Source organism: Rattus norvegicus, chromosome 1 (assembly GCF_036323735.1).
Source record: "Rattus norvegicus strain BN/NHsdMcwi chromosome 1, GRCr8, whole genome shotgun sequence".
NCBI lineage: Eukaryota > Metazoa > Chordata > Mammalia > Rodentia > Muridae > Rattus > Rattus norvegicus.
Window position 1 is genome coordinate 96,292,836 of NC_086019.1, and position 64,766 is coordinate 96,357,601.

A 64,766-nucleotide genomic window follows, 5' to 3' on the forward strand; every position below is an offset into this window, starting at 1 on the left:
TTTGATATGCACATGCATTGCATAAAGATCAGATCAGGGTCATTGGCATCACTTCAAATATTTGTCTTTTCTTTTCTTTTTTCTTTTTTTTGGCAATAGGAATGTTCGAGATCCTCTCTTAGAGTCATTAAAAACACACATGAGGAGCTGGCTGGCTGACTTAGTCAGGTAGAGCTTGGTGCTAATAAAATACACATGAACAGTGGAGGTGCAGTGATTAAGAACCTGCCTTCAGTGCCTGGCACTCACATGGCGGCTCCCGACCATCATCTGTAACTCTGTTTCCAGGAGAATCTGGTGCCCTCTTCTGGTCTCTCAGGGTACTGCACACACAGTGCACAGCCACTCATGCAGCAAATGCTTGCACACATAAAATAACGAATGCATCTTTAAAGAAAAACACACCAGTGTTATTGTTAGCCATAGCCTCCCTACTGTAATGCACAACACCAGGAGATCTTAACCAGGGTCCACACACCTGGCTCAGGTTAGGTAGGACAGGGCCCCTCCCCTTTACCAGAGTCACCATGAATAACCAAGAGATTCAAGATGAAAAAAAGAAATGACTTAGTGAGAATCATGCAGAAACAATTTAATGTAATTTCTTTTTTTTTTCTTTTTGTTCTTTTTTTCGGAGCTGGGGACCGAACCCAGGGCTTTGCGCTTCCTAGGCAAGCGCTCTACCACTGAGCTAAATCCCCAACCCTTAATGTAATTGTAAAGGCGAAGAAGATATGCTGGCCAGTTTTATGTCAACTTCACCAAAGTCATCTGAGAGGAAGGAGCTTCAATTGAGAAAACGCTTCCATAAGATCAGGCTGTAGGCAAACCCGTAAGGCATTTTCTTAATTAGTGATTGATGGGAGAGGGCCCAGACCGTTGTGGGTGGTACTATCTCTGGCCTGGTGGTCCTGGGTTCTATAAGAAAGCAGACTGAACAAGTCAGAAGGAGCTAGCCAGTAAGCAGCACCCCCACCCCCAGCTCCCACCCACACCCCCGCCATGGCCTCCAGGTCCCTGCCCTGTTTGAGTTCCTGTCCCAGCTTCCTTCAGTGATGGACTACAGATGTGGAAGTGTGAGCCAAATGAACCCTTTGGTCTCGGTCATTCCTGGACGTTTCATCACGGCAGTAGTAACCTCGGCTCAGACGAGGATACTTAACAGAGGTTAAGTATAAAAGCCAGTATGAGATGGAAGTCACCCGGAAGGTGGCTCTGTCACTGGGCTTTACAGAACAAAGGGGAAACTGGGCTGCAGTGAGGGGGGGGTGGTTTTCAGGCAAGTGGCATCTAGTAAGAGCTAGGGGCTGGGTGGGAAAGTGTGCCACATGGCTCAGGGCTTCAAGGACCCCTTAAGGATGACTCAGGGCAGGAGTCTGGGGTATTTACAGTAGGGCCCAGGACCCAGAGGACTGGGGGATTCAGGGCAGAGTATAAACAGGATCAGATCTGAATGTATAAAAGAGGCTCCTGCCTAGTGGTCCTGTGATTCCCCCCTCCCCCATTATGCATTAGGACAGCAGAGTCAGGTCTCTGTTATTGTTTAGGCAAGGCCTATGCTGTATTGAATCAGACCAGCAGAAGACTAGGATGCGAGGTCTGTCAATCGGGGCTGGAGCGACAGAGGCAGGGGGAGTACCTGGTAGGTGTCTCCGGATGTGGAAACAGAGCGACAGGAAGAATCTCCTCCCTTCTAACTGCAGGGTGGCATGAGCCTGCTTCCCTCCCTGCATCACAGCTTCCAGCTAGAAAGCTGTGGCGCTAAGGCTCTAGGTGCAGTCCCCACTCATCCTCCACGGGTGCTGGATTCCACAATAAGTCACCCTCAGCCACACACCCGCCTGCCTTTAAATAGGTTGGGAACTGCCCAGCACAAGCTGTCACATCTCCGTCAGCTGTATACAATGTGGCCTTTCTGCTTTAAAAACAAAACAAAAATGTATCTTTATTTTAGGTAAAGCTGTTCCCCACCCCCAGGGTATTCCGAGCAGGGTGCTCTCCAATGTAGGAATCCCAGGGACGACTGTAGAAAGTGAACCACCACCGTCCTAGGCACAAACAAGTCAAGTCCTGTATTTGGCATGCCCATTCCCCATGGCTGTGGGGTCCAGCAACTTTGTCATTTCTTCCTGGGAAGAAACAGAAGAGGGACAGATGCTAGCCGGCCTCCACAGAAGTAGATCGCAACAGTCACCCTGCGCTGCCACTCTTGGGATTAAAGAAGGCGCTTGCATTTGACTCTTGCTCCCTCTGGATTCTTTCAGCCATTGTGAATTATACTTACCAGGTGCTGTGCTGGGCACTGACACAGGCGTTCACATCCCTGGTACAGGAGAGAAGTTTCACAGAAAGGCCGTGGAGTTGGGACTTTTTACAAAGCATTGGTATCTGAGCTGAACCCTGTGTCTCCTTACATCTAGAGAAGGCCCCGGTGGCACACGTTTTTCCTTTGGTAGTGATTTTAAAAAATAATTTAAAAAAATGAAAAAAATGAAGACCTGGAAAAAAGCTGCTACAGCACGCAGGCAACATAAAACCAGTAAGGAAATAGCAAGGGAAGGCCAGGGGGATGGCTCAGTGGGTAAAGCACTTGCCCAGAAAGCTGGAGACCTAAGGTCCATCTCTGGAATCCAAGAACAGGTGGAAGAAAAGAGCTGACCACAGAGAGAGAGAGAGAGAGAGAGAGAGAGAGAGAGAGACAGAGACAGAGACAGAGACAGAGACAGAGACAGAGACAGAGACAGAGACAGAATAAATACAATTTAAAAGAGCAACCAAGGGCTGGAGAGGTGGCTCAGTGGTTAAGAGCACCGACTGCTCTTCCAGAGGTCCTGAGTTCAAATCCCAGCAACCACATGGTGGCTCACAGCCATCTGTAATGAGATCTGATGCCCTCTTCTGGTGTGTCTGAAGACAGCTACAGTGTACTGATATACATTAAATAAATATTTTTTTAAAAAAAAGAGCTACCAAAAGCTCCTAATATTTTCTCCCAAACATGGAGATACCAGATCTTCCAGTCTCCCTGAGTACTGAGACATTCAAACAGTTACCCAGAGCCGACTGACCTCTTCCTGCCATCTGCCTCCCGTGGACTGAGGGCCATGCTCAAGCACAGGAACATCTCCAGTCTGTGGAGAACCCTGTGAGGGTGCGAGGCAGGGAGGCTTCCTGCCTGTTACCCACCAAGTCCAACTGCTTTCCAACCTCCCGAGAGACATCCGCTGTTGAGTAACATTCTCCAAACGCTTGCGATGCTTGTTGGAGCTGGAGAGGTGGCTCAGTGCTTCTGCACGGCGGGGCCCAAGTTGAGCTCAATTCCCAGGATCCTCGTTGAGCTGCTCATAACTTCTTTTTTTTGTTGTTGTTAGATTAATTTATTTATTATAAATACACTGTCGCTGTCTTCAGACACACCAGAAGAGGGCATCGGATCTCTTTACAGATGGTTGTGAACCACCATGTGGTTGCTGGGAATTGAACCCTGGTCCTCTGGAAGAGCAGTCAGTGCTCTTAACCACTGAGCCATCTCTCCAGCTCCCAGGTCATAATTTCCTATAACTCCAGTTCAATCTGGATCTGATAGCTGTGGTCCCTGAACTGGCACATATAACATGTATACATGCACACATACACGCACACACACACACACACACCCAGCAGATCTGCCATTCCTTCCTGTGGTGTGAGGGACTCCGACCTCTCCCTCCCCCTCCCTCTTCCCCTCCCTCTCCACTTCCCCTCCCCCCCCCACACACACACATCAAGCAGATCTGCCATGCCTTCCCTCCTACAGTGTGAGGGATCTTACACACACACACACACACACACACACACACACACGCACAGGCACACGCACACAAGCACTCGTGCACACTCACACAGACACACATGCTAAGTGGATCTGCCCTGCTTTCACCTCCTGTGATGACTAAGATGCTCTGAAACTGTGAACGTGCAGAACCCTTTCCTCCTGTGTTGATTTACCAGGTAATTCTTAGCAGGGACAACAGTAACTAAGGCTCCTGTGACCTGAAGGGGTCAGGCCGCCAGGCGCCCTTCCAGAGCTCACTGCTCTGCGATGTTTGGGCCAAGGCCATGTCGCCAACCCACCTACTCAGCACTAGACCCAGAAGCGATTCTGTTTTAATTCCTTAATTTCTGGGGTTAGTGTTGATTCCTTTAGAATCATTTCTTTAGGACAAAGAGATTTATTTTATCTTAAAAGTATGTACCACGTAGAAGGCTGAGGCAGGAGGACCTGAGTTTGAAGTTATACCCTGAAGAGAAAATATTTGATATTTAAAAAGATTTTACTTTTACTTTAGTTTTGTGTGTGTGTGTGTGTGTGTGTGTGTGTGTGTGTGTGTATGCGCCTGAGACCATGTGAACCACATGCCTACGGATGACCAGAAGGGTAGAAGAGGGCATGGGATTCCCTGGAACTGGATTTACAGATGGTTGTAAGCTGATAGGTGGTTGCTGGGAACCAAACTCAGATCTTCTGGAAGAGCAGCCAGTGCTCTTAACTGCTGAGCCATCTCTCCAGACCCTGTCTGATATTATTCATAGGGGCGAGAACTATATTCATAATTCTATAAATGTAGTCGTATGTGCTCATCTACGGGAGACACACCCCAAACCCTGAGTGGGTTCCTGAAACAGTGGCTGGCACCAGGCCTCTCCATCCCACAGTAACAAACCTAAGGCAAACATACTAAGAGGTTGATAACCACACTGAACACTAAAACAGACCTGCTCTCAAGCACATTGTAATAAAAGTCACATGACCGTTCTCAGATAGCTTGGCTGCACCGGATGCGCTCACTCCTACAGTAAAGAACTGGTGTCTGAGAGGTCGCAAAGGTGACACCGCCGAGAAATGCAAGCAGGACCCCGTTAGATGCTCTTCCTCCCCAAGAGCCAGCACAGGGCCGTATGAGGCGTGTGTTACTGAGCTCTCTGAGTGACCACGTGGAGGTAGTAGCTCCAGACTGTTCCTGGAAAGGCAGGAAGCTGGGAGTGGCCAGCGGCATGGGTAAGTGCAGGGATGAGGGCCCTGGAGGAGGGGTGGGCTGGGCATCCGAGTCTGCCAGCAGTGAGCAGGGCTTGCATCCACTGAGGGGCAGCTTGACTGGCACAAGCGTTGGGAGGTTTTGGAAGCCACTGACACAGTGACAATCAGAGAGGACAACCCATCTTGGGGGAGCACGGAGCAGAGGCCGAAGTATAAGAGGAGCTCGCTCTCTCTCTCCCTCTCTCTCTCTCTCTCTCTCTCTCTCCTGCACCTGCTATATCTCTTCATATTTTATGTGTATGGGTGTTCTGCTTGACTGCATGCGTGTATATATGTTCCATGTGAGTGTGTGATATACAGGAAGGTCAGAAGAGGCCTGATCCCCTGGAAATGGTGGAAGAAGATATGGTTGTGAGCATTATGTGGGTGCTGGGAATCGAACCCAGGTCCTCTGGAAGAGCATTACATACTCTTAACTGCTGAGCCATTTCTTCAGGACCAACTGTGTGTGTGTGTGTGTGTGTGTGTGTGTGTGTGTGTGTGTGCGCGTGTGTATTTGTATATGATATGCAAATATATGTGTATCTGTACAATTTCTTTTTTTTTTTTTTTTGGTTCTTTTTTTCGGAGCTGGGGACCGAACCCAGGGCCTTGCGCTTCCTAGGCAAGCGCTCTACCACTGAGCTAAATCCCCAGCCCCAATTTCTTTATATGTATGTATGTGTGCATGTCTGTGTTATTATGGGTGTCTGTGTGTATATGTATGTCTGTCTGTGTGTTTGTGTGTGTGTCTGTATATATGTGTGTATATGATGTGTGTATGGTTTGTGTGAATGTATGTGTGTGTGCTTGTGTCTGTGTGTGTCTGTGATTCTCTTGGTATATCTGTGTGTTTGTGTTTGTGTGTGTTTGTGCATGTCTGTGTATTTTAAGGCAGCACTCACAGCTGAGTTTGAGTCTCACCTATGCTACATAGTGAGGCTTGAGTTAACTCAGCCAACAAACATTATAAAACCCTGATCAGCAACTGTCTTTAATGATACCGCCATTCTCAGGACATGGAAAGTGTCCATCTTTGGGAAATAAACATTGTGGGGCTGGGAATTTAGCTCAGTGGTAGAGCGCTTACCTAGGAAGCGCAAGGCCCTGGGTTCGGTCCCCAGCTCCGAAAAAAAGAACCAAAAATAAAATAAAATAAAATAAAATAAACATTGTAAAGTAAAAGCAGCTTTCGATGTTAAAGCATGTTAATAAAAGGAAACACTTTCCGGGAAGTGCGTGATGACGTCATAGAGAACAAAGGGTCTCGAGGTCACGACTGTAGTGATTTGTAGTGATGTCTGAAAAGAAATGGGGAACAGCGTGCCTGTGCAAAGGCTCTGAGGTAGGTGTTCAGAGCAGAGGGAGGATGCTGCATGCCTGAACAGAGAACAGAGTAGGTGACGATATCACAGGGCTGCTGGATCACCATAGGGGGCACGGCGTGAGGCATGGAGACGTCGTCAGATGATCCACTGCGGCGGATGGTCAGGATCCGCACTGATTACCACCGTGCACTCAAATGGCATGCTGAGGGATGACAGTCAAGTTCCCAGGGTTGCTGCACTATGACAGTGATGTAATGTGTTATATTAAATAGACTAGAAACTTGATAATTACCTAACATCCGTTCACAGGTGATGTGTTCTATCCGGCGTGTGGTTAGCAGATACTCCGTGCTTGTTGTAGGGCTCTACCAATTAATTAGCTGTTTTGATTGGGTCATGGAAACATACTTTTAATGCGGGTAGGCTTTTTCACAAATCATCTCATTACTTTAATAGGGCTTTCAGTGTGTGTGTGTGTGTACACCGGTGCACGAGCATGCTCTCCATGCATATGTAAGAGGCCAGGGTTGAAGGGTCTGTTTCTCTGGCCTTCACCAAGTCCCTCTGGAGGGCTGGTATGAAGGGAGAATGTACGGTGGCTCCTGGTATGTTTCTTTTGCTGGCACAATGGACAGGCACAATCCGTGTGACCTCAGGTAAAGGTGACTGTCACATGGCGCGGGCTAGTAGGCTGACCCTCAGTGTGCAAGGGATGCCAGCCATATCTTCCAGTGCACTCCCCAGGTGTCCCGGGAAAAAATGGAATTTGGAGAAGTAATGAGTCAAATGAATCTGCTCACCAATCCATGGGTGAGGACCCGGGCTGAAAAGCCAGCGTGTCCTGTTCCTGAAGAAAGGCTGCCCAGAAACAGCCAGAGTCTAAATTAGCTACTTTTCTGTTGCTGTGCTAAAACTGTACCCAGCAACAGCTTAAAGAAGAAAAGAGTTTATTGTGGCGGATTGTTCTTGAAGGCTACACTTCAAAATGGCAGGGAATGCAAGATCACAAGCCGCTGGAGCAGGAAGCTGGTTGATCCACAAACAGGAAGTAGAGAGCGCTCCGGCAGGAAGTGGGGAGAGGCTGTAGCTCCTCAAAACCACACCCACTGACGACTTCCTCCAGCAAGCTCCACCTCCTAAAGGCTCCTCAACCTGCCCAAACCGTGCGCTAACTGAAGACCAAATGTTCAAGTATGCGTGTCTCAGGGGTACATGTCTAATTCAAGCCACCACACCCCAAGCCCTGCTGGCTTCAGGGAGCTTTTTGGGGTGCACTTTTAGTCCCAGATTGGATTATAGGAGCATTCTTTAATGGCAGCAACGATAATCAGTGATACGAGGCCAGACAGCTTCTCCTTCATCCTCTGACCGTGGGCAACTCCCCGCTGTCTGTACAATTCACCTGCCCCTGCGCGTGCCGCGAGCAGTGACTCAGAATCAAACACAAGCGGGCTCTGTGAGCTTCAGACTGTTCATAGAAATAACCCCGCTGTCTTGAGTTCAAGGAGGATTTCGGAAACATTGGAGCCCAGGATAGTGGCACGTGCCCGGAATCCCAGCAGTGGGGAAACCAAAGCAAGGGAATCTCAAATTTAAAGTCAGCCTGTGTTGCGCGCGCGCACACACACACACACACACACACACACACACACACACACACACACACAGTATAAATGTAAAAGGTAAAGTTAATACTCCCTGTAACCTAAGTTAGTATTCCTGGGCTTCTTTGTGGACAGGGATGCAGGAGCCAAGGTCTTAAGCCATCACTGGAAGGCTACAAGAGGCCCGGGAAACTGTATCTAATGTTTGAAAGACCTCAGTGGTGGGAAGCAGAGCTCCCTTGGCATGCACACTTTCTTCATACGGCATCACATAAGAGTATCCTGACGTTTTGTTGTAGTCCTTTGGTATTATTTTGTGAACATTTTCCCATAGTTCTGGAAACTGGAAAACGTTACAGAACAGGGAGTGTTGGCGTACACTTAATGACTTGGGAAGAAGCTGAGGCAGGAGGATTTCAAATTCAAGTCCAGCCTGTGCTGCATAGTAAGACCATTTCTCAAAAGCCAGAACCAAACCAAAATGACAACAAATCAACAAAACATTGTGATTGCTGTTTGAGGTTCTAGAAGACTCCTATGCCATAATTTACATTGATGAGGTTTCCCCTAAATGTTCACAATATAAACAACAGCTCCGTTGACATCTTGGGGCATGATTTCTATTGACACGTGATCCTTTTTCTGGGAGCGGTCTCTAGAAGTAAACTTATTTGAGTACAGAGATGGTCAATTTGATTATCACCTTGGCAGGCTGGAATCACTTAGGAGGCAGGTATCCGGGGCATGCTTTCAAGGGGTTATCTAGGTAGAGATTCGAAGACTCGCCATCATGGGTGGAACAGCCCACCAGCTGGCGTCCTGGACTGCATGAAAGAGAGCCAGCTTGTAGAGAGAATAACTTATGTCTGTAAGGATGTGGCACCTGTCAATAATAAATCTAACGGCCTATGGCTTAGGCAGGAAATAGGAGGTGGGACATCCAGGAGGCAGAAAGAATTCTAGGATAGAGCCAGACATGGGAGGAGTCCCCCGGGCACAGATGCACGGTGCCTGAGCACAGGTGACCAGCCACAGAGCAGAATGTAGGTTAAAATAAATGGGTTATCATAAGTTATGGTTCTAGTCAAAGAACCTATCTACATGGCCAAGGCATTTATAAATATATTTTAATTTATATTTATAAATATAAATTAAATTTATATTTATATAAATTTATATTTATAAATATAAATATATTTATAAATATATTTGTGTCATATTTCTGGAAGCATGAGGCTGGGAGGCCTAAGGACCAAACTTCTACAACCAGCTGAGCATTAATGCCCCCCCCCCCCGCCTCTAATTTTTTTTTCTTTTTTTTTCGGAGCTGGGGACTGAACCCAGGGCCTTGTGCTTGCTAGGCAAGCGCTCTACCACTGAGCTAAATCCCCAACCCCTTTAAGATTTATTTATTTTATGTATATGAATACACTGTTCAGACACACCAGAAGAGGGCATCAGATCTCATTACAGATGGTTGTGAGCCACCATGTGGTTGCTGGAATTTGAACTCAGGACCTCTGGAAGGGCAATTAGTGCTCTTAACCACTGAGCCATCTCTCCAGCCCCCTCTCTCTGATTCTTGACTGCAGTATATGACCAGTAAGTATATGTTCATGTCTCCCCATCGCCCACCCCCCAGTCTCTCCCACCCCACCTTTCCTGCCACAATGCACTTCCCTCCAACTGTGAGCCAAACAAAGCCTCCTTCCTCAAGTTGCTTTGGTCTGGTATTTTATCTGACCACGTCCCTTTAACTCCCAGTTTAGCTTTTCTTCTTTGACATCCTCATCTTGCTGAGTTAGCCTTCTCTTAGTACCCAGCCCACCTCCTGTCCTGGCGCTGCTTCCATACAGAGAAGGAGACCTTGGTGCGACCACCACCCTCAGATGGGCGCTGCCAATACAGCTTGTAGGCTGCCGAAGCCTGTAAGCACCAGCTGGGCAAGTGAACCTGACCAAAGAGATGGAACCAAGGTAAAGCCTTCGGCTGGCCTGTCAGCCTGTCAGTCGGTCGGTTGGTACCTGGCTCCCGGAGTTGCCTCAGAGGTCCTGCATCCCTCCCATGGGGGAGCATGCACCTCCAGCAAAGATCGTTTTCCTACTCCCGTGACTGCCTGCGACGGGGCGGAGAGATTCCTCATGGTGTGGCAGAGGGTCGAGGGTTGCTGAGTGGGTATTTATTTATTGCCAGTCCCAAGTTGGCAGTGCCCACAGGGAGCTGATGCTCTCGGGAGTTCCAGGTTCGGGGACACTTCGCAAAACTCTCAGAGCCACCTCGAAAATCCTCTTGTGCAGTGACTACTGGAGCCCACCCACCCCTAAAACTCACCTTCTCAGAAATGCCACTGGGTTTGAGGTTTGGAGTCCTCAGACGCTATTTCCATCAAGTAGGACCCTCTTCTTAATGTATTCAACAGACATCTGACCATTGTGATAACCCTGATGGGCGGCAAGGGAGGCAAATTAGCTAAAAAGATGATTGATTTTTTTCTTTAGTGCAGTTTTATCTTCAACCTTTCCCAGCAATGTGCTATGCCAGGGCAATCATTTCTTCTCCCAGGTATTTGCCGGGGTAGAGATTGCACATCTATTTACGGCTGCCTGGAAGCTTCATAATTACAATATGGTCCAAGTGCCCATTTTCTTTCCCTGGCTACAAATAGGGATCAATCGAATTTTAAACGAGCGCTGCGGGGCTGGCTCCGGATCGTGACCTTTGTAAATGATTACGGCTCACCACTGTTGCTATCTGCCCAGAGAAAGCGAGCGGGTGGGCAGGCGGGCAGCGCTTTCTAACTGGCATTTGATCTGGATGCGAGCCAAAGACATTCCAGGTGCGAACGGACAACGGGCAGTGGGTGGAAAAAAGGCTTGTGGGCTTTTCTCCCAAGCCCGAGGACCCTGCCTCTGCCTCCCACCAGCCTGTTCTTCCGTGTCTCTTCCAGAGTTCTGTGCATGTTTTGTTTTTGTTTTGCTACATCACAGAACAACACATGACTGAACTGGGCTGGTCCTTTGGTGATGGGGAGGATGAATTCAGCAGATTCCTTGAAGCTATACTACTTCATAGGAGAAAAACAAACAAACCCTTGTTTGGCAGAAGGAAGTTTGGTGTCTCCAATGGTAGTGAAGGAAGCCACGCCCACCTGCAGGTAAGCACACCATACTGGAAAAACTTAGGCCAGGGCTCAGCCTCGGCTCCTATTTAACTGTTCAAGATATTCCTAGAGCTAATCCTTTTGATTTGGGGTACAACAGTGTGTTTGAAAGCTTCAAGGCCCACATTGCTTTTTGAACCACATCTCTGAACTCAGGCCCCTCCTTTCGGAGGTGAAGGGTGGCAAGTCCGTCCCTGCCTCCTCAAAAGTCACGTGGGCTGATCCTGCCGGTGCACGCCTTTAATCCCGGATTTAAGGAGGCAGAGGCAGAAGGATCTCATTTTAATTTGAGGCCAACCTGGTCTACATAACAAGTTCAGAGGCCTCCTGACAGAAAAAAACAGAAGGAGAAAGGTTTATGTTTTCCATGGTTTCAAAGAATTTCACTCCATCACCGTGAGGGAGCCATGGGATGTTTACAGCGGTGGGAGTGCTGTTCGTGTGGTGATGGATGGATCAGGAACAGACTGAGGCAAGCATCGGGGGTGGCATTTAACCTTGAAAGACCCACCCTTTGGTCTGGCAAGATGGGTCCACTAGTAAAGGCATTTGTCATCATGCCTGACAGCTTGCGTTAAATCTGTAGGAACCACAATGTGGATGAAGAGAACCAACTTCCTCAGGTTGTCTTCTGACCCCCACACGGGCACCATGGTATGCATATGCACCTCTTCAAAATACAAACAGATAAATGTAATTTAAAATTTAAATTAAAAGACCTACTTCGTGGTGGCCCACTTCCTCCAGCCGGGCTCCACCCCCTAACTGTCACTCCGGTCTCCCAAACAGAGCTGCTAACTGGGAACAAGTGAGTGTTCAGGCATAAGCTGGTGGGACACGTCTCCATTCGAACCGCGCGTGGCTTCGGTTTCCTTTGCCTTTTGGAATGTGTTTGCCATCCTTTTGCATGGACAGTGAGTCGAGCCGGCCATCTCCACTCGTGTTTGTCAGCCTCTTCTTCCGTATGTTCTAAAGAACGGTCTGCGATGGCCACACTTTTTGTTTTGAATGAGTGATGTTATTAAGCACATAGCAAACCAAAGTATAAGACTAAATAGCAGATAGATAGATACATAGATACATAGATAGATAGATACATAGATAGATAGATACATAGATAGATAGATACATAGATACATAGATATGATAGATGATGGATGGATAGGCAGATAGACAGACATGATGGATGGATAGACAGACAAACAGACAAACATCATCAAATCAAATACTCACAGCACTGAGCAGATAACTGGGGAAACTGGCTGAAGTCCCCAATCAAGATTTCTCTCTGTGGCTGAATGTCCACCACCTTCTTTCTCTCACTGAAGACACTTTTAAACCATAGATAAACAATAGTCACATCTATTGACAATAGTTTACCTTCTAGAAGCTAGGCCCTGCCTCAAAAAAAAAAAAAAGAAAAGAAAAGAAAAGAAAGAAAGAGAGAAAGAAAGAAAGAAAGAAAGAAAGAAAGAAAGAAAGAAAGAAAGAGAGGGGGGAAAGTGGAGCGTCGCTGATGGCTCAGTGCATCTTTAATCCCAACACCCAGGAGGCAAAGGCAGGTGGCTCCCCGAGATCCCTGAACACCTCTACAGAGTGAGTTTCAGGCCAGTCAGGCATACATAGTGAGACTTCATTTTAAGTAAATAAATATTTTTTTTGAATTTCACAGAGCTTTATTGGGTAGGACAGAGGGCCACATTTCTACCTGTTTACCCACCAAACATTTAAACTGCTATTGCTCTGAGATCCCTGGTGATCTTCATGATCTCCATTGGAGCTTGAAGAGAGTATGATCAGGAAAGCTCAAAGCTTCCTTCCTTAAGCACAGGCAATATTATTTACAGTTCACCTTCACACTGGAGATGAAAATCATACTGGAATCTATCACTAAACCAAATTTACTTTTCCTTCTTAAATGTCTTTGCTACACAGTTTCACTTTTCTGGTGACTTCTTGTTCTTAATTTCTTGGTGTATACAATGTCTTCATAAATAAATAAATACACAAACAAACGGGGTGGAGCGTGGGTGAGCGAGACACCTGTGCCAACCTCTGGACTCCCAGGCAACATCTCCAGCTAGCCTTGGTTTTCATGTGTTGATTGAAGCCCGGGGGAGGTGTGCTGTCATGGCTGTCTCTCTGCAGTCTCCCTGCGAGTGGACCTCTTAGCAAAGCATCAGGACGAGGTGAAGGGAGAGAACCAAACACTGTCAGCACTTGCCCTTGAGAACCGGAGAGTGGAACTTGCCTGGGTTCAGAGGGGATGCTGCTAAAAAAATTCCTTCACGGAGGCGGAGAAATAAACACTATCTACCCTTCCTCCCATGGTCCCAGTGATAAACTGAGCGTGATTCCTGGTTCATCCCAAACGACCGCTGAGTTTATTGGGATTCCTTGTGAGGCGTTATAGGCAGGAGTGTGGGAGGCCTTCAAGAAGCCACACTGGATGGTCTCCACCCACATAGATGACAACTCCCCAGCCCGCAAAGATGGAGACCCCCTCCCTATCTCCCATCAATATACTTTCAACCCCTTCCTGGGGCCATGTTCAATTTAGGAGAGAATTGCATAAAACTCGTTGGGCAGGGGTGTCTGGATATTCAGGTGAGGATCCTATAGCTTTTCCCACCACTCCATCCAAGAAGAGAGGTCATTCGTTAGCAACCCCAGCTGTGGTGATCTTTTTACAAGGGGGCACAGTCAACCCCACGAAGATGGCTGCGGTTTGGCTTGGAGGATTACCCCATAGAACGCGACTGGAGAGGTGACCACATGCCTGGATACCCAGTATCTTCTATGTCCCAAGCTTAAACGTCATTTCCAGGTTGGTCTTAGAAATGCAGCGGGACCACGCTCTGCACGTTTCCTTTGTGACCTTCCTTTATTTCTTGCATCTTGTTTGCTGGGGATAACAGTACTCGGTCCTTTCTAGTCGGTCCCATTGTGTGTATGTGTGTGTGTGTGTGTGTGTGTGTGTGTGTGTGTGTGTGTGCGCGCGCGCGCGCACAAGTCAGTGGTCGATGTCAGATGTCTTCTTCCTTGACTGCTATCCACCTTATTTTTTGATACAGTGTCTCTCACTGTCATTAACCAGCCAGCCTAGGCTGGTTTAGTGAGCTCCAGGGATCCTCCTGTCTCTGTCCCTCACCCCTGCCCCCACCCCCATGCACTGGGGCCATCAACGCATGCCACCATGCCTGGCTTTTTAATGTGGGTGCTGGGGTCCAAACTCAGGTCCTTAGGCTTGCAGGGCGGAGACTCACTCACCATGTGAGCCAGCTTACCCTCCCATCCCCGCCCTTTCAGTTTTAATGTAGAAATGCTGGCAGGCTCCGGTCTTTCAAGCACAGTCTATTTCAATTACACTATATCCAAGGATTACAGTGTGAGGCAGCCAGCTTAATCCCCAAATATCTTGTCAATCTGGAAGCATGAGATATATTTTGTGTGCTCTCAGGATGGGCTCCTTAATGCGTCCCTGGGTGCAGCGGCTGATCTGAGCCTAGAGCCAGCATTGAGAACTGCCATCCCGGAGCCCTGGGACTTCGCCAGACACTTCACATTCACCACATCTGGGGACTGGGAGCCATTCCGACCGGTGAGGATGCCCGGATGCCTTTGTTTGCGATTACCTTTGTGTTAGCACCCCGGAGAGCAGCTACTGTGCTGATTGCAGTGTTTACATGTGTACATGCAAGTGTTTTCTAAGACGCTTACATTAGTGTCATGTTTTGCAGCTGATGCAGAACAGCAGGACTTAGGTGAGAATCTGTAATGCAAAATCTACTGCTCCTGGGAAGAGAGGAAACAGAGCGCACGAGGCGAGTTCACCTCTGCCTCGGCGCCTAGAGTGTTAGCGGTTACTCTAAGTGGAAACATGGCCTGTGTCCTTAAAGGGTCTCATTTGCTCATAGTCACCAAGGAGCCTCCAAGGCAATGCCTCCTCTGCAGAATCCTGCTAATCCTATTGAGATATATACATATTCCTACATCTAGGCATTCTCACACACATATGTACGTATATATATGCATACATATCCATATTGATACACATATATATAAAAACATAATAAACACACATACATATACATGCGTGTATATGTGTACACACATATATGTACACATTTACATTAATATACACATACATAAATTCACATACACAAACACATACTCATATACACATATACATATACATATTCATATACACATACATAAAACACATGTATAAACACATACTCATATATAAATACATATATACATATAAATATATACACACATGTACAATCCATATTCATATACACATACACATGCATTAAAACACATGTATAAAATATACTCATATGTATATATAAATACACATGTACATATGTATATACATATATGTACATATACATATATGCACATGTGTACATATTCATAGTCATATACACATACACATGAATAACACATATTCATATGTATATACACACATATAAACATACACATATTTACATTTGTACATCTCCATATTCATATATACATACACATGCGTAAAAACACATATGGGTAAGCATACTCATATGCATATACATATATGCACATGTATATATATAAACATGTATATATTCATATAACATACACATATATAATACACATATGCATATACACATACATATACACATATACATATAAAATATATACACATAGATATCAGTAGTACCTGGTAGCCCAGAATCCTAGCTACTAAGGAGCTGAGGCAGAGGGATCACAATTTTCAGGTAAGGTTAGGCAACAGAGAGAGCTCAAAGATAGCTTGGACAACTTCTAAAGAGAGCAGAACTCAGGGTTGGGGATTTAGCTCAGTGGTAGAGCGCTTGCCTAGCAAGCGCAAGGCCCTGGGTTCGGTCCCCATCTCCGGAAAAAAAAAAAAAGAGAGAGAGAGAGAGAGAGAGAGAGCAGAACTCATCCATGGACACAGTCTTACCCCATCCTTAACCTCTTCCCAGGCACTTAATCAGGATTCCATAGCTGTAAATGAAGGCTGATCCGGGCGCCAGCTCCTTTTCCAAATCAGTAAGGAAAAGACAGTTTCGCCGGTATCCCAAGGTTCGAGAACAATTCCCTTCTGTAATAGAAGGCACACTAGCTTATCTCCAGCCCAACCCAAGTTCCGAGGAATGAGTGCCTTCTCGCCTCTGCAGGCGCCTGATACATGTGGCATTCACACAGACACAAAGAGAAGCAGATCTTTCCAAAGATGGCTTGGGTACTGTTTCTTTTCGTGTGTGTGTGTGTGTGTGTGTGTGTGTGTGTGTGTGTGTGTGTGTGTGTGTTCGTTCTGCCTGCATGTATGTCTGTATGTCTGTGCACCCTGGTACGGAGGACGCCAGAAAAGGGGCATCAGAGACCCTGGAAATGGAGTTTTCGGACACTTATGAGCCACAATGTGGGTGCTAAGCTTAACTGCCGAGTCATCTCTCTGTAAGGGGAGGTGCTGACACTAAGGTCCGGTTCCCTCATTGGTTCTCGATGTGTTAATAAAGAAGGCCAGGAGCCAGTTGCTGGGTGGAAGTTACAGGTAGGACTTCTGGGACCCAAAAGGGAAAAGAAGCTCCGGGAAAGAGTAAGGGGCTTTTTTGTCTGCCATGCAGAACGAGAATCACGCAGCAATCATGTAAGATCTCCGGGCAGCCAGGGCCTGTGGCTCCTCCGTGGGCGGGTTGCCAGAGAGGTTTGGCAGGGGCTGATTGGAACTGGCCAGTGAGTTTGGGGAGGAAGGAGAGATGGAGATGGCGTCTTGGTGAAGGCGCACATTTAGGCAAGCTGTAAAATGACGGAGTGTGTGTCCTTCACGCATAGATTCAAGAGTCTCAGGTGGAGCCGAGCAAGCGTCTCGGGAGTGGGCTGGTGGAGCAGTCGACTCCCAGAGCAAAGGAGTAGGAAAGAGAAGCCGTAACATCTCTCCAGCCCCGCCCCCGGGGTTCTGTTTCAAACCATTTCCCCTTGGGTTAGAACATTTAAACATTTAAAACGTTTCCCTTGGGCTTTCCGCTGTAGCCCTGGCTCCAGGCGGCCCCTTTATTTCCTCCTCTCTGTGGAACCTCTTCTGACCTACTCTCCTCTTTCCCAAAGCTTCCTGCAACTTTGCCCTCCACCTGGCTTAGAGACTGCTCCAATCCTGCCCGCTGTCGGAAAGGTTTTTTTTTTCTACTTGGAAAGGTTTTCCGTCCCACCTTTGTGGCATGAAGTGGAAACTTAAGGGTTCTTTGGAAATTAGTTGGGGTTGGGGATTTAGCTCAGTGGTAGAGCGCTTGCCTAGCAAGTGCAAGGCCCTGGGTTCGGTCCCCAGCTCCGAAAAAAAGAAAAAAAAATTAGTTGTGTTGGAATCGTGTTTTGCTGGGGCAAACACGTGAAGGGGAATTTTCCTGAAGTGGACACAGTGATAGGATGTTTTGTTAAAGCAGACAGACACATGAAGTAACGTCTTGATAAAGCAGACACCAGTGAAAGGTTGTTCTGCTAAAGCAAACACGTGAAAGGACATGTGATAAAGGATTCTTTGCTAACAATATATGTGTATTGGTCTGCCTTACGTTGAGTCGTTGTCAGGACTCCCTAGAGAGAAATGAATGAAAACAAACTTTGGGGGGTGTGCTGAGGTTTCTTGCTGCTTCCGTGGACTTGGGCCTATTGGCAGAGTGATACCAGGTGAAACAGCCTCACGTGCTGAGTCAAAACACATGGTGAGGTAAGACCTGTGGAGGACACGTGATGTTTGGAGGGAGCATAAATAGGACACAGGGGATTGTGAGAGAGGCTTGGCTTGCTGGTAGAGCTAGCTGTGCAATGCTTGTTGGGCCTGTTGGTCTCTCTCTAGTCTTAACTGAGAGAACTCCTGGCATCCTAGCTGGTCCGAATCCCTCCTGCTGACTTGTGCCTGTTGGGCGGAGGCCTAGCTGTTCCTTTGAGGTTAGGCCGCTGCTCCTGCTATCCCAACACTACTGGACTGCCGATATGTTCGAGACGTGTTTTTGAGTGGATCGAGCTGTCACGCTCACCTGTGAACTGAACTGCTGCTTTCCTGACAAGGCAGATGGGATTTGCTCCAAAGAACCATTCCTAAACAGGTCCACTTCCCCTGTATCCTAATAACCTTTCCCACTACCTCTTGTGGGTGGTGGGCTAGAAGGGAGGTTAAAGCGTTTAAGAACCATCATTAAAAGCAGGATTAGAAAAAATTAAAGTTACAGAGCTGGCGTCTCCTGGTGGGTCAGCTCACAGCTCAGAGCACCTGCTGCAAAACGGCTGTCCCTGTTCACGGCCCTTATGCCGCCTGTCCCCTCATGTCACTTCCCACACCATTGACACTTAGTGTGTTCTTCATGGTGTTCAGAATGACATCTGAAATGACCTGGTTTGTTCGTCCATTGATACCCCTGCCTGAATTTAAATCTCCTGGGGACACATCCGAGTCTGGGACTGACTTATTCACACTGACCCCTGATGTTGACCCCATGCCTGCCACTTGGAAGTCAGTCTATGAACGGTGGCTCAGTGACAATCACAAGGTAGGCATTTAGCCTGTGTAGCCACTGGCCTGGGAGATAGCCCTACCACTTGAGCATGCTCAGTGCATGGAAAATGAGTTAGGATCAGAGGCCTGAGGCCTCACGGGCATTGGGAAAGTCTGTTTCATGTCCCCAGACAGATATCCTGGGAGAGATCTGCATCTCAGGTGTCCTCGGGCACCTGGTCCTGCCTCAGGCACTCATCAGCCTGTTGTTTACTACAGACAGACCCTTGTTGGGCAATGGGCCTCCCAGGACTCCGTATCACTCACCAGGGCTCCTATCTCTGAGATCTTGCTCCCTTCCCTTTTCTGCCCTGACCTCTGTAGATGGGAGCTCTCACCTCACTTAAGTGATTGAAGAGTTCTAGAGACTTGAGTGGTGACTGAATAGAAGTAGCACAGGGACCCCGGCTTGTCATTCTGGTCTCGGCTGTTCTTCCTGACCACACACCACAAGCTTTTGGAGGCTGTGGCATCACCCAGCCTGGAAATGCCTTCAAGTTTAAGGTTTCCTCTTCAGTCAGCGTGTTGTGTGAGCACTGGCAGAGCCAGCGACAATATACTGCAGTGCGAGCCTGTGAAGCAGGCAGAAATAATGACTACCTTCTGTCCATCGCTGGGGCCCTGGCTTATCAGTTACCAGTGCTCTTTCTACAGTTGTCGTTGTACTTTTGATTGAGGTCAGATAAGGGGTCAGCTTCTCACTTCACCCAGAGGGCAGCAGCCTGCCTCCCAGGCCTCCTCTGCAAGCCTGCACACGTGCACGCCTGTCTACCTGAGAACTCACACCAGTACACCTGTGTACCGGCACTCATGCACTTGCACACACGATATCCCACCCGTCCGCCTTCCTGTCTGCCTGTGTATACTAACTGTGTATATATAACAGACAGGCACACCTGCATACGTGCACGCATGATTCCTTCTCACCCGAAGACTTAGACACCTGCAAATGTATACACTCACTGTTGCAGTTACTTTCCTAGTGCTGTGGTAAAGCATCATGACCAAGGCAGCTTATAGAGGACGGGTTTATTTCCTGTATACAGTTCCAGAGGAACAATCTATTACCATCACGGTGGGAAAGTGTGGTAGCAGGTGGGCATGGTGGCCAGAGCAGTAGCTTGCAGGCATGGTGGCTGGCACAGTAGCTGAGGGCACACTCACATCTGGAACCTCAAACAGGAAGCAGAGAGAGCAAATTTGAGATTTTAGAGTCTCAAAGACTCCCCCCCCCACACACACACAACCCCAGTGACATGCTTCCTCCACACAAGGCCACACTTCCTAATCGTCCCCAAACAGTGCCAACAACTGGAGCCAAGCGTTCAAGTGCCTGAGAATACGTGGGACATCTCATTCCAACTGTTACACTCACAAACACCTGCAAGCCTGCATATAACACACACTACACACCTACACGTGTATGCCTGCACACCTGCATACCAGTAAACATGCAGAAACACATGCATGGACACTTACAGACTTGCATGCTTGTACACCTGCCCACAGCCTTGAGCCACCCATTCCTCTCATCCTCAGGCCCAGTGCCTACCTCTATGGGACCCCTGAGGTCACCATTCCCTAGTGAGGGGTGGCTGCTCTTGTCCCTCTTCCTGACCTCTTGCCTCCCGTACCTTTCCCTCTGCACTGGATACTCCACACATTCCGCCTTGCTTAGCTGAGCCCTGCTTGTGACGACCTAAGAGAGTAGCGTGTGGTGGCTGATGTGTGGCGATCCCTGGAGTCTACAGAGTGAGGATGAGCCAGCCCAGTGGGGAGAATCCCATCTAGTCTCGTTACTTAGGAAGCAGTTTCTGAATTTTCTCACCCACTCCGCTGTGAAATGGGACGGTGGTCAGCACCCACAGATCTGTGAAGACTCCTTGTCTCCATGCTGACAGCTGTTTCTTTACCTCCTGAGGAATGCTAAGAGAGTAAAGTGATTACTGAGCCAAGGCTCTGGCAGGAGGAATCAGAAGATGTGGAAAGGGCAAGCCCTTACAGATAAGAGCTTCAGGACAGGTTCCAGTGTCCTGGGTGTCGGTGAGCAGTGACTTCAAAAATGCATACAGGGCTGGAAGCATGGGTCAATAGTGAAGAGTGCTTGTGGCTCCTCCAGGGGACCCAAGTTCCATCCCTAGCACCCATACTGAACATCTCACAACCTCGTGTTACCTAAGCTCCGGGAGATCTGACGCCCTCTTCTGGCCTCTTGAGGTACCTGCACCCACATGCGTACACACCTCTACATAGACCCACGGGTAAACATAATTTTTAAAAATTGAAAAAACAAATCAAAACATCCTAAATGATAGGGCAAATGTTGTGTCAATCAGAAGTAAAAAAAAAAAAGGGGGGGGGGAGACAGTTTACCTAGAGAAAACCAAGTGGATGTATATGACGCCGCCATCTTTCCTTCTGCTCCTCAGCTGCACGACCCTGAATATCATGGGCTACAACCTGTAAATAGAAGTTCCTTGTTACCATGGGTTTTTGCTCTCAAGGTCCACCCTCCTCCTAACCCTTTGCTTTTTCCCAGACTTAGGCAGAGCCATTCTAGCTGGGAAATAAGTGAGTTATTTTTAGTCCTTTAATGGTGTTCATGAACTCGTTCCTTCCTTTGGCCTCAGGCCCAGTGGGACCATCAAAGGGATTTTAATAGGAAGGTTGAAAAGGGAGAGGGTCCTTGCTGGCCACTTATTCCTTGATTGCCCCTCTCCAGCTAGAACCCAGGGCACTCCTAGGAAGCAGAAGCCAGGCCTCTCATTTGTTGCTACGCATTTCGTTTCAGATTAAGTTCATTTAAACAGAATGTCCCGGCCCCTCTCCCTTGTTGGAGAGGGCTGGCTCAAGCCAGAGGTTCTCTACAGACTCTGCCTCCCGTTCATCCTTCTGCTGATCTCACAACCCGTGCTCGACGCTCCCAAATGGATAGTGGGGTTTTCCCTGAATTGGTTGGGGCTGGTTTGGTGGAGAGCAAACACAGTTTCCCATACGTCAAGGCTCAAGAAAACCTTTTTAGCAGAGATCTAGACCTGGACAGCATTCCTTTCCCGGTCCCTACCTCTGAGCAATCAGATTTATGAGGAGTGATGCAGAAATGTAGCCTACTGGGCCAACAAGATGGCTGGATGTAAAAGCTGCTTGTTGCCAAGTCTGATGACTTGAGTTCGATCCCTGATACCCATGTGGTGGAAGAGAACAGGCTCCTGGAAGTTGCCTCTGCCCTCTACTCATGTGCCCTGAGAACCTACCTGTTGTTGCCCCTTCACACATAAAAATAACCTCCGTGGATCCCCACAACCTGAGGAGGAGAATAGCTATCCCTTTCCTTCATGTGCTTCCATCCTGGGGTTTGAGTGGGGATGACTCTCAGCTGGTGACAGAAGTAACCCTCACTTCTCTGGGAAGTATACTCCCACCCCTGCCATTTCACCCATAAGACTAATGCCACACATGGTGAAAAGAAATCGGGAAATGCAAACAGAACCAAGGTGTCTGCCAGGACGACATTCCTAGCACCTCTATCTCTGCTTTCAATCTGTGTGCATGCATTTGTGTTGGTATATGCTAACGTGTGTGTGTGTGTGTGTGTGTGTGTGTGTGTGTGTGTGTGCTCACAGAAACCAGAAGAGCACATTGGATCATTTCTGCACACAGTGATTTTAAAAGGTCAAATGTCCATCAACATGGGTGCTTGGGCCAGGGAAAAGCTTTGTCATTCCCCAGAGCCTGATCCGAGGAAGGCCTTGCCATTCCTATGGGTAGGACACATTGATGTCTTTGCCATGACTGTGTTCATATCAACAATATTTAGGACTCCACGGTTCACCAAAAGCAATGATAGTAATAAAAATGGCAGTTGCAATAGTAGCCATAGCAACAGTAGTGACAGCAGCCAGGGAATAGTCTGTAGTAGCAGCTGTTGCAGGAGTAATAATAATGGTACCCTCACAGTGGTTAACAGTGGCAGTTACTGTAGCAACAGTGGCAGTTACTGTAGCAACAGTGGTCAGGGGCAGTTACTGTAGCAACAGTGGTCAGGGGCAGTTACTGTAGCAACAGTGGTCCAGGTGTTAACAGTAGCGGTGCAGCATGTGTCCACCACACAGATATTGACTGCTGAGCAAATGCTTCTGTGACAGCATCCTTCCAAATTCAGTCTGCTGCTCTGTAAAGAGAGAGTGATGGCAGCCACGCCTAACTCCCAGGACTAATGCTGAGGACAAGGTGACTTTCCAGAATGAATAAGCCTCCTGCTAAAATCCGGTGATGGAAGTTATGCCTCCAACTGGATGTGTTATGGAGGGTCTCTGCTTATAATCTCTCCATAAGCTGGTCCACCCTTCTGAGGATAGGAGCTTTGGAGGTATTTCCTCCCCCTCCCCCTTTTCTCTCCTCCCCCACCTCTGTTACTACTCTTCTTGCTTCTGTTTCTTCCTCCTTCCCTCCCTTCTCTCCCTTCCTCCTCTCTCCTTGTTATTTTATTGTTTTATTCCCCAACAATAATACTGAGAACCAAGTCAGTTGGGGCTAGGTGGGCACTCAGATGGGGATCATGCTAGAGCGCCACCTCACTCTGGGTTTCCTCAAGGAAAACTGCAGCAGGCCTCTGATCCATTGATTAGCACAGAAAGCCAATAGCAGGGATCCACTGCTATATTTCTTAATTTTTCATTGTTTTCTTTTTTTCAGTGTGTTCGTATATGCATGTGAGTTCATATGTGTGCACAAGCGCACATGCATGTGCATGTGTATTTGTAGTATGAATGTGTGTGTGAGTTCGTGTGTGTGTGTGTATACGTGTGTGCGTGTGCATGTGTACATGTGTGTAGGCCCACAGTTGATGCTGGAAATCATTCTCCATGTTTTCTTCTGGCTTTTAGCTTAGCTGTTGAGGCAAGGTCTTTCCAATCAAACTGGAAACTCTCCAGTACAGCTCGTCTGGCTAGCCAGCTCACTCCAGGCACCCTGTCTCTGCAGAACCAGCGTTATAATTCAGCCATCTTACATACCACCCTGGGTTCTGGGACTCAACTTCTGATCCATGGGGACTTGGGGAGATACACTTGAACCACACTAGGAGGAGGACAGGTTAATAATGGAGCCGGCAGCAGCATTACCCTGACCAGCAAAGCTTCTCTAAGGTTGAAGAATTTAAAAAAAAAAAGTATTTGAAGAAAAAAAAGCTTTGTCCAGAGCATGCATTTGTGTTACAAATGTGCAATATAAATACCAGGGGGGTCTATTATAATTGGTCCTCAAACTTCCTTAAATCACACACACACACACACACACACACACACACACCCCACATACACACACACATACCACACACACCACACATACACATACCACATACACACACACCACATACACACACATACCACACATACCACACATACACACCACACACACACCACACACATACACACACACCACATACACACACATACCACACATACACACCACACACACACACACACCACATACACACACACCACATACACACACACCACACACACACCACATACACATAGACACACCACACACACACACACCACATACACACGTACACACCACATACACACACACCACATACATACACACACATACACACACCACATGCACACACACACATACACACACCACATACACACACACGCATTTTTGTTTTTGTTTTTGTTTCTTCTTTTTTGAAACAAGGTCTCACTATGTAGGCAAGGCCGTGTTAAAACAGCTCTCAAGTACTGGGACTCCAGATGTATGGTGCCATGCCTGACATAGAGGTGTGTTTTTAAGGACAGTTTAATTTAGAATAGCTGCAATAATTGGGTAGTGGTTTGAATGAGTGATGTTCCCCATATTCTCAGGCACTGAACACCTGGTGACCAGTTGGTGGCATTGTTGGCATAGGTGAGGAAGTGTGGACTATGTTGGAAGGCAGGCTTGGAGGCTTCCAAAACCATGTGCCATTCCCAGTGTGCTTCCTGCTTCCTGTTGGTAGTTTGAGATGTGAACCCTTAGTTCTCCATTTCCAGCTCCAGTCTCCATGCTGCCTGCTGCCATGATTCCCCTCCACAATTGCAAATGACCCTGGAACCTAAGACCCAAGTAACTGCTTCTTTTTATAAGTTGCTTTGATCATGATGCTTTATTACAGTAAGAGAAAAGTAGCCAATGCAGACGGTGCAGTGAGTTACTGTATATACCCACTCGGTTTCCCCAGTTAGAATTTCACATCAGTGTAACTCATAGAACTGACAAACTGGGGTGACTCACAAGGAAAGGTCATGGCTGGTATCTGCTACTTTGTGTGTTCTTTTTCCCACCCTTTATCCTGGTGGTTTCATCCCATCACTAAATAGGAGAGAAAGAAGGATAGAAGAGAAAGAAAGAAAGGGAGAGAGAGAGAGAGATCCTAGACTCTAACTTCTTTCCTTTTATTTCTTCTTTGAGCACGACTATTAACAAACCACAACTAGCCCCACCCTTCAGAGCCCTAACACATTCATATCCTCTGAAAAGTTCCCAGAATTCCAAATGTCACACAATTGCGGAAACTATTTGCAGCTGACAGACCCACACCTTTGCTAGAGCATGAGGCAAATCATAGTCAGCTGCTGTGGACAGTCTGAAGTTGCCCCATACCCCACACCAGCAATTTAAAAAAACCACATATTCGTACAATATTTCTGTGTTTTCTAAAGAGAGCAACATTCCGGACTTCTCACTACTAAAGGTGATTGTCATGCAAGCTCAATGACCCGAGTTTCATCTTCAGAGCACATGTAAAAAGCCTGGGGTGCTGGTGCATAATCTGTAATCCCAGCACTCCTGTAATGAGATGGGGCAGAGACAGCAGAATCTCTAGAGGTTCATGGGCCAGGCAGCCTGAGTACCTTACATGGGAGCAGGAACAAGAGAGAGGCCTGCTCAACAAGGGGGAAGACAAGAGTCAACTCTTACCTCCAAACACACATCGCAGTTGTGTATACATGTGCACACACAATAATAAATATCAAGCCAATACTGATAAAGTATTGATTTGCTTACAGACTTATATACTGGGTGTTTTTTCGGGCATGCGTGCACGTGTTTGTGTGTGTGTGTGTGTGTGTGTGTGTGTGTGTGTGTCTTTCACATGATAGGCAAGTGCTTAACTATACAGCCACACCCTCTGCTTCTCATTGATGGATTCTAGGGAGATGCTCTACTACTGAGCCACACCCCCAGCCCCTCACTGGGGGATTCTAGGCAGGGGCTCTACCAATGAGCCACGCCCCCCCAGCCCTCACTGGGGGATTCTAGGCAGGGGCTCTACCAATGAGCCACACCCCCCCCAAGCCCCTCACTGGGAGGTTCTAGGCAGGGGCTCTACCACTGAGCCACGCCCCCAGCCCCTCACTGAGGGATTCTAGGCAGGGGCTCTACCAATGAGCCATGCCCCCAGCCCCTCACTGGGGGATTCTAGGCAGGGGCTCTATCACTGAGCCACGCCCCCAGCCCCTCACTGAGGGATTCTAGACAGGGGCTCTACCACTGAGCCACGCCCCCCAGCCCTCACTGGGGGATTCTAGGCAGGGGCTCTACCAATGAGCCATGTCTCCAACCCCCAGATTTTCTTAAACTGTTACCTAATTCTTTTCTTTCTTTTTTTTTTTCTTCTTTTCTTTTTTTTTCGGAGCTGGGGACCGAACCCAGGGCCTTGTGCTTGCTAGGCAAGCGCTCTACCACTGAGCCAAATCCCCAAACCCGTGTTACCTAATTCTTTTCCCCCTTTCTGGGATTACATTAGTCACAAATCTCCTTGTGTTCCTCCAGGGTATGACAGTATCTTCCACTTTCCCTAGTTTTGATGACCTTAACAGATGTAAGGTCAGGTATGTTGAAGAATGTTCCTCGTTTGGAATAGGTCTGGTGCTTTTGTTATGATTAGACTTGTGCTATAGAGTCTGAGGACGATCATACCAGTGAAATGCCCTTCTCAATGTGTGACATTGCCTTAGCTAGGGCCACTGCTGCTGTGATGAAATGCCATAGCCAAAACAACTTGGGGAGGAAAGGGTTTATTTGGCTTACATCTCCATATCGCTGTTCATCATTGAAGGAAGTCAGGACAGGAGCTCACACAGGGCAGTAGCCTGGAGATGAGCTGAGGCAGAGGCCATGGAGGGGAGCTGCTTACTGGCTTGCCTCACAGGGCTTGCACACCCTGCTTTCTTATAGAACTCTGGATCACTATTCCAGGGACAGCACTGCACACAACGTGCTGGGCCCTCCTTTATCAGTCACTAATTAAGGAAATGCTCTATAGCTGGATGTTACGGAGGCGTTTTCTCAATTGGGGTTCCTCCTCTCAGATGTCTCTAGCTCGTCTCAAGTTAATATAACACTTTCCAGACATCAGGGGTGGGTACTGACTTTCAAGCTGGGGAGATGGCCGAGTAGTAAAGTGCTTGCCGTACTGTATGGGGTTTGAATCCCCATAGCCTGTGTAAATGCTGGGCACTGTCCTTTGGGTCTGTAATTCCAGCAGGCCTACAGCAAATGAGATGAAGTGACCGGAGACTCCCTCAGCACTGGCAGGTTAGCTAGCCTGGGCAAACAACAAGAAGTCTCTGCTTCAAACACAGTGAAAGGTGAGGACAGACACCCAGTATGGTCCTCTGACCTCCACATGCACCCTGTGGCACGTATTAGTCAGCGCTCCCGCACACATGAACATGTATACATTCATGTCTTTATATACATACAGGAGAGAGAGAGAGAGAGAGAGAGAGAGAGAGAGAGAGAGAGAGATTCATAAAGGAACATGTCCATGCCCTCCTCACAGCCATGAGTGTCTGCTGAGGTAGTGTGTCAAGCCCCTTGCCCCAGCCCCTTTTAACCTCCCTCTTTTACATCCTTCTCTTTGGATGGAGGTCAGGAAGGAGATGGGGTGGGCAGCTGCATCCAGCCCCCTTGAGAAGAGAGAAGGTGCACATGCAAAAGCCGCTCACTTCACTCCATTTAGTTGTTCATTAGTTACTCCCATTAGCACAGGTCTGCGGCTGCCTGTGATACTGAGTCACAGTCTGATGCTGTTCATTCACAACGTTTCTTCTTCATTTCCATCGAGATTAAGGGCTAATGGATCTCTGTAATACACAGTGAGTTACAAACAAATGCCGCATCATTCTTCTGGTTACATTTTTCCTTCCGTGCCACTGGAAGTTCTTTCAGTGGGTGTCTGGGCCCCTTTGCCCAGCCTAAGTAATTACTTTTGTGTGACACTTCCTTATATCCTGCAATGCAAGTCCTGGAACCATCCATCACTCCAAAGGTCTTTGTAACTGGTCATTGGCTATTTGGTGGGTCCTTCCTTCCTTCCTTCCTTCTTCCCTCCCTCCCTCCTTCCCTCCCTCCCTTCCTTCCTTTGTTTCTTTCTTCCTTTCTTCCACCCTTCTCCATCCCTTTTCTTCTACCCTTTCAACCCCCTAACACTAGATAAGAAAGAAAAAAGGTTAGAGAGGAAAGGAAAGCGATCCCTGAACAAAGTCAGGGGCTGGAAAGGGGGTGACATTATCGTTAGACTACTTCTTGCTGATTAGGGGCCTCGAGTTCTGTGGAATAAGTATGATACTCACCATCAGGATATCTAATTTCTTCTTGTTTCTCTTTGCACACAATCACAGAAACTATCTGCAGTTGTCACAGAAACTCTCCGCAGTTGACAAAAGTCACGCCTCTGCTAGAGCACGAGGCAAATCATAGTTGCTGCGGACGGTCAGAAGCAGCCCCGTATCCCACACATGGAATTGAAAAAAAAAAAAAGCATATTCTTACAACATTTCTGTGTTTTTCAAAAATACCAAAAACTCTAAAATTGTTGCTACAGGTCTTTGTGTGTTCTTGCGGATTCTCCAGAGGGGGAAAAATTCTCCAGAGGAGCTAAATAGATTGGCAGATGGATGGGTGAATGGACAGATAGATGGGTGGGGGTGAGTTGTAGATAGGTAGGCAGGTAGAAGACAGACTGGCAGATGGGACATAGACAGATAGATGGTATATAGGTAGATATACTTGTGATAGATATTTAGATGATTGATAGATTGATGGATGATTGATAGAGAAATGACAGGTCATTGGCAGATGATAGACAGGTAATTATCCACAAATACATTTGTAGTCTCATCTTCTTGTTGTCCTGTGATAGTTCACAGGGCTGAACTCCGACCTCAAACACCTGCATCCATTGATCAAACACTAATTCAATACCAGCATACAAAGGAAGCCATATTTCTCATGGGAAGTCTCTTTACCAACCGGAGCTCAGAGTTTACGTACTTACATTCTCACAGAGTCATTTCCATAATCACTTGTGTTAGCATCGTTTCTGGTACATGTGATGTCATTTGATGCATGTGTAATCCAGGTAGATTTTAAAGAATTAATTATTATCTTGTCATTGTTGTTTGTGTATAAACTGTGGGAAGGGAGACACAAGTGCCCTATGGCATTTTTGTGGAAGTCTGGGGACAACTTTGCTCTTATAACCTGATTTTTTTTTAAATGCCCAGTTATCAATATCATAAAAAATTAAGGGGTTGGGGATTTAGCTCAATGGTAGGGCGCTTGCCTAGCAAGCGCAAGGCCCTGGGTTCGGTCCTCAGCTCCAGAAAAAAAAAAAAAGACAAAATAACAAAAATTAAAACCAGGCCTTTTGGGTTACTGTGTTTACTCAATATGCAGACAATGGGCTCAATGCACTGTCTGGTTATTGACCATTTCTTATGGGAAATGAAGGGAGAAAGAGAGGGACAGTTTAGATCCCAGAGGGCAAAACCAAGAGCCGTGAGAAAGCAATCCCCACAGACAAAACAGCCCTGAAGAGTCACAGCAAGTGCGTGGCCACATTTCATAACTGCCATGGCCAGTGTCTCCCATGCGCCCTCCATCCCCGCTTTCCAATAGGCAGGGGCTGGTAATGGTGAGGACACAGACACGGTTTCTGTTTAGTTCCTATGTCTTCAACTAGAGGGATACACAGGGACCACACCTGAGGAGCCCCTACATAATTGGGTTTCAGTGACCGAAGAGCTCTTGGACTCTGAGCCCCGGGCTGATGATTTGATAGTTTGAAACAGGGAAGTGTTGGCTCTTCAGAGAAGTAGGCAGTTTTCACAAGAATACTTCCAGGTAACCACCTGAAGGGACCAAAGCCTGCATTCCACAGAGATGCTCATATATGCTCTTTACTATTTAGAACAGTCAAGGTCCAGAGGCAGCCTAGGTGCGCTGACAGATGAATGGATAACGAAGCCTCCTACACACACTAGAGCATTCATTGTCCTGTCACAAAGAAGGAAACACGACGCGATTTTCATGGAAGTGGACAAAGCAGAAAAGCATTAGTGTGTAGTGGTTCATTTTCAACTCCCTGCCTGATTGGACTAAGAAACATTTATGGCATTAGTGAATGCCACCTTTGGGTCTGTCTGTTTCAGAGAGGATTAGTTGGGGGCGTGGGGGGATCCACCCTGACTGTGGCCAGTACCATAGCATGGGTCAGGGTCCTTAGCTGAATCAAAAGGGGAGTCTGAGAGGTCAGCTGAGCACCAGTACTGCCCTTCCTCAGCCCCCATCCAGCAAGATGTAAGCAAGCATCCTCCCAGTGCCAACACACACAGCCAGAAGCCCGACCCTTATATCCTCTGACGTATGACGCTGATGCTGATGTCAGTGCGGTGGCAGACATCTTTAATCTCTGCACTCTAGAGGCAAAGGGAGAGCTTTGAGTTTAAGTTTAAGGACAACCTAGTCTAGAGAGAGAGAGAGAGAGAGAGAGAGAGAGAGAGAGAGAGAGAGAGATCCTGTCTCATAAAAAAGACAAAAGAATCATGACAGTAGAAGGGGAATAATTTAATATTTGGGTATAGGAAAAATTCAGTGGGTGGGGGATGGGGGATAGACAAGGAAGTTTACAAGAATTACATGAAAATTGCATAACAAAAACGTGCTTGGGCCAGAGATGGCTCCCCAGATAAAAGCAGTGTCTGCATCAGTCTGATGGCCTCAGTTCAATCCCTGGAACCCACAGAAAGGTAGAAGAAAAGAAGTTGCACAAAGTTGTCCTCTGACCTCCATATGTGTTTCGCAGAACACGAGCCTGTGTGGGTGCAAACACGCCATACAAACACAGTAATAATGATAATGTGTAAATGCACGATTTCTACAATAAATGTGACCCCTGGGAATAGGTCGTCTGACTTCCCTCCCAAAGGGGCCTCGACACCACGTGTTGAGAACCGCTGCTGTGTAACAAGGGTCAGCCAACGTCACCACAACCTGTTTGAGTTCAAAACTCTTGTGGCCCTGAACCAACGAAGCAGTTGCTGCTCTAAGTCACTGCGTCTCTGGGAGTGGCTATGGACCAGCTCAGAAGCAGACTGACAGCTGGGAGGAGGGACAGAGAGATAGATGACAGCTGGGAGGAGGGACAGAAGATGGAGATGAGCCAGATCTGTGATACAAACAAATGTGGTCTAATGTCGATGACACAGGCTACTTGGGTGTTCACTACATGGTTCTACCAACTTCCCTGCTCACTTGAATACGTTAATGGTAAAAACTGGTAGGAGAGAAAGATGAAAGTTTTTATTAAATATAAGTCTGCCGTACAATGCAGCAGGAGTACAGAAATAAGAGGGTACCCGGCAGTCCAGGCTCACACCTGAAGGCAGGTGATGATGTAAGCTGTTGCTAGGTGGCTGTTAGGCAGAGCCTAACAGAATTGTTCGTAAGCCAACAGGAGTACTAGTTGTCCTTTGACCTATAAACACACACACACACACACACACACACACACACACACACACACGCCTAATTACTTAATTAATTAAAAATATGTAATAAAACCGTAACTAGTACTAGCTGGGGCTTGTCAGTCACCTCTGTGGTCACAACCTAATTCAGTCTTCCCAACGGCTGCACGGGTTGGTGTCGTTTTCATCTCCACTTTACAGATCAGGAGAACCAAGACAAAATGAGATCAAGTCAGTGGCTACAGTAGCAGTCCTGATGAAGAGTAGTGGGAAGGCGCCAAGTCAGCTACAGGGACCCTGGGACAGGTAGTCCTGAGCCTTGCAGGTCTGAGGCACTCAGTGTTCCTAGCCACCTCTCTCCATTGTTTTAATAAAAAGGTCAAAACAATAAAGGGTTTCTGATAACTCCTTGGTTTTTATAGTTCTCTAATATTAGGTTATACTTTCCAAGAATAAGACATTACGTTCTTGTTTTTCTTCCTTCTGGGATGGCATTCTTTCCTTCCCAGTGTTGTTGGTCATTGGTCATTGCACAATTATCAGGTTGTTAAAAAAAAACAAACAAAAAACAAAACAAAACAAAAAAAAACTCCTTTGAGGGTGGGGACGCTGCTCAGTGGTAGAGCCCCTGCCTAGAATTCCCCCAGTGAGAGGCCGGGGGCGTGGCTCAGTGGTAGGGCCCCTGCCTAGAATCCCCCAATGAGAGGCTGGGGGCGTGGCTCAGTGGTAGAGCCCCTGCCTAGAATCCCCCAATGAGAGGCTGGGGGCGTGGCTCAGTGGTAGAGCCCCTGCCTAGAATCACCCAGTGAGGGGCTGAGGGCGTGGCTCAGTGGTAGAGCTCCTGCCTAGAATCCCCCAGTGAGGGGCTGAGGGTGTGGCTCAGTGGTAGAGCCCCTGCCTAGAATCCCCCAGTGAGAGGCTGGGGGCGTGGCTCAGTGGTAGAGCCCCTGCCTAGAATCCCTGCTCCATGTGGCTCAGTGGTGGAATACTGGCCTAGACTCACACTCATGGTGAGGGGCTGTGGGAGTGGTGGATCCCTTGCCAAAAATCTCCTAGTGAGAGTCTGGAATTACATACCTCCTTTTTGCTGTTCTGCAAATAGGACAACCTCTTTTTATGCACGAGAAGAGCGTGAGGCTTAGAGACTTATCAGTTGCCCAAGTCCAAACAGTACAAGGGACAGGGCATAGCTCCCGCGCAAGTCACCTAGGTCTTCTGAGGCAATGTCCACTGTATTTCAAGCTAATGTTTCTAGAGGAGATTAAGGAGCACGCGCTCACACGTGCCCGTGGGATTTGCTGAATAATCTAACGAAGTGCTTTCAGAGTCCTTGGAAGGCAACCTGCCCCCCCTTCCTGGAGAAGGGTGTATTGTACCGGGATTTTAGCTTCAATCATGGTGTTATAAGATGCTGGCTGTCTCCTCCAGCGATTCCTAGTGGCTCATGGTGGCATGCTAGTGTGCAGGGTCTATCTTCCCCAGCAGCAACCGTCTATAACTTTATGGATCGGGTGTCTGCTGTAGGCAGAGCTTCTAGCGGCCCGGTCTAGTCAGTCTTCTAAATACCCGGTTCCCTCCAGGCAGCGTCTGACTAGCTAGCCTAGCCACTAACCTCCTGTGCAACCCGCACGCAAACACAAATAATAGTGCTGGCAGACCCTGTGATCTCATTCCGATGGCCTCCAGGGGTGAATTAAGGAGCTGGGCTGGGGGTGCCTAGCTCCGGGGTGGCATCGCGTCCTGATCTGGGACCCAAAGCGGCGCACAGAGCTGGCGAGTAGCCGTCCGTCTTTACTGAGGTTTTGCAAGCCGAGGAGCTTGTCGCCTGGGGTCGCTTGAGCACTCTAGTTCCAGAAGGTTTGGCTGGGCAAGCAGGCGGCTGCAAGGAGGCAGCTGTGTGCTGGCTGCTTCTGGCTGTTTCAGGACAGAGCCCAGAGCCAGGGTCGTGTTGCTTAGCAACGGGACCTTGTCTGGGCCTCTGCCCTCATTCGTGTCCCCTTCCCCCACTGAGATTCAGCCTAATGGGAGCCCCAGAGCCGAGGGCGTGGCCCGTGGGGGAACTGGGGTGGAGTTTGGGGGTCACTCAGGTGTGGAAGAGCTGACCAGGGGTTACTTTATCTGCACGTGACTAGGGACCGGGAGAGCTCCAGGCAGAGGCTACAAGTCGGCTTCCACCCTGGTTCTGCCAGCTCTAGTTCAAACGAGTCTTTCCGGTGAGGCTGCCCTGCCAGGGCTGCCCCGCCCCAGCGTCTCTAGACGGGCTGGGAGAGTGCTGCACCCCGCCCAGGCCGAAGGCGAGCTCAGAGGTCAAGAGGTTGAGGGACTCCGGGGTGGGGTCAGTGGGGAGGGGGTGGAGTGGAATGTGCTTTTCCCCTTCCGCCCTCCTCTCCATTCCCATTCGGTAGCTCCTCGGTAGTCACCCTAACTGTGAAAGCTTCCCCAATATAAAAGCTTCCCCAAGTGATGTGAGAAGTAGGCCTCAAATCCAATTTCACGATTCCACACTGGAAGAAACTGAGTCACCATGTCCTGTCCCAAAGCCATCCCACAAGCTAGTAGACAGCAAAGCCTTCAAAGAGAGGCTTGGCAGAGGGCAAGACCAAGGGGATCAAGGACATAGAAAAGCCTGGCTATTTCTCCAGCCTCAGGAAAATTAGTAAGGAAGACAAGGTCGTATTCTTTGCCCAACTGAGCAGATTCCGCCTAAGTTCTGAGGTCTGCAGGGCAGGACCTCCCTCCTCCCAGCCTGGCTCTCACACAGCCCAGAAGGCAATGGTAAAGGAGACTGGGATCCGAGCCAAGAGTCTTTCCTATTCTCAGCAGTAAGGGCTCTGATCGCCCAAGTCTGCCTTTTCAAAATCACAGGGAGTGAAGGCCCCAAAGGAAGGGACCCTAGAGGGCCTGCCTAACCTTGACTCTAACTTGCAACGGACGTTTGATCAAGAAAGTTGGTCAGTTTCTCAAAATGCAAAATCAATGGCATTTCTTTGGGGTATTCTCTTTGCTGGGAATGAAAGATGATGAACTATTTTCTTAAATCCTGTCTTGATAGCATCCCTCCTCCATTCAAGATTTCCCTGCAGCCAAAAAGACCCCAGCAGCTTCAGTTTTATGACTTTTAGGAAATATAATTTTGATGAATTTTACCTATTCCTCAAATTAGAAGATTCCTTAATTACAGAGGAAATAGCAAACCTCAGAGCCGACTGGCCATCCTCATCACTGGGACGGCAGGGGGTGAGGGGGTGGGGGTCACATGGGTCGGGACAATCTAGAATGTCTTTTTCTAGCAGCTTCTGGCCCACCTCTGTCACCTAATGTGCGTGGTTAGAAAATAAGGAATAAAACCCATACACAGTTACACCAGTGCTTGGGAGGCTGAGGCAGGAGGGTGGAGAGCTTCAGGCTCGCCTGAACAATTTAGCAAGTTCAGGTCCAGCCTGGGTTACCTAGGGAGAGGTAGAGGGAAGGGGAGGGGGAGGGAGAGGGGAGAGGAAGAGGGAGTGTGTGTGAGAGAGAGGGGGGCAGGGAAGGCAGGCAAGGAAAAGTAAAATTTAAAAAAGAAAAGTGAGTGAGTCAGAAAAAATATAAATGAAGGTCTGTGGGAAGTGGCCCATCTTTCTAGAAGATTCTAAGTGGAAAGGAAGCAACTGTCTTGGTTAAATTGTTTTGTAACTGCGCTTCAGTGGCCACATGGTATCCACAGGGGAAGTTCTCCTGAGAGGATTGTAGCTGTTAGGTGTGGGAGGCACAATAGACAGAGTGTCACTGTTGGCCATCCCTAATGGATGAACAGATCCAAGAGTGATGAGCATCCACTAATAATGTGGAGAGAGCTAGCCCTTGTGTGTGTGTGTGTGTGTGTGTGTGTGTGTGTGTGTGTGTGTGTGTGTGCGCTCAGGCCAGAAGAGGACCTCCGGTGCTGTGTTCTCTCACTCTTTGTCTTATTCTCCAACTCTAGTGGTGGTGATTGATGGTGATTGATGGTGATTGGTGGTGATTGGTGGTGATTGATGGTGATTGGTGGTGATTGGTGGTGGTGATTGGTGATGGTGGTGGTGGTAGATTTTAATTGTTTTTAAAGATGTATTTAAAAAATTTTTAAAGATATATTTATGTTGTGTGTATCATTCTTTTGCTTGCGTGTGCTTCTGTCTACCATGTACATGCCTGATGCCTGCTGTGGTCAGAAGAGGGCACCAGAATCCCTGGAACTGTAGTTATGGACGATTGTGAGCCACCATGTGAGTGCTGGGAACTGAACCTGGGTCCTCCTCAGGAACGAGTGCTCTGAACCACTGAGCCATCTCTCCAGACTCTGTCTCTCTCTCTCTTTTTATTTCTTTTTCTTTTTTTTTTCGGAGCTGGGGACCGAACCCAGGGCCTTGTGCTTGCTAGGCAAGCGCTCTGCCACTGAGCTAAATCCCCAACCCCCAGACTCTGTCTCTTGAGACAGGGTCTCTCACAGGATTCTGGAGCCAGGCTGGCAGCCAGAAGCCTCAGAGATCTTCCTGTTTGGGTCTCTGTCACTGCTGCGGGGTTCGTGCAGACAGGTCACCTGCAGCATATTTGTTCTTTTCTTGTGCATGCCAGATCTTCACAGCAGGTGCCTTACCTGTTTGGCATCTCCCCAGCCCTGTCTTCTTTTTCCCTCCCCCCCTCCCTCCCTCGCTCCTCCCTCCCTCCCTTCCTTCCTTCCCTCTTTGTTGTTGGTAGTGGTGGTTGATTTTGTTTTGTTTTTATTTTTGTTTTCTGAGACAGGGTTTCTCTATGTAGCCCTGGCCCGGGTGTCCTGGAACTTTCCCTGTAAACTAGGCTGGCCTCAAAGTCCCTGCTCGAATGCTGGGACTGAAAGCACGTGTTATCACACCAGGCTAACATTGTGTCTTCAAATAAAACACTCGTCACCAACTATAATACATAGCCTGCCCCTCTGAACCCCAGACTATCTCAATCTCCCCTCCCGCCACTGTCTCTGAACCCAAATGCTCTACCACTAACCTACATCTTAAACCTGAATCTGAGCGAAGTTTCTCTAGACCAGCGGTTCTCAACCTTCCTGATGCTGCGACCCTTTAATACAGTTCCTCAGGCTGTGGTGACCCCAACCATAAAATCATTTCCTTACTACTTCATACCCATAAACTTGCAACTGTTATGAGTCGTAATATCAATATCTGATATGCAGGATATCTGATATGCAGCCCCCAAAGGGGTCTCGACCCACAGGTTGGGAACTGCTAATCCAGCTCAATTACCACATTTACAGGAAATTCGAAATGCAGTGGGATGTGTGTTAGTTAAATGCCATGTAGATCAAAGCAATCCAGGTCTTGTGAAATGACTCCTTCAACAACATTTTAAAAGGGAAATAATCAAGATTGAATAAGTGGTAAAAGTATAGAGTGACATCTATGGTCCGCTTGTAAATTTGAATATTGGTGACATACCTAATGTTGAGTGATCCACTGTTGGTTTTGTTTGTTTTGTTTTTATAGTGGAAGCGTTGTGGTTATATTTTCCAGTCATCATTCAGAAATGCATGCTAGAAATGCTTCTAGATGACAGGAGACAAAAAGCACAGAGAGAAACAAGACAGGCATTAGTAATCAGTACTCGGTGATCAAGACAGGCATTAGTAATCAGTACACGATGATCTGCTGTGTCAGTCTCCAGATCATTGTGGTTTTTCTATATGAGGTGCCCTTGGAAACCAGGAGGGGGCGTCGGATTCCTCTGGAGCAAGAGTTAGAGGTTGTAAACCACTTGATTGGGTGTGGGAACTGAACTTGACTCCTCTTCAGAGTATGGCCCATGCTGGTCTCAAACTCTCAATCCTTTTGTCTGCATCGCCTGCCATCAACTCAGCGATGGACTTATAGATTTGTGGTACCATACCCAGGCCTTTCAGGTTTCAACTTGTTAACCCATGTTGGAGCCTGTGGCTAAGGCCTGGGACAGCTGGGCCTCTCCACGGTCTTCACGTAGCCCCCCTCATTTGGACATTCAGCAGTTGACCTCCTGACATTATGGAGCTCACATTTAGACATCAGATTAAAACTAACAACGGAGGAAGAGACTAAATAGAAGCAGGGTCCACACAGCAGGACCGCTGTTTGCCATGAGTGCTGACTATCTTTAGTCAGGGTCTCCACTGCTCTGAAGAGACACCATGACCAAGGCAATTCTTATAAAGGATGGCATTTAATTGGGGCTGGCTTACAGGTTCAGAGGTTCAGTCCGTTATCATCAAGGTGGGAGCATCCAGGCAGGCCTGGCGCTGGAGGAGCTGAGAGTTCTACATCTTGTTCTGGAGGCAAACAGAAGACTGACAGGGAGCTAGGAGGAAGGTCTCAAAGCCTATCTCCACAGTGACACACTTCCTCCAACAAGGCCACACCCACTCCAACAAGGCTCCACCTCCTAATAGTGCCACTCCCTGGGCCAAGCATATTCAAACCATCACACTGACACATAAAAGGGTTGCCTGCATAGTGCCAGTTTGAGTTCTGTGAAACAAGACGGTTAGACCCTTCTACACGAAGGACATACCCAGTATTCTTTGATAAGAGCCTGCTGGAGGGCATGTGTTTCTCTGTGTTTGTTTCTCCACCAAGCTGAGAGACCCCCAGCCTTCCTGCTCTCATCCCTTCCTTAGTTAGCTAAACCGCCCTGACTTCAACTGTTGGTCCTCATTCTCTTGGTTAATATTTGTAGGCCTGATCGTGCTATCTGACTCACAGCCATCTTGGGAAGTGATATCTTTGAGCTCATAGACATTTCCCTAAGTAGTCTTGGTGTCAGTGTCAGTGTCAGTGTGTGTGTGTGTGTGTGTGTGTGTGTGTGTGTGTGTGTCTGTGTGTGTCTGTGTGTGTGTATGTGTGTCTGTGTGTGTGTCTGTGTGTGTGTATGTGTGTGTGTGTGTCTGTGTGTGTGTGTGTGTGTGTGTGTGTGTGTGTGAGCGCGCGCGCGCGCGCCTACAGGCATTGCCCTCAATCTCCTTCTTTGTTCTCTTTTGTCAGCGCGCATAGTTCAAGGTCATACAGGGAACCCGGCCTTGGTTCACTAGATCATCCCGATAACTCTGCCGTAACAGGCTGACCCTGCCTCGATGGCCCCTTTGCTCTTATGCGTGATGCACCTGTGGAGGAAGAGTCTGTGACCCAAGCAGGCATTTAGTAAGTAGCTGGCTGTCTCACTTCTCCACTCGGTTGAGCCAACATTTTTGTGTATTCTACTATTTGCTTGTTTTCAGCTTCCATGGATGCTTGTACTGTAAAGACTTATGTATTTTGTATTTTATGCTGATGAGTGCTTTATGTATGTGGGTGCACAGGAGTTGTAGCTATAATCCACCATGGGGATGCTGAGAACTTAGCACTGGAAGAGCAGGGACCACATTAAACATCTGAGCCATCCCTCCCACCTTGGGTGTTTGCATTCTACAGAGCAACTGGAGGAGACTTGGATGAGCAGCTTAGGCAGACTTCCTGTGGCTGTGACAAAGGACCCAGCAGAAATAAACTAAGGAAGGAAATGTTCCTTTTGGCTCATGGTTTCAGAGCGCTCTGCCCGTGACCACTTGCCTAGATGTGAGGCGAGAGGGGAGAATAGTGGTAGCAGGAGTGGGTGAAGGAAGAAACCGTTTAACTAACTGTGGATGGGAAACAGGAAAGGTGTGGGGGAAGAAGATGAAAAAGGGAAAGATGAGGAAGAGGTGGAGGAGGGAGGGAAGGAAGGTGAGAAACCTTAGACAAAATACAGCCCTCTTGGCCTGGGTATGGTGGCTCATGCCTTTGCTCTTAGCACTCAGGAGGCAGAGGCAGGCGGATCTCTGTGAGTTCAGGGCTAACCTGTGCTACATAGAGAATTCTAGGCCAGTGACGTGGTTGGCATAGTGAAACCCATTTCAAGACAAAAGCAAAGAGGAAGCAAGAAAGGAAGAAAGATAAAGCAGTGGGGCAAGCTTCACAGATATATCCCTAGTGACCCACTTCCTACAACTAGGTTCTACCCCCTAAAGTTTCCAGAACTTTCCAACATAGTACAGCTACCAGGGAAGCAAGCACTAAAGTCGTGAGCCTATGGAAGGCGTTTCTGAATCAAAGCATAGCAATAAGTAAGATAGAAAGCCTTAATGCTGGTGGCTCAATGCTTTTTGATGAATTTTCCAAGGCTTTGTGGCTCACTCAAATACTTCGCCCACTCAGGAGCCTGGCAAGCATTCTGCAAGGTGGTTCAGAGCATGACAGAGAGCTGGGAGAGCCCATTGTTCTTGTCGTTATAAACCAGAGATCTATTTTACTGTGGGAAAAAGTCCTGGAAAGCTGTCTGTGATGTAGTGTATTTCCAAAGCCTGCTCAAAAGTTCCTTATGCTAATTTAATTAGAAGAATTGACTTGAACAGAAAACCTTAATTTTGTACTTTTTCCAACCAGCATAACCAACTTATAGTCTTTTTGACCTACTCAGATGGAATTTATTACCCCAAAGCCAATATTCTAAACTTTAATTCGCACACTAACCATCATTATAGGTGAAGAATTACGCTGAAGGAATATGTGGGTAATCTTCTCTTGGCTCTGGAACACCAGCCTGGATCAAACAAAACCTCCCACCTCGAGTTTTGAGGACAGCTAGATAATTTTAAAAATCTGTTCTAAAATGCCAGAGAACTGCCCAGACAGTAAGGACTTGAGGGGACAAATTCCTAGAGAGGAGAAAGGAATGGAGAAAGATGAGCCTTACGTTTAGCTCTCTCCTCTCTCCCCCAGGTTTTGATCCTAGGAATGTCTAAAAAGCTGAGCCAAGCTTTGATGGTCTCAGATTAATCCTGATAATATCCTGGGCTCTTGGATAGAGTCCCTGAAGAGATGCACTTAAAGTAAGTGTAAGGCCAAGCAGCCACTGTGCTAACCACAGGCTAGCTCAAGGGATGAAGGATTTATTTTGGCTCACAGGCTCAGAGGGTTTTGATCCACGACTATGGGAAGGCATGGCAACAGTGGGGATCTGTTCGTGGTGATGGAGCACAAGGCAGCTGTTCACATTATTACAGAGCAGCAGAAAGCATAGGACCAGAGACTGGGCCAGGCTGCGACCTTTGAAGGCCCACCCTTAGCGTCCTACTTCCACCAACCAGGCCCCATCTCCTAAGACTGCACAGCTTGAAAGACAACTCTACCAGCTGGATTGAACATTCAAGACACGAGCCTGTGAGGGGAGTTTTAGATTTAATCCATAACAAATGCCAGCTCTCACAAAGGTATAGTTTAGATATAAACCAGACTACGACAGTCTAGCTGACAAAACCAGGAGAAAATCTGGGACAAAAGTTATTTTTTTTCTCTTTCTCTTTTTTCTTTTTCTTTTTTCTTTTCTTTTTTTCTTTTCTTTTTTTTTTTTTTTTTTTTTTTTTTTTTGGAGCTGGGGACCGAACTCAGGGCCTTGTGCTTGCTAGGCAAGCGCTCTACCACTGAGCTAAATACCCAACCCCAGACAAAAGTTATTTTACGTCATCATACTGAAGCTGCAACTCTTCATATAAAAGCAGCATTTACTAAACATACTAGGAGGCAAGACCAAACGAGTATAAAAACAAAAGAACAATCAGGCAAAAGAAATAGACCCACAAGAATCCAACTGACGGAGTTAGCAAATTACAGACTTTAGAATAACCTCTGTCTGATATGTTTAAGTAAAGAAAGGGGAAAGTAGAGGTCTCAGCAAAGGTCTCCTGGGGTTGATAAAATAAAACACCACAGACTGAGTGTCTTAAAAGTACAGGTGAGGACTGGAGACTTGGCTCACTGGTTAAGAGCAGGGACCACTCTTCCAGAGGACCAGGGTTCAATCTTCAGCACCCACATGGTGGCCCACAATGGTCTGTAATCTCCTTTCAAGGGACTCTGACTCCCTTCTCTGGCCTCCTCAGGCACCAGGCATGCATATGGTGCACAGACATACATGCAGAAAAAATGCTCGTACACATAAAATAAAAATAAAATACATTGAGGGCTGGAGAGATGGCTCAGCGGTTAAGAGCACTAACTGCTCTTCCAGAGGTCCTGAGTTCAATTCCCAGCAACCACATGGTGGCTCACCACCATCTGTAATGGGAATCCGATGCCCTCTTCTGGTGTATCTGAAGACAGCAACAGTGTACTCATATATATAAAATAAATGAGTACATCTTAAAATGTTTAAAAGATAAAATAAAACAAACTGAAAGCAGAGGTGTTCAATGGGCATTGTAACACATACTTTTAATACCAGCATTTAGGAGGCAGAGACAGATGGAACCCTGTGGGTTCAAGACCAGCCTGCCTTATGTAACAAGTTTCAGGACAGCCGGGGCTACACAGTGAGATTTTGTCCTAAAAAGTAAATAATAAAAAATCAAAATAAATAGAGACATTAGGTTCTGGTAATGGCTCTTTTTAAGCTTACATATGACTACATTCTTGCCCTGTCTTTAAATCACTGGGAAGAGAAGGAGACAGGAAGACTGGCCTCCCCTCTCCCATCTTTCTCTATTTTTATTTTGAGGTACTGGGCATTGAATCCCAAATGCCCCAACACTGAGCTACAACCACAATTCTTGTTTACTTTTTATTTTAGGACAGAGTCTAAGTTGCCCAGGCTAGCCTTGAACATGTGCTCCTACTGTTTGTTTGTTTGTTTGTTTGTTTTTTGCTTTTTTTTGTTTTTTTTGTTTTTTGTTTTTTGTTTTTTGTTTTTTTTTTTTGTTTTTTGTTTTTGTCTTCTGAGTAGTGTCATTTCTAAGAGTTGCATTCACTAATCCTATAGTGTCCGGATGCTACCCTTATGACCTTGATTAACCTTAATCACTTCTATGTTAAATACCCTATTTCAAATGTAAGCCATGCAACTCCCCATTGGCCTCCACAAACAGAGAGCATATAAACACACACACACACACACACACACACACACACACACACACACACACACACACATATAGATCTTGGTGCTAGAGAGATGGCTCAGTAGTCAAGAGCATTGGCTACTCTTGATAGAGGACCCAGGTTTGGTTCCTAGCACCACATGGCAGCTAACAACAATCTGTAACTCCAATTCTGGCAACCTCTTCTAGCCTCTGAGAATACTAGACGCACACCCACAGGACACACAGCACAGTATAAATACAGGTATTGGGCTGGTGAGATGGCTCAGTGGTTAAGAGCACTGACTGCTCTCCCAGAGGTCCTGAGTTCAATTCCCAGCAACCACATGGTGGCTCACAACCATCTGTAATGGGATCTGGTGCCCTCTCCTGGTGTGTCTGAAGACAGCTACAGTGTGCTCATATAAATAAAATAAATTAAAAAAAATAAATAATGTATTGAACACACACACAATCTTTAAAAATAAATCTTTTTAAAAGTGAACTAAATAGCACAAATAGAAAAAATATAGATTTAACCTTAAATATAGAAGAACTAGACTAAATTTAATTGAACTAAATATTGCCATCAGACTACAGAGATATTCCAGAGGGGGTGAATAATTAAACCCAATTATATGTTGAGATACTGAAGTGGGTATTTCTGGTTTTGTTGGAGACTCGGTTGTGTCATGTGATGTTTTTCTGGAAACTGTCTTCTGATAGGACATTTTGCTGAGAACAGACATGTGATTTTCTGGAAGCTGCCTGGTGAAAGGCCATGCGATGTTTTGCTAGAGCAGACACTTGAGAGGAACTGTTATGTTTGGAAAGAGTCGAAGTGCGACGCAGCAGACAATGGACAACACTCTGGCATCGGTTCACCTTGCAACTCTTTGCTGATCTTTCCCTGTCGTGCCTTCACAGAGAGGAACGCACCAGAGAACTCCTGGTGGTTTTCTAGCTGCTCCTTACTGCATCAGTGGACTCATGGTGATCAGCAGAGCCTCAGGGTTTCTTCTGGATTGAGCCACTGCTGCTGATTTGTGCTTTGCTAATGGACTGGACTGCTAACAATGAATATTAGCATCAACCCAAAGAACTTCATGAGCAGTGTATCCTCATGGTTTCTTCTGGATAGATCAGCTGCTACTGGCTCATGTTTGGTGTTTGCCAAGTGGACTGGACTGCCGAATACGAAGGTTAAGGTTGACCCAAAGAACTATTTCTAAATAGGTCCTCAGCCCCCGTTTCCTATTAACTTTTCTCTCCCCATACCTCTGGTTGGTGGTGGGCTGCAAGGGAGGTTGAAGTGTTGAAGAACCATCATTAAAGTAGGTTTTGAAAAACGTAAGCCTAGGGGTTGGGGATTTGACTCAGTGGTAGAGCGCTTGCCTAGCAAGTGCAAGGCCCTGGGTTCGGTCCCCAGCTCCGAAAAAAAAAAAAAAGAAAAAGAAAAAGAAAGAAAAAGAAAAATGTAAGCCTACCGGATACACCTCAGGCATAAATGTAGAAGCTAGATGGGCTGGTGTATACTTGGCATCTCAGAACTCGGGGGTAGAGGCAGGAGGATTGTGCATTTGACGGAAGCTTGAATAACAGTGTGATGTTGGGTCTCAAGAAAAGGAGAGGGCAAGGGAAGGCCTTGGCCCCTGAACCATCCATCTTCACTGCTCCAGAGATGGACAGACATGCAGAAAAGACCTGAAGGTCATGATGAGTACAATACCACAAAGGCACAGTATCCTGACAAAAAAAACATGCCTGTTCTTCCTGTAGAGTAGAGTTCGTTGGTCCCTTCCTTTAGACATTGCTGAGATGCCTACAGAACACCTAATTTAGGCTGGGCATTGTGGCATCTATGCCAAAGAAGTCATGGGTTTCAGGTGCTAAAGAGGACACCTCAGAGGATGTGCCAATTCAGCCAACCTTAACTACACGGAGAGGTGGCTGCAGGTCCATAGACGAGACAAGTCTTCCTGGCAGAGACCTCAGCCACGAGCGAAGGGCAAGTGTGAGCATTGCTAAAGCATTAGGGGTGGGACAGGAGTGAGGAGTAACGATCTCGGTGATGGTAGAATCTGTTAAGGGAAAGACTGGGTTCTCCTCCTCTCTGCCTCTGACTGTCTTCAGTAGCCCTCCTTACATCCACACTGCCAAATCTGCCTGTATGGTAATCTGAATGCCGTGCCCTGTCCCTGTCTCCTGGTCCTGGGATGTTCTTGGAGGATATCGCCTGTGGGCATTTGTACAATCTCCAGCCACAGTTCCACAGCCCAGCTGCCCTAAGTCATGGAACAAAGGATGCCTGGGGACTGAAATCTCTTTGCAGGATGCATAGTGCCTCCCCCAATCTTTTCAGTTTGCTTTTCTTTTTTGAGACAGCCTCTAGGTACCCTGGGCTACCTCCAAACTTGAGATCCTCCTGCCTCAGGCCTCCCTAGTGCCAGGATGCAGGCATACACCACCACACCTGACCCTGTCAGCCCTCTTGAACCTTGCCTCTCTCTTCTTGAGGCAGGGTCTTTGTGGGAGGGTCTGTCTCATTTTCTTCCCCATGGAAGAACCCAGCATCAGCTTAGCAAGAATCTGAAAGTAAAGCCTGCATGGTATCTTCTAGAAGTCAAATGGAGCCTTCTTGTCCAGAACAATGCTTTTGATTTTGAATTCCTGATTCCCAAAGTGGAATCTTCTGACTCTTGCTGATAGAGTGAACACAGTGAAAAAGAAAACAGATGATTCTATAGAGAATGTGCAATAGACATCTTCCTAATTAAGGTTCCCAAGGTGATAAATTTTTTGTTGCCAGATCAAACACACAGCTTTTGCTAAATTGTAAGGCAGTTGTCTGTCATTCTGTGACCACAGAATTGAAACTGTTTAGTGAAATAACTGTTTAATATCAACTGTTAAAGTTGATGATAATCCAATAAGTGACCAAGCGAGATGTTCCCACTAGTACAATAGTGGCGTGACTATTACAGCAGTAACCAACCAGTTTTGTTTGTTTGTTTGTTTGTTTGTTGTTTCTGAGATAGAATTTCACTGTGTAACTGAAATCCTGGCAGTCTGAGCTCTCTGCGGAGATCAGACTAGCCTTGAATTCACAGAGATCTGCCTGCTTCCAAAGAACTGGAACCATACCTGGCTCTCAACTGCTTTCTGATTAGATCTGAGGCCTCTTCCACAGAGGGGGAATTCTTGTTTGTCACTGAACACTTAGTAAGAAGCCCTTGTCTAGGGGCATCATAGGCTGTAAGGGGACCTTTATTGTTGTTTTGTCAAATGGATGTGTTGTTAAACTGCAGTCTAAAGTACATACACTCATGTCCACAGACAATGATGCTCTCTGGTAATAAATACAGAGATTCATAACAGGGCAAAGCACTGAGAATAAGTGACTTTGAGACTCAACCCTAAAGGGAACACCTGTATCACCCACTAAAGCTCAGAAAACACTTTGAAAGAGTGGGTTGAAGAATATAAGAGCAGAAGGGTGGGAGAAGGGCCTCCAAAAAATGTCTTCAGATATGAAATGGACATTACACTCATGCTTCCTAGATCCCCCCAGTGAGGGGTGGGGTCAGGGCTCAGTGGGCGAGCCCTTGCCTAGAATCCCCCAGTGAGGGGCTGGGGGTGTGGCTTAGTGGCACAGCCCCTTCCTAGAATCCCCCAGTGAGGGGCTGGGGGTGTGGCTTAGTGGCACAGCCCCTTCCTAGAATCCCCCAGTGAGGGGCTGGGGGCGTGGCTCAGTGGTAGAGCATCTGCCTAGAATCCCCCAGTGAGGGGCTGGGGGTTTGGCTCAGGGGAACAGCACTTGCCAACCATGAATGAGGGACTAGGTTCCAGGGGTAAAGGGGAGAGAGATACTTAGCATCATCGTATTTTGTTCTCAGAATCACAAGGCAGGACTCATCTCCTCATTCGTCAGGCAGGGGTGAAGCTGTGAAGCTGGCCAATGGCGGTGAGAACCTGCACAGGAGCTGGAACAACCACATGGGTGTGGTTTCTCCCTCTGACCTAAGCCTGATCAAATAGCTATGCGGTTTGATTCTTCTTCCTCCCTCACCGAAGATCCACATTCTTTTCATAATACTGTTTCAGCTTTAAAAAAAAAAGTGGCAAAGATTTTCATCCATGCATGGGAAAAGCAGACAAAATTAAGAGCTAGCCAGCTGATACAGGAGGTCAAAACAAAGGAACAAAAGTGTCTGGTTTTGTAAGGACCTGTTGTTTGTTATCTGATTGGTCCCCGAAATAACCCAGTGAGGGAAGCATTGACACACTAGGAGTAGAAATCAAAGCTCAGAGACCAGGCAGTTTGTCCAAACCCCAGCGGACCCGCTGAAGAACTGATCCATAGACACCACATCTATGGACTCTTGACCCAGTGATCCCAGATCACCAGGCAGCTGAGAAGCTGTTTCCAGAGGACCTTCTCCTACAATCAGGGGCCCTTGGGTTTGGAGGGGGCATCTAGGAAACAAGGAGACCAGGGGCATCAGTTACTGGCTCTACCCTTCCTCTCCCCATCTCTGGGGACTTTGCCCAGCATGTTGTCTGCAAGCAGGTGACAGGAAGAAACCCTGAAGATCAGGAGATCCTTTGGAGATTAGGGTCCTGTCATCTCCTTAGATGTTTCTCGTAAGTTCACGTACCCATCGGAAACCCGTGTCTACACAAACTATGTTACATGGCACTCTCCTGGTACTTCAGGCCAGCAGTATGGCTTCAATATCGGATGGGGAGAAAGGGAGCATTCGGTTGTGTATGCCTAGGCTACCGGAAAATTCCACAGACTGAGTGGCTTAAACAACAGAAATGTATACCTCTAGAGGCCAGAGATCTGAGGTCAATGTACCAATATGCTGAGGTTCTAGTAAGGTTTTGACTTGTTTTATCTTTACTGGGAAGAGAATTTGAATCCTGACATCTTCTCTTATGAGGGTAATAATCCCACCATGAGGGCTGCATCCACACTATTTCATCTAAATCTAATGGCCTCCCAAAGGCTCTGTCTCCAACCATCTGTCACCAACACATGGGTGCCGTGTGCCAACAGGTGAATTTGGGGACCTGCACTTCTGTCCCTAGAAACTGGCTTTTTCCTATTTAGACAGATCCCTTCATCTCTTGCCAATGCTTGCTCTCCTAACTTCTATTCTTCTCAAAGGAGGCTCTGCAGCAAAAGAGCTCTCCACTTACCCTGCTGAGAAAAATGCTCCCAAGGGGAATCCATACTGTTTCCCATGTGAGCCTACCTGAGTAGAGAGCTGAGGAGGGCGAGTCCTTGTCTGAGCGTGTCCAGACACCCAGAAGTCCAAGCCACCCAGAAGTTCAGAAGAGCTCGTGTCATTAAGTGTCCTCTGTAGCTATTCAACTTTCTAAATTAACCTTCTTTATAAACTTACAAAATTGAACTTGTATGTCCATCTACTGGACATGGAGATTTCATAGAGGCCTGTATCAGTCAGCTTTCCGTAACAGAATACTTCGATAAGCTGACATATGTATAAAAGGTTCATTTTTTTTTTTGGCTCACAGTTTGGAAATCCCAGTCCATGGTTGATCGGTTCCATTGCTTTGGGCTTTGGACAAGTAGCAGATCGCAGAGCACAGGAGGAATGCATGGCAGAGCAAAATCTCACCTTATGGCCAGGAAGAAAGGTGGGGTGTCACTCTTTTTCTTTTTTCTCTTTCCTCCTCTCCCTTCCCCCCCCCCTCTCTCTCTTTGAGACAAGTTCTTACTACATAGCCTTGGCTGGCCTAAAGCTTGTAACATAGACTGGGCTAGCCTCAAACTCTGCCTGCTTCTCCTTCTGGAGTGCCTGGCTCATAGCACCCCTTCCAACAGACATTTCCCAACTACCCACAAGGTCCCACCTCTTAGAGGCCCTGTAGCCTCTCAGTAGTACCTCTCTGGGACCAGTTCTTTAGCACCGGAGCCTCTGGGAGATGTTTAAACACCGTGACAGGGAGATCACGCCTGACCATGGAGTGATGTAGCCAGTCTCTGCCTCAGTTCCTGCTCCTCCCATGTCTCTGCGGGAGACTGAGCCACTCCAGTCTGTAGGTCCTCACCCATTGTACTGCAGTGGACACAGGGCTACAAGTGGAGGCTCAGGGGGCCCAGGCCTACCCTACTTAGGGTTCTGGGCCTGTACCTTGGACCAAAGTCAGGGTGTCTGAGCCCCAGACCTTCTCATGGACCAAAGATTTCTGGTGTTTTTCTGAGAGGCCTGGACTTGGACTTTTTCTTAGTTTAACCACAGTCTGGTGGGTAGACCCTCTGAGGCTCATGGGAGCAGTGCAGCTGGCCTGTGCCATCTCTTGTCCTTAGATACGTGATGTGTAGGCACAAATGGAAGACAAAGGGGTGATATTTGTCTGTCTGTCCATCTGTCTGTCTGTCACCAGAAATAGAGTGCCAGGACAGGGCCTCACACATGCTAAGCAAGTGCTCAGCCATGGAACTCCAACCTCGAACTCTAGATTCCCCCACCCCCAGCCTTCCAAGTGTAGGGGTTACAGTTCTGCAACCCAAACCCAGTGCTAAGGAGTGACAATTGACAGCGATTATGTATTATCTTCTTTGAAATAGGATGTCACTCTTGGGCTCTGCTAGTGTGACGGCTGTCAGACACAGAATGCACAGGACAGGAGCCCTAGGGAACCAGGGAGCTAACAAAGCCAAGGGGTTATGGTGCTCACTGTGCCTGGGTGTCCACAGCTAATGACTCTCACCACGCCCGGGTGCTGGCAGCTGCCTGTTCTTCCTTCCCCTACACCACAGTGATTCCGTTACCTGCCCATAAGGGCCTCTTGTGTAGGCCTGGGTAGCCGGAGAGTAATCCTTCATACTTGACGAAATAACTGTGCGTCCCGAGGGATGCACGTGCTTTAAGCAGCATCTGCCGGGGTCCGGAGCCTCTTGCTGAGGGGGCAACACCAAGACTCAGAGAATTCCCAGTGGATTAGTGAGGCATGGTGGTGCCCGCCTGTGATTCCACAATCTGGAGACAGAGACAGGAGGATCGTGAGTTTGAAGCCAGTCTGGATGACAGGGTGAAAACTAGTCTCTACACTGAACAAAGCTGAGTGTGTTGGCACAGCCCTTTAACCTCAGAGATTGGGAGGCAGAGTCAAGAGGATCTAGTTCAGGAGTTCAAGGTCAGCCTCATCCACCTAGGGCTACATAGAGAGACCCTGTCTCAAAGAATCAGACACACAAAAAGAGACCTCCACCCTCCATTTCTGGACTCACTGACCCCACTGCATGACTAGACACTGCCCCAAACCACGGGTCTTCTGCCTGCTGCTAGCATACATAGCCAGTCTTTCCAGTTTCCTGGCTACAAATTCTGGCTCTGATAGTGGCCAGCCTGTTGAGGCAACAGGGCCAGAAGTAGTGACCACAGCTGATTGAAGCCGGTTTCCCTTACACGGAGGCAGCATAATTAATCAGGAAGTAATGAATTCAGATACCACCAGCGCATCACCTCGAGAGATAGGAGATCTTAGAAGGCTGGAATTCAGAGGAAGGAATCAGGTCACTAGGATTTTCCAGTATCAAATTGAATGTTACATGGAAGTTATTAAAATTTGCCCCAAATCACATCTGTTGACCTTCAGGACCCTCTGTCCACTAAAGCTCCTTGAGGCTTCAGCTAGCAATGTCATGTTGAGGGAAGGTGCTGGGTATGTGGGTCTATTACCCACCATCCTCTGGGATCCAAAGGGCTGAGGACCATGGGGAGAGGGTGGATAACTGTGGCTGACCCTGACTGCACAGGTCTGCACTTCTGAAGCAGCCAGACTCAGGCGCTCGCAGCCAGGTTCATGGCTGGCAGGATGATGGGAGTCCAAACCCGACTCTTCCCAACGCCCTTGTATTCGTCACTCTCTGGTTCCTGTGACACAAACCTAGCAAAAACAACCTAAAAAGGAAAGGGTTCCTGGTCCCACTGCAGCTAGGGGCCATGCTGATGTCCCGATGAGGGGCAGCGTCTGGGTCCGTGGTCCTGCTGCAGCTGGGCACCATGTCGATTCTGTGGCCACTGTTGCCACCAAGGGCCGTGTGGATGTCCGTGGGTCTCGCTGCTGCCTAGGGCCATGAAGGTATCTGTGGCTCGTGCTACAGCAGAGGGCTGTGTTGGTGCCCGTGATCTATATTGAGACCACACAGATCTGTGCTAGGCGCTAAAAACGCGGATGTTTATGGTCCATGCTGTGGGGCAGAAACCATGTGCAAGTCCATGATCCATGCTCCTGTGGCTGGTAAAGAGCGCGGAAAGTACTTTTGCAGTTGCATCCATGACTGCAGACAATTGAGAAAGGACGTAGGCCTCTACAACAACCCTCACCTCCAACCCCCCAAAAGTAACATCCTAGACAAGAAACCATGGAAGAGAACTCTTAAAAACTGTGATACGAAAGGGCTGGAGGGATGGCTCAGCGGTTAAGAACACTGGCTGCACCCCCAGAGGTCCTGAATTCAATTCCCAGCAACCACATGGTGGCTCACAACCATAAAGTAATCTGACGCCCTCTTCTGGAACACAGCTGTACATGCAGATAGAGCACTCATACACACCAAATAAATACATCTTTTTTTAAAATTGGGATAAGACGCTGAAGTGTAGCTCTCCGCAATGGATAGCTTCTAGTGAGCGTGCCGGTGGGAAAAGGATCAGTTTTCTTTAAGGGGCTGGCCACGGGGAGTTTGACCATGCTCCAGTGAGTATATACGCAACACAAATTAGACTTGTTTGTTTCCGCCATCTTTATTCTTCTTTGGGGGGAGGGGGAAGGGGAGGTGACAAGGGTGAGGGTCCGACCTGTGAGGACTGGAAAGTGAGTATAATTGGGGTATTATTTGGTGCAATTCCCAAATAATCACTAGAACCATGGGGGGGGGGGTTGCTTTGGTCTCAGTTTGAGGTTATTTCCATCTTGGTGGGGAACCCATGGCGACAGGGCATGAGGTCACATTATCTCCATTGAGGAGTCAGAGAGAGATGAATCCTGGTGCCCTTTCTCCTTTTTATCTATCCTGGGACTCGAGCCCCTGAGACGGTGTTTCCCACTTTTGGTGAGTGTGTTCTCTCTTCAGCTAAACCTCTCTGGAGAGGCACCCAGGCTTGGATCTCCTACGTGGTTCTAAACTGCATGGAGTTGACTGTCGTACTCTGGCGCCCGGGAGCTCTTCACAGTGACCTCTTGCCCGGCTAGGTGCGTGGGCTCAGCGGACGGGGAGAGAACTCGGGCAGGGGGAGGAGCTTTTGCCGACCCAGCTTCCGGTCCTGCTCCTTTCCACCACTGCCGCTTTGGTGGCTAAGCCAGCAGGATGCGGACTAGCCCGCCTGGGGTGCAGGGAAGCTTCTGGCGGTGATTTTGGGAGAGCGGATCTTTTCCCCAAGTGTTACAGCTCTTCTGACAGAAGCTCTCAGACGATGGAATAATTCCTGCACACCTTTGATTCTGAACACAATCCTTAGATACAACTTTTGGATGGGACAGTGTCTGACAGCAGGTACTTCCTTTTGGTTTGGCCTGAGAGCTTGGGAAGACCTCATCCACATATTTGGAGGTGCGGTCCTGCTTCTATGATTGATCTGTCTTGAGCCTACGTGACCACAGGTCACGTCCTCACCTGTGGAGGAGGGGTTTGGGGCATTGCCCTATGTGACTGGTCTGTCTCAAACCTCTCTACAGGGGTTTGCGGGGGGGGGGGCGGGGGGGCTGCAGCTAGTGAGGCCTTGATCTGGAAGGCTAGGAATGCGCCTGCCGTCCCTATTAGGGTTTCCTGGGATTCGACCCGGGAATCAGGGTACCTTTCACAGCTTGCCGCCCCACAGTTGACAGAAGATTAACCATCATATCACAGCGAGAGGTGGTGGTGTAGCACTCAGGAGGTCAAACAAGTAAAAGTCAAACAGGCAGATTCCTATGAATTCAAGGTTAGCCTGGTCTATATAGAGAGTTCCTGGACAGCCAGGGCTAATATAAAAACCCTCTCTTAAAAACAAACAAACAAAACAAAAAAACCAAAAAAACCCTACAACTCCAGGTTAGGGATGAGGTGTTCTCAGTGTATCTAAGTTAAAGGACATGGTGACTTGACTTACATACAGTGGACAACTGGTGGGCCTTCTGCTAGTGGAACTCCATTATGTCTCATGTGCTAGGTCAAGGCCAAGGCTGAGACCAGCCCATTCACAGCTGCACTGCCGGATGAGCTGGATATGGAAGTTCCATCCGATGGGAGCCGGAGATGGGGGTGTGCTGAAGTTGTCACCCTTCAAGGGGATCCTGGTAATGCCAGTCCCGACCATGGCTGGCTCCAGCATCCACCGTCCCCAGATCCCATGGAAACACTGGGAGGGCTTCACGGAAGATGGGTTCCCTGTCCTCTCCCTGAAAGAACCTGTGAGGGGCGCGTGGCCCAAAGCTGCTGTGCCCACCCACGATGGAAACAGGGTGCTCTGCAATCTCATGTGCCTTTGGCATAGAAGTCACATGGTTTGGTTTGGTGGGGGAAGAGGAACTGGGGAGATGGGCCAGCAATAAAGGTGTCTGAGGCCAAGCCGGCCAATCGGAGATGGAGACCTGGGATCCACAGGGTAAAAAGAGAGAACCAACTCCAGCAAGTTGTCCTCTGACCTCACGTGTGCTGTGGCTCACATGTGCAGGAACACACAGTAATTAATTAAAACCAGAACATATGGGGATTGGGGATTTAGCTCAGTGGTAGAGCGCTTGCCTAGCAAGCACAAGGCCCTGGGTTCTGTCCCCAGCTCCGAAAAAAAGAAAAAAAAAAAAACCAGAACATATAATGTGCAAATGGTCAGCAGACGCAAGTGGAAATACCGCCGCCGCCCCCCGCCCCCCCCGCCCCCCGCCCCCCCCCGCCCCCCCCCCCGTATTCCCCTTCCTACCCTGGGCAAGTGCACTCCTCCATCACGAATGCCCAGAGAAATGCTCATCTACGCCACACTGAGACCTCAGACATTTAGCATGGCAATTATTAAAACTGAAGGTAGGGGCTGGAGAGAGCTCAGTGGCTAGGAGTGCTGGCTGTTCTTCCGGAGATCTGGGGAGACTGATTCCCACCGCCCACATTAACTGACTCACAAACACCCCTGACTGCAGCTCAGAGGGATCCAGTGCCCTGTTCCAGCCACTGGAGGCACCACACACATTTGGCAAACATTCATGCAGTCACACAATTAAACAAACAAACAAACAAACAAACAAACAGAGTGGAGACGAAGAGAGGTGAGAAGATGGGGCCACTGTTAATAGGAATATAAGTTGATACAGATATTGTAGAAAATTGTATGGAGGTTCCAAAAAAAAAAAAAAAGTCATCTGGCAGTGTCACATCTGGGTAAATATCTAAAGAAATTTAAATGAGAATCTCAAAGAGCTATCCGCATCCTACGTTCACTGCAGAATTAAGTCACAGCAGTCAAAATGCGTGAGGGTATGAGAGGGTGGGGGCATCAAGGCAGAGTGGAGTATTCGGCTTTTCGACCAGAGAGCCCGAGACTGCATGATCTCATACACGGAATCTGAAGTCCGCAGACTCTCAGGCACAGAGGTAGAATGGGGCTGCCAGGGGCTGGAGAGGGGAAGAGGCGATGGTCACAGTCCAAAGTCAAAATACACAGGAGGTTCTGCAGATAGGTGTGCGGCCGAGAGCGAACAAGGCCTCATCCCATCTCAAATGTTTCAAGCCGGTGGATTGCGGATTGCGTAAGAACTGTTCTCACCACCCACGCAGCCACAGACCAAAGCAGCACTGAGGGGCAGGGGGGAAGTTTGAAGGGCGATAGACACGTGGGCTTGGCACACAGTTTAAATATTTTTGAAAGAAATACCGGGGAGGCTGGAGAGATGGTGTGGGGTTTAGGAGCCATCAGTTTCTGAATTTCCAAAGGACCCAGGGATTGGGTAGCAGCCCCCAAGTCAGGAGACTTACTACCATCTGTAAGTCTAGCTCCAGGGGATCTGTTGGCTTCCTCAGGCATGCACATGCACTGGAACACACACACACACACACACACACACACACACGCACGCATGCACACACTCAAAAAATAAAAACCACATTCACTGAGCCTGCTGCTGAGCCCTAGGAGGCGTGGTCCAGAAGAAGTGACCCTTTGATTTGGATAGGCATTTGCTGAGAGCCTCTAGGAGAGCAAATCTACCCCTTCACACCACAGACAACCTACCACGTCAGGAACCGCCAGCTGCAGGGTCACTGTGCGGATCCAGATCAAAGCCTCAGGGGCCAGCATCCCCTCCCAGAGAAAGAATGAAAGCAAAGTATTCCAAGGTTCCTTGGTGTTGGGGGCACAAGCTAGCATCGTGTTCCTTCCTCTCCCCGTGGCTAGCATCGTGCTCCATCCTCTCCCTGTGGCTAGGCATCGTGCTCCATCCTCTCCCGGTGGCTGGCTTGTGTAACTTTTGCAGCCTCCTCCAGTTTTGCACCACGGTTGCCAGGAGTTGTACAGAATAAAGCGCCCGAGAGAGCCCTCAGCTCCGCGAGTCGGGCCTTCGAAGCCACAGCAAAGATAGTGATATTCATTTTCCTGTATCCCCTTTCAGTTTCACACTTGCTACTTAGCCAAGGATGGAGACCTTGAACTCCTGGCCTCCCAGGTACTGAGGTTGCAGGCGTGTGCCACCATGACCTGCTCCTCCAGCTCCTTAAAGATCTTAACAGAGCAGCAAATGACTGCATAATACAAATGTGATTCTGACTGCGATTAAACAGAATGATTTCTTTGGTTTAACGAGCAAGAAAAGTTCTCGTTTAATTCAGTGGCTGATTTTGTTTGTTTGTTTTTTGAATCTGGCAACATTGTCCAGGGTGGCCTCCCATCCACACCATTCTTGTGCCTTGGCCTCTCTGAGTGATGAGGTCACAGGGCACGTTGTTGTGGTCATGGTGTCTCTTCACAGCAATGAAACCCTAACAAAGACAACAATGCCATCTGGCATCTGTGTGTGTGTGTGTGTGTGTGTGTGTGTGTGTGTGTACATATGTGTGCATACATGTGAAGGCCAGAGGACAACCTCAAGTGTCAATCTTCAGGAGAGGAGTCATCCACCCCCACCTTTTTTTTTTTTTGAGACAGGGTCTCTCACTGACCTGTCATTCACCAATTAAGCTAAGTGGTTGGCCAAGGAGCCCCAGGAACCTGCCTGTCTCAGTTCCCCATCAACCACATTACAAGCACAAGCTGCCATGCCTAGCGTTTTTGATACGGAGATCAAATCCAGGTCCTTTTGTTTGTGTGACAAGCACTTTGCTGACGGGGTCACCTTAGTTACCTGTAGCCAGTTATTTGTGAGACGTCTGTAAACACACTACTAAGTAGAGTCCCAGTTCTACTGGTAAAGACAGAAGGGCTGGGGGTGGGACAAATGGAGGAGAGAGAGGTTCCCATTTCCAAAGAAAATCACAGTGGAGACCGGAAGTCTTGGGTCAAGTTTTCATACAAAGAACGCTTTCTCAACACGGACTCTGTAATTTACCATCTTAATAACATTCTTTAAATTATTACAAAAAAAATGCCACCCAGGTGCACAGGACGATAGACATCCCCTCTACCCGTGGACTTCATTTTAGAATGCCTCAATTTTCCCAGCACCTTGGTTTCTGTTATTTTTGCCCAAAATAGCAACTTTTCTGTTCAACGGTATATTAATGCAGAATAGAAATAAAGATGCTTCAAAAAAAAATTCTTCCAAGCACAAAAGGAGATGGTTTTCAAGAGATAATTTCCCGTATTTACATATTTTACCTTAAGCACTTCGTGGTCTCTGCCTGCTGGTGAATGGATCGGATTCTCTTTTCACACGCCTTCGAAATGAACCAGTTTGGTTTCTAAGCCGTTGCAAGAACGGAAATGAATTCGAACTTTTTTTTTTTTCCACTTCATTCTCGCATCTTCACGTTTCCTTATTTCACATGGTTTAAAATAAAATGCCTCCGGCGATATTTTTCCTTTCTCAAGAGCAAAGTGAACGTGACTTTTCGGAAGGGTCACGGGATGCCCCGGGGGCTTGTGGGTGTTACTGGACCGCTGCCTGCTTTCAGCTTGACTGAAGGGCTTGTCAGGGTTTTCATCTCCCATGGAGCCCCTGGCGCTGGCCGGAAGGGGGAGAAGGCTGTAGAGGGAGTCCCATGCTGCCGCTTTCCCACCGACATCAAATCCTGGGGTTTGAAAATTAATCCCACACAAAGACGGGCCTCCATTGTGGAGCCTGTTTGAAATTAGACAGCGATAATAACCTTCTAGGTGTCTCAGTGTTGATGTAGCCCCCTGAGGCAAACCAAAGGTTGCCAGAGGAGATGCCCAGCATGTGACTGAGATACCCTAGTAACTCCAATAAGGTGACTTCCTGGCCTGGCTGGGGAATGTTATGGGACCGTGCCATGTGACCTCCAGCATCTATGGCTGCAGTCCCTCTGGTAACAGCTCCTGTGGATTCCTGGTTCTGAGCCACAGACCGGTACTGGCTCAGAATGTCTCTTCCCCGTTCTTGAAGATTTTTTTTTTTCCAATTTTGTGGGTCAGGCAGGTCTCCAATCCTGGACAAACAGCTAACTAAGGCGCTTACTGACATATCGAAGCCGATGCTTTGTGTGGGGGCAGGGGAGGGAGCGTTTTGTCTGCAGGGATGTGTGTGTACACCACAGGAGTACCCGGTGACTGCAGAGTCCAGCCTGGGGACTTGGATCCCCTGGAGCTGGTTACAGACAGCTGTGAGTAACCTCTCAGTGGGTGCTGCGACCTGAACTCAGGTTCTCTGCAAGAGCAGTATTTGCTCTTAACCTCTGAGCCACCTCTCCGGCCCTGTGCCTCTCTAGTACTAGTAAATATTGTTGTTGTTTCGACAAACTGGAGCCTTTCCCTGAGTGTTAACCAAGAGAACAGAAACAACTCCCTTTCTGCAGAGGATGAGAAGTCCCCAGGTCTCCATATGGGAACCATAAACCAGGAGGGCCAGCTTCTGTAGTCACCCATTCTAGCTCTGTGGCCTCAATAGCAACTGCCTGTCCTGGACCATGCCTGGAAGCTGGTGCAGCAAAATGGACTAGTCTGGGTTCTAGAAACTGACTCTCCTCTCTCCCATAGAAGCAATCTGGGAGCTTCCCCCACCAGACAGTGAATACCCATCCCTGTCACTTACTGGTCTTCCTGAAGTGACTAAAGAATGCTGTAAGGTGAAGTGGTTTGTATGTAACCTTACTAAACTAGAGTGACAATTTAGTTGTTTCTAATATTGTCTATGCTTTTAAATTAGTAGATACTAACATCATCTCTGATGATTCCATTTGAAGCCCTGGTTCTGTTACTGTGATCATTGGGCCTCAGAAACAAAGAGCACAAGTTGGATGGGGGTGAAGTATGTGTTTGGGGCGGGGCATTGTTCATTCCTACTGGCACTCAAGAGGCAGGAGAATGGAGAATTCTAGACAAGGCTCGGGTTAAACGGCATCCTGGGCCTCTTAAGGAGACCCTATCTTGAGAAGGAGAAGGAGGCCAGCTGTGGTAGTCCACACCTTTGGGCCCAGCACTGGGAAGCAGAAGCAGGTGAATCTGAGTTAAAGGCTAGCCTGGTCTACATAGTGAATTCTAGGACAGCTAGGGCTGCATGGTGAGACCTTATCAAAAAATCAATTAGGAGGAGGAGAAGGAGAGGGAAGGAGAGGAGGAGAAAGAGGAAGAAGAGGAGAAGGAGGAGGAGGAAGCAGAGGAGAAGGGGGAAGAGGAAGAGGAGGAGAAGGGGAGGAAGAAGAGGAGGAGAAGAGGGAGGAGGAAGAGGAAGAGAAGGGGAGGAGGAAGAGGAAGAGAAGGGGAGGAGGAGAAGGGGAGGAGGAAGAGGAGGAGAGGGGGAAGAGGAAGAGGAGGAGAAGGGGAGGAGGAAGAGGAGGAGAGGGGGAGGAGGAGAAAAAGGAAGAGGGGAAGGGAGAGGAGGAGAGGGGGAGGAGGAAGAGGAGGAGAAGGGGAGGAGGAAGAAGAGGAGAGGAGGAGGAGGAAGAGGAGGAGAAGGGGAGGAGGAAGAGGAGGAGAAGGGGAGGAGGAAGAGGAGGAGAGGGGGAGGAGGAGAAAAGGAAGAGGGGAAGGGAGAGGAGGAGGAGGAGAGGGGGAGGAGGAAGAGGAGGAGAAAGGGAGGAGGAAGAGGAGGAGAAGGGGAGGAGGAAGAGGAGGAGAAGGGGAGGAGGAAGAGGAGGAGAAGGGGAGGAGGAAGAAGAGGAGAAGGGGAGGAGGAAGAGGAGGAGAAGGGGAGGAGGAAGAGGAGGAGAAGAGGGAGAGGAGGAAGGGAGGAAGAGGAAAGAAAGGAAGCTAGAGGGAGAGACTCTGAAGCAGTCGCTATATTTTCCTGGTGCTCTCTTGGGGAATGAATTTTGTGGTGTTGTGCTTTGAGATTCCAAGGATAGAACACTCCACAAAGGTTTATTTCATTTGACTTGCTTCTTTTAACCCTTGGCAATGGTTTTGAAGCAAGGAGGCCGGAGAAGACAGTTTGAGGATTTTGTCAACAACCAAAGCTGATTTATCAAGAGAGTGCTTTTTAACAGCCTAATGACCTCAGTGGAACTCCTTTCCCGATTCTGGGTTTTGGAGAGTGTATGAGGTCTGGTCCTGGCATCTGGAAACTTACAGTGATGCCTCCTTCCCTGTTTTAATGTATTTCACCTCGCCGAGGCAGACGGATCAGAAGCTCACAAGGAAAACCGATGCCCTTTCCCGCAGCTAAATTAACCAGAATCACGTGGAAAACAATCCCAGCCTTGTAGGAACGGGGAGCCATTAAAATGTGCCCAGAGCAATGGACTGCACCCAATCTTGCAGCCTGGCTCTCTCTCTCTCTCTCACTCAGCAGCAGCAGACGAGAGGCAGCTCCCTGGGATGGAGAGAGAGCCTTGTTGGAGTGCCACAATTAAAATCAGCTCCTCTGCCAAAAAATAAAAGAGAGGAGGGAGAAGGAGAACATCAAAGACAGATTGAAATGTGCAGTTAGTAATAAGAGTGGTCTCCTCTTGAACCACAGCCCGCAGCGACTCACAGCCCCCTTGTTAATGAGAAATGTTGACCTCTGGTTTGTGAGTTAAACTTGTAATCCCAGCTAATGAAGTAAATCACTTCTAACTTGAGCCTGTTGTTCCTGTGGCTCTGCACATTGGGTCTGTGAGTGAGTGCCCAGGTCCACATGCAAATGGGGGTGGGAAGTAGGGGTGAGCGCGGGGAAAGAAGGATTCTGGGGTTTGTGCTTGCAGTAGACACACTGTGGGCAGTTCTTTCTCTTTTCTGAAGTTTAAGTCCAGGGCCTTTCAGATGCCAGCCAAACCCTCTACTGCTAAGCTGCAATTCCACTTAGCCCTGTTTTGCTTGCTTTCTTGCTTTCTTTTTTTCTTTCTTTCTTTCCTTTCTTTTTTAAAGATTTATTTATTTATATGAGTATACTGTCAGTTTCTTCAGACACACCAGAAGAGGGCATCAGATCCTGTTACTGATGGTTATAAGGCACCATGTGGTTGCTGGGATTTGAACTCAGGACCTCTGGAAGAGCAGTCAGTGCTCTTAACCACTGAGCCGTCTCTCCAGCACCTGTTTTGGTTTTTTCAAGGCCGGGTCTCAGTATGTAACCCAGGGCGAGCTTCGTACTCCAGAGCCTCCTGTCTCAGCCACCCAGGAGGTTGGCATTATAGGCATGTGAAGCCACCTCTGGGCTGGAGCTTAGGCACACTGTGGACCTACTACCTTACAATTACAGTATTGCAACTCGAACATTGATAAAGGAGAGAGGGAGGGAGACAGACTGGGAAGGAGAGAGGGACCGTATAGAAGCTGGGGTGAGTGACATTCTGTTGGTAAGTAAGCAGGGGACCCTATACACTACTTTAATTTAATTTAATTTAATTTTATTTACATGATCCCAAATAGTTCAATTGGAAGAACATTGAGAGTCATAGTGTGTGTGTGTGTGTGTGTGTGTGTGTGTGTGTGTGTGTGTGTGTGTATGTGAGACCTGGATGTACACACAGAGGACAGAAAAAGCCTTTGACTGTCCTGTTGTATAACTCTCTACCTTGAGACAGGATTTCCCCCTGAACTTGGAATTAGAGTGGTGCTGCTGTGTTGTTTGTGTGTTTGTTGGTTTTATCGACTAAGCTGACTGGCCAGTGAGCCCCAGTATTCTGTCCTCAGCACTGGGGTTCCGAGCAGTCTCTGCCCTGCATAGCTTTCAGGTGGGGGCTGAGATCCGAGCCCAGGGCCTGTGCTTGCATAGTGGGTGTTCTTACCTACTGTTATCTCCCCAGCCCTTTCTTCATGTCTTTATATGTAAAAGTGTGTCTTTTCACCTCCATGGGAAAAATTAAATACCTAATCCAGAGCTTGGGCGCGGCGTTTGGGACCATGGGTATTTGTGGAACTAAAGGGGCTAAAGGGGAAGCTGGAGGGACAGGCTCAGCAGTAGGAGTGTTTACTGTACTAGGTGTGGTGACATGCACACCTTCTGTCCCAGCACTTGGGAGGTAGAGGCAAGAGTTCGAAGCCAGCCTGGTCTATACAGTAAGTTCCAGGACAGCCTGGGCTATGTAAAGACTGATCTCAAGAAAAGAAAAGAAAAAGGAAAAATATTTACTGCTATTGCCAGCCCCCACTTTAGGTGGCTCATCACTGCTATATTTCAATTCCAGATCCATAACACCCTCTTCTGGTCTCCTGTGTGCATCCACATGACACACACACACACACACACACACACACACACACACACACACACACACGAACGAATAAACCTAAGAAGGAAAGACGCCCGCTGACTGAAGGAAAGATCACTAAGTAGTGTGGGCGTTGCTAGGAAGATGACGCACCTAAAAAAATACCCTCAAGTCCAAGCCCGGGAGCCGTGGTGCGCGCCGATAGTCCCAGCGCTCCAGAAGCGCTGAAGCAGAAGGATCAAGGGTTGGAGGCTGGCTGGTACTAGACAGCCAGGCCTTGTCCTAAGAAGAAAAAAGGAAATGAGAGAGAAGGAGGGGGTTGGGGGAGGAAGAATTGGGTCTAAGAACATCTGCAGGGACCATAGGCAGACTGGCTTCTGGCTTTATTGAGAATGAAGGAGGAAAAAGAAACTCCGTAGTAAGAAACTAGATACAGCTGGGGTGCCTCAGGCTTTCTTCTTTCGGTGACAGACTACAGCTTCAAGGCATGATCTAAAACACAAAAACCAAAAAGAAGAAAGAGAGAGAGAGAAAGAGAGAGAGAGAGAGAGAGAGAGAGACAGACAGACAGACAGACAGACAGACAGACAGACTCCATCTTTCAGTCATGTGAGGGCAGGAGAGGGTATCCAGCGATTGTTTTGTCTAAAAGGATTTCATCCCGAGAGCTGTTTAGAGCTTACAGAAACCTAGTTTTGTTTGGCTTAGTGACAGATCATATTCTGTTTCTCCTGGCTAGTCTAAATTTTCTCAGTATTTTCTAGATTACAGTGTGAATTTTCTCCTCTTCTGAGGGGGTGGCAAAGGGACTTCATTTTCTGCCGGGAGGCCACACCGTGTGCCTTTGAGGCTGAACAGCTTGCCAGGGACCTCCTGGTTTAGAGGAGAGCAGGACTTTTTCCTACCCTAGGAAAAAAAAATTTTTTTTTTAGAGCAGCCCCAGGCTGGCTTTCCAGGTAGACGCCCCTCAGAACTGCTGGCTCTGTGTGGATTTGGGTGCTGTCCACTTCATCCAGGTCTCTTGGACAACCTTCTCCAAACCACTTGGTCAGACCCCATGATGCAGGCCTGTCACCCCAGCATCTTGGGGTTTGAGGAGTGGGGCATCATGGCAGGCAAGGAAAGTACAAGTTCAAGGCCCCAGCTGTGGAGGGAACTCAAAGCCAACATGACCAATTTAGTGAGACACTGTTTCAAAATTTTTAAAAACTACAGGAAGTGGGGTCGGAGGGGGTGGGGGTGGCAGATTGATCCATGGTAGGGACTTGTGAAAATTCAATCTCCAATACTGAAAGAGGAAAAAGGAAGAAAAAATTGTGCATTCCCCTCCCACCCCAAATATCCGACATCTTTATTTCTCTCATAATCTGGTTGAGCATCATTTGAAAGGTTTCTAGAATTTTCTTCAAACTCTCTGGGCAGAGGAAAAGGGTTTGGTGGGAGGGGTGTTTTTAAATCACTGATACTCATTGTTTTTGTGTAAGGGCACCTAGCATAGCCTTCTTGTGTCTCTCTGATTTTTCGTTAGACAGAGCAAAGCGATGCGGCATTTGTGTGACCCTGAAGAGAGCTCTGGGGCGGCACCCCCAGGGGCTGGAAAAGTCACTGGCCAATGTCTGAAATTGGAGGACGAGGACGTCTGGGGCCTGAGGCCAGTGGTTCACATCTACTACAAGCAACATCATATATAAAGCAATTTGAATCATCTCATTTCCCCCCCCCCCTCTCTCTCTGGATTCAAACACAGGTAAAATGTGAATTTCTCTAATGAGTGGAGGACCCATCATCTCCAGCAAATCTGTGCTAGGATGTCAGTATCTGGTACCAGGACGATACCATCTGGAACACAACCCATGTTTATCAGTTCTGCAGCCTCCCCTCCCCCCTTTGTTTCTATTCATGATTTCAAAGTGAAACAACTGAGCGAGCGATACTAAAACCGCCCAGGGAGGGAGAGAAGTGCGAGTGTACAAACGGAAGATCTCTTAGGGTGAATGGGTTATCAGGTCCCTTGCCACGCCTCAGACGAGGGCCTATTATAACTAGTAATGTCGGCTGCCAGCCATGCCCCCAGCAAAGAAAGAAGGCCGAGGCAGGCCTATTTCACATGCATCAGACACAAGAATTAAATAGCCTGATGTTCCCTAAAAGACTGAAGTATATCTCTCTCTGACATTCATCTCGGGCAAAAAAAAAAAAAAAAAAAAAAAAAAAAAAAAAAACCATTGATCTCCATTTGTCCCTTGGCGATTATAAAATATTAAAACCAAGTCACATTTTTCTCATTGGCTTAATTTTTTTTCTCTTTTCACAGCTTTTTATTTGATCAGTTTTAAGAAGTCAGAAGTAGCATATAATGATAATAGAAACACTAACAACAATAATAATAACACAGGGTTTTAAAGTTTGGTCTTCTGGCTTCTTTTTCATTCTGCTGTGGGTTTCTTGTAAAAAAAAAAAAAAAAAAAAAAAGACTTGAGGTCTCGTTCCACACGTAGGAAGGAGGCCAGCCAGCAGCTCTTTCTTGAGAACGATATTCATTAGAAGGTAGGAGCCTGATTTCCAGTCTTCCTGTTGTCCTGTTGTGCACTATTTCAGCTGACTCAGAATTACCATGTATTTTATCTAGGCATGTCTGGGACGGCTGGAGGTTTGTGTAGGCTCCACTGAGATTTTTTTTTTAAGATGTATATCCTTTTTTTCCCCCTGGTTTTTATGCATTTGTAATTTTTTTTTAGCATTTGATGTTTGCTAATTCAGAATAGAACATAAACGTTGGCATAGACCTACATAATAAAAATGCAGAATTTGGGGGAGCCTATTTTTTCTTGGAATAGCAATTTGGGACTTCTCTTTTTCGTTCTCTTTGCCATAAATTATTGCAACACCATCTCCAAATTTAGAAAATCTGTTTTGTCTTATCTTTTTAAGTATTTGATTTTTATGCATCCTCTCTCTCTCTCTCTCTCTCTCTCTGTGTGTGTGTGTGTGTGTGTGTGTGTGTGTGTGTGTGTGTGAGTGCAGTGCCCAGAGAGGCCAAAGGAGGGCATCAGATTCTGAAACTGGAGCTGTAAGCAGCCGTGCACCACCCAGTATGGACACTGGGAACTCAGACCCTTTGAAAGATTAAAAAAACACTCTTAGCACTAAGCCATCCCTCCTCCCCACCCTCCCCCTAAAAAGTCATTTCCTAACTGAAAATCATTTTATATGAAATGATGCATCTTTTTATATATGTGGCACTGGAGTTTGACCCAAGGGCCCTGTGTATGCTAGGCACACTTTCAACCACCAAGCCACTCCCTCAACCCATGAAATAATAAATCTCTCTGAAAAAAAAAATGATAAAACCTGAGGTAATTATTTTTCCTCTTTACATTTAGATTTTCCTATGAAATGTCATATTTAATTAATTCCTTTATTAAATGCTTTATTTATATTTCATTGAACTCTCCCCACAGACCCATAGGATCGTAGTTTTGTCTCAGCTTTCCAGATTAAGACTACCAGGGAGCCCCAAGCACCAGCAAGTGCTCCTCCTCACACAGCATGGTCAGAATAGAAAAGGGAGAGGGAGAGAGTCGGAATGGAGAGGGAATG

The 64,766-nt window shown here is 47.7% G+C and overlaps 1 long non-coding RNA gene across 1 annotated transcript; it reads right to left on the bottom strand.

Annotated features, from left to right (window-relative positions):
• Nucleotides 1-19,717: 19,717 nt before the first annotated feature.
• LOC120099792 (uncharacterized) lies at nt 19,718-56,953 on the bottom strand. Its single transcript, XR_010062982.1, has 4 exons — nt 56,233-56,953; nt 49,221-49,428; nt 21,077-21,163; nt 19,718-19,876 (listed from the first exon to the last, which is right to left on the bottom strand). It is a non-coding gene; the product is annotated as an uncharacterized LOC120099792 (long non-coding RNA).
• Between the last annotated feature and the right edge of the window lie 7,813 nt (nt 56,954-64,766).